The 72,089-nt window shown below is 38.0% G+C and overlaps 1 pseudogene; it reads left to right on the forward strand.

The window, feature by feature from the left end:
• The first annotated feature begins 9,008 nt into the window (after nt 1-9,008).
• On the forward strand, nt 9,009-51,079 carry LOC129399756 (RNA-binding protein 39-like; annotated as a pseudogene).
• Nucleotides 51,080-72,089: the final 21,010 nt, after the last annotated feature.

Here is a 72,089-nt window from a genome sequence, read left to right on the forward strand (position 1 = left end):
GACTGAGACTTTTACCATTGAGACTCATTATCCTTAGGTTTCAGCCTTAGAACTTGACTGGAACTTTGAAGCATTGGCATGCCTATGTCTCCAGTTCAGAGTGTAGACTCTATAATCACACGAGATAATAATTTACAAATATCTCACTTTGTATATGTGTACATAATAGGCTAAATGAAGCCTATTAATGAAGCATTATGTTGGTTATAAGACCATTGCATGTGCTGTCTATATACTTAATATATATGTATATATAAGTAGATGTATACTTATATATAAGTACTTGCTATATATACTATATATGTTATATATACTATAAAATACTATTTCTCTGGAGAATTCTAATACAGATTTTGATTGCAAGAATAGTTCTCAAGAAAAAGAATATTAAGGGTGATTTTTCTAAATTGATTCCAGAATTTCAAGAACTGGCTAGTCTGAGTAAAGTCTTCACTCTATTTTTGGTAATACAGAGAACACTACTGGTTGACAACATGATGTGGCAATAAAAATTTGTAAACTATCCATAATGATGCTGATCATTATTACTTAGAAACATGATTTTTCAAGCATTCTCTGAAAACTAATAAATATTATTATATTGATGGTTTTCTCTTAATATCACTTTTATAAAATATTCGGGAAAAATAACAAGCTCAGGTGTTAAAATTCCTAGCACAGCTTCCCTACTAATGACCTGAAGGCATCCATACTTTTCCTGAAAGAGACCCTTATCTTGTATAGCCAGAAGGTTTATTGTGAGAATCAAATGCATGATGACATAGATAATCTGAATTACATACCAAGTTTATTTCCCATCCTTACAGATTATCTACTGTTAAAATTAATTCCTTGGGGGCAAGGGGAGGGCTGAGCTGTAGTATGGTGGGTAGGGCACTTGCCCTGTACACGGCCTAGTCAGGTTAGACCCACAGCATCCCATGTCATCCCCAGAACCTTAGCACAGAAGCATAGAGCCAAGAGTAAGTCCTGAGCACCACTAGGTATGGCCCCCAAAATAAACAAAATACATTTTTAAATAAGGACTTTAATTTTGAAAAAACTTAGAATCATTTATGCTTATAGAAGGTGGCATATGGAAACATCCTGATACAACCTGCTACACTGAGCCCCTAATACTGATGAGTTTTGACTGGGTAAGATATTTCTTCACTTTCAGTGGAAGTAATTTCCACACTCCCAGCATAAACAAACTACACATTTCCCGTGGCAATAACCATATGCCGTAAGACCACAGTGAACATGTTTTTTCTTACATCATCATCATCATCATCATCATCATCATCATCATCATCATCATCATCATCCCATTGATTGTTGAATTTTTCGAGTGGTCTCAGTAATGTCTCCATTTGTCCTAGCCCTGAGATTTTAGAAGACTGTTTTTACTCGTGCTTCCCAATGATGCCACATTGGAGGCTCTTTCAGGGTCAGGGTAATGAGACCCGTTATTGTTACTGGTTTTGGCATATAAATACACCATGGGGAGTTTGCGAGGCTCTCCCATGTGGGCAGGAAATTCTCGGTAGCTTGCCAGGTTCTCCCAGAGGAAGAACTAGGCTATAAGATGTCCGGGAGCTTGGTCTTATAGTCTCTGGATGTTCGCTGTTGGTTTGGATTACATGGCGCTGGGGACAGTCCCTGAGTGTGACCACCTAGCTACTGGAAAATGGGAATCTGGGCAGAAGAGGCCCAGCCCAATCCCAGCAGGCTTGGAGGTCTTAGCCCCGGGTCCCACACTCCTGGGTTCCTCTGCCGGTTTCTTCATGCATGAGGTTCGTCTAAACATGTGGAGAGGGGCCTTGAGCATGGCTGTGGCTCTTACATCAAATATGAAAAAAGAATGCCAGCTCTCATCTCTGTTCTCATAGTAACTAAGTCTAGCCATAACAATTAGGAAAGTAAAATAAATAACAGAGTTTTAAATTTGAAACTAAGGATTAAACCTATCATTATTTGCTATAATATAATAACATACATAGAAAATCTCAAGATTCCACTAAGGAAACTATTGAACAATATACCAATATATACAAATGTACCAATTAATAGACTACAAAACAATAAAGTTTTTGTATACTACATTAAAACAATGAACAAAAAAGAATGAGATTTAAATGAAAATTTCATTTACAATGGCATAAAAAGGAAAATTTAAAAAGATTTTTTAAGGCATCTAGGAATCAGCTAAGTGGAAAATTACATACACAAACTGTAAGTCAAAATTAAGAGACATAGGAGACAACTAATGGAAAAATATTCCACATTTCTGGTTTGAAAGAATAAACATTGCTAAAATTAACATCCCATCCAAAACATACATATTTATTATAATCATTTTCAAAGTTTCAATGGCATTTTTCAAGGGTATAAAATACATACTACTAATATGGGATGGAGCTACAGAATTTCTCCAAATAGTCAAGAAAATCCTGAGCAAAATATTGAGATAAGTCACACCTTACTTGACTCTAAATTATACTATAAATCTATATAAATAAAAACAGACCAATCAGACCAATCAGTAGATTTTTAAGCCCAGATATAAATCCACACAAACCCAGGTAGTTTATGACAAAGGAGCAAGAACATAAAATGGGTGAAGAAAATCCTTTTCAGTAAATGATGTTTGAAAAACTGGTTTGCAACATACACAGGTTGAAACTGAAGTCACTGACACCACACACGAAAGTTACATCAAAATGGATTAGGCCTATATGTAAGACCTGATTACATAAGATACGTGGGAGAAAACATAAGCAAAGCAATCCATAGTTTACTCTTCATTGGGGTCATTGGCTATTTCACTCCAAGAAAATAAACACAGAAATAATGTTTCTGATAGAATTACATCAAACCAAACAACTTCTGCTCTATAAAGAAAACATAACTAATAGAAAATTATTCATACACAGCATTTATCTGAGGCAAATGGCTAATATATCTAAGATACACAACACACTCAAACCAAAAAAAAATGAAAAGTCAAAAAGGTCATTAAAAACTACTGCTGGCATAGATTTTGATGAAAAGGATTCTTCATTCACTGTTGGTGGAATGTAAACTGGCTCAGAGCCATGTAAAACAGTAGAGAAAATTATCAAATATTAAAAATAGAACTACCATATGATCTAACATTTCCACTTGTCTTTATCTATCCAAAATACACAAAAACATTAATTTCAAAAATATGTGCTCACTTGTGTACAATACATCATCACTTTTGATGTTGAAGAGCTAGAAGCAACCCAGGTACCCAATGATAGATGAATGGGTAAATAAACTGTTATCTATAGCTCATCGATTTGTTCGAGCGGGCACCAGTAACGTCTCTCATTGTGAGACTTGTTACTGTTTTTGGCATATCGAATATGCCTCGGGTAGCTTCCCAGGCTCTCCGTGCAGGCGCAATACTCTTGGTAGCTTGCCGGGCTTTCCGAGAGGGACAGAGGAATCGAATACCGGTCGGCTTTGTGAAAGGCGAACACCCTACCGCTGTGCTATTGCTCCAGTTATCTATAGACACAATGAAATTCTACTTGGCTACAAGAAAAGATGACAGCATGCCTTTACTACAGTATAGATTGATCTGGAAGCTCAATCTAAGTAAAATAGGTCAGAAGAAAGAAGACAAATATCAGGTGACTCCACTGATAAGTAGTGCCTAAACAAAGAAAATGAATGTATAATGTCTAATGGAAATAAATCTTTAGGCTCTTACAAAAGGACCATGGCTACCTAATAGGAAAAGTAGTGAAGGGTCCTATGACAATGGTTCAGGGTTACTAGCACTGTTGCAGATATGTCATGTAGGGATATTATACCCATAAAATATATAAATATTTATACTTTTGTAAAATAATAATACCGCAAAAAGTAGTAATAATAATTTTAAAAGAGCATAAAAATATTATATCCAAATTGTATATTTTTCAAAATATCTTTAAGATAGGCAACTTAGAGTAGTTATAGTAGCAAAAAAAACACTAAAACTAGGGTGGGAATAATAGTAAAATAGGTTACTTTTCAAATGCTAAAGATTATACTACATAATGAGGGTGATGAATAAAAATTGAGGATTCGAAATAAGGTGAATATGTTTAGTCTGAATGCATTTTCATTGAGGTTGAATGAGTTATATATTTCCAAATATATCAGAAAATTGAATTCTTAATGTCACTCAATTTAATTCATTGATTTTATACAGAATGGTTTCAGCAAGGACAGAAATAAATGTCAGGCATCTCAAGAAATGTGAATAATTTGAGGAGAAAAAACCTGATTCAGTAAATGAGTGTTCTTCAAAATATAATTTATGGCACATGCAGTATTTCAAGCTTCATTAATAAATTAATGCACACCCCATCCTCTAAATAATTCTTTCTATTTTGCAGAGCCTGGGATCAAACCCAAAACCTCACATATGTAAGTCAGGTCTTCAATCACTGAGCTAAGTGTCCATCACAAATTAATTTTTCTTTAAGAATGCATAGATTCATTTTTTCTGGATTACTTTTTATATCATGTTATCCTTTAACTGGAACCTTTTAGTTCATGAACATTGATTCCCCTATTAATCCATCAGCTAACATTTCCTTGTTCTCCCACAACTGATTTATAGGAGGTCCATGAAAGTTAATTAGAATATCTCTGATTTCTTTACTATTTTAGACATGGTTTTGTCATCTTTATTTAATATCCTTTACTCTTTGAAGCTGTAAAACAACTTTTTTCCTATCCAATTTCAATCATTCTGAAGCCACTTTTCCACTATTTTCAAAGGTGTTGGCATCTGTTATACAGTTATATATTTTCATGTCCATCATAATCCTAAAATATTTCAACTAAAAATTACACATCCCTAACAGATTATTCTTCCCTGAGCACCTACACATTATATTCTACAAATCATTCACAATAAAAAGTCACCAGAATTTCTCATCACCCACAACTAACTCCTCCTCCTCTGTAATCATTAATTCTAACATATATATCTTATCTTATGTTTGTACAGTATACCTCTAAGTAACCTAACTGCACCCTAAACAGCCTAGTTTTGATTTACTTTAGAAGAAAATGTTAATCTTTTATCCTTTTTTCTATAGCTTCCTATAACATTTAAGTACTCGTGACAAAGTTCTAAAAGTATAATACTAAAACTATCATCTTGAATTGCTTTGTCCTCCAACAACTTTTACCGAGCTAACTCCATTTAAAACCATTAGTCAATCTATTTTCTCTGTCTCAGGTTTCTGAATATTGCTAAAGAATATCACATAACATATAGTACTTGATTCCATCGAGAACATATTGACTTCAGTATTTCATTTCAAACATGGCACATTTCTATCCACTTGAGACCAGGCAGCCTCCATATCCAAATTCTGCTGTTTCTGCAGGTAAACATCCACAATTCAGACTTTCTACTTGCTCCATTTTCCAGGTGAGCTTGACGTCCTGCTTAACACCACAATGGCCCTTTTGGGAGAAATAAAATCACTAAAGGCTATAAATGATCATTTTTAAATAATCAAGGAATACATTAAGAAGAACTCACATTTCTAAACATAAGTTCACCTAATTACTAGCCACCAAAATGTTGAATATAGCTGCTAATAGACATGAAGAAAGATATTGACAGCATGATGGCAACACAACAGTAGTAGGAAATTCTGATACTGTTACTGCTGGATATACCAACTGGGCAAAAACTCCACAAATGCTAATCTTAAAAGAAGAAATGGAAGAGATGGTCCTAACAGACCTCAAAATTTTTGAGTTCACGTTCTTCTTCAGTGACATGGGCCATATTGCAAGATAGAATGCTGGACCAAAAATATATCTTCATAAAATTAAGAAGATAGAAATATTATCAGTTATCCTGTAGACCATGATGCTTTGAATATACAAGTTATTCATAACAGAAACATTCAGGACTAGGATGCATAATCTGTAACAGGTATCTAGGGACAAGACAAGTGATGTTGTACGTAGTTAAAAAGAGAGGCTAAAACATTGGGAAGGAGCTGAAACCACATACTTAAACTGAACAATAAACTACTAAGCCTCTGAGTTTCATATGCAAATTTTCTTTATTTTGTTGAGGGCCACACTGGCTCTGACCTCAGGAATCACTTCTGGTGGTGCTCTGGGGACCAGAAGGAGTGCTGGAACCTAAACCAGGTCCTGTGAATGCAAGGCAAGTGCCATACCCATTGTACTATCTCTCTGCCACCCGTTCAAAATTCTCATACAATTCTCAAGAACCCAGGAGCTCCGGAGTAAATTCAGTACTGCTCTAACAATCTTCTCTGACATTCTTTGGTTTGGTTCCAGCGTCAGAACCCTTCGATCCCAAGGGGTCCAGATATGCCCCTGGGTCTGAGGCTCTGCATCAGTGTTTTTCTGAGATATTAAAATATTCTGATTAATAAACTTTTCAAAACATGATGATGAACCATATTGAATCTATCTGGGGGAGCTATGTAGATAACAGATACAATTTCAAGACAAAGTTATGAAAATATAAAGTGATACATTCTAACAATAACAATCATCAGAAAGATCTAAAAATATTGTTATGTGTGTCTGATGACATCGCTGGCTGCTTTGCAAGGTTCGGACAGAATGGAGTCCAAGAAACACAGAGAAACTGCGGCGGCGGCTGCAGCGTCGCCAAGTCTCAGCACTGTGGGACATAGAGCTGTGGCAGCAGTGTGCACAGTGGCTCACCCACTGTGGGGAGCTGTCAGTCAACCACCGGGTGACCTGGGACTCGGCAAGAGGTTTGACCTGGCACAGACCCTTTGAGATAGGGTCCTGCTCTGCCAGCTGCTCAACAACCTCTGGGCGCACTCCATCAACCTCAAGGAGATCAACCTGCGAACGCAGATGTCCCAGGTGCTGCTGAGAGACGCAGGCAGGTGCATGTTTGTCAGTGTGCAGATCGTTACAACATGCCGATCGACCAAAAACTTACATTCCATAGACTGGGAACATCTGTAAAGGCGATTAGAGGCCTCCCCAAAAGCCTCTGTGCCTTTCAGAGAGCCCAGCAAGCTACCAAGAGTATCTTGCCCGCACGGCAGAGCCTGGCAAGTTACCCGTGGTGTACTTGATATGCCAAAGACAGTAACAATAACGGTCTTCATTCCTTGACCCTGAAAGAGCCCCCAGTACACCATCAGGCTACACTAGCACGCGACAGGGACTAATGGAGACATTACTGGTGCCAGCTCAAGCATAATCAATGAACAACGGGATGACAGTGATACAGTGATACAGAGTCTGATGACAGAGTTACATAACACATGAAGAAATCATAAAAATTTTAAAAATAAGATTATTATGGGTTTAATTTGGGGTCTGGTATTGCACATGGCTGACCAGACTTCCATCTCTGGCATCCTATATGGTACCCTGAGCACTGCCACAAGTAATTCCTAAGTGCAGAACCAGGTGTAATCCCTGAGAATTGCCAGGTATAGCCCCAAAACAAAAATAAAAACAAAATTTAAAAAATTGGGGGGCTGGAGAAATAGAAAAGTGGTGCTTGTCTTATACATGGCCAACCACAGTTGGATCCCTGGTACAACATATGGTTCCCAAACACTGCCAGTGTGGTCACTGAATGCAGAGTAAAGAGTAAAACCTGAACACTGCCAGGTATGGTGCCAAAAAATAAACAAAGAAACAAAAAAAAATTTTGTTAAGGAAGTTGATGGGAAATTGAAAGGGACCTTGGGATATTGGTAGAGGAATGTTGATAATGGATAAAATGGAGTCAGAACATTGAAAGCCTGGAAGTCTATTATTAACAGTATTGTAGATCGACTATCCAGCCACCACCACGCTCCAGGACGTTTTCCAGACCACGCAGCTGAAACTCATGCATGAGTGAAGCCCACAGAACCCGGTAAAGCAAAATTTTGCAACCTTATACTCCAGGCTCAATGGGACGGTGAAATTTCTACAATCTCCGGTGCCCCACCCCAGGGATCAAACCCAGACTGACCCACCCTATGGGAGCCAGATAAATACCTCACCAACAGACCTCCACTACCTCCACTACTCAGCCACCACCACTCTCCAGGACACTTTCTGGACCGCGTGGCTGACACAGCATAGAACACTTAATACCCATTTTCCATAATTTTCAAACCATATTTGATGGGCTCCAAATATGGTCTGAACCATGGGAACATCAGTAAGGGAGATTGGAAGCTGCCCTAAAAGACTCCATCCCTCTCGGAGAGGCTGGCAAGCTACTGAGAGTACCCTGCCCGCACGGCATAGCCTGGTAAGCTACCCATGGCGTATTTGATATGCCAAAAACAGTAACAACAATGGGCCTCATTTGGCTGACACGGAAAGAGTCCCCAACATGGCAGCATTAAGAAGAATGAGCAAGGAGAGGTTGATAAAATCTCAGGGACGAACTAGACTGCCAAAATGAACAAAAATTAAAATGACTGCCTGTACTTTTAATGCACGTACACTGGCATCAGAAGCATTCATCCTGATGGTGCAAGCGCAGAAGATCAAGTACGACATCATTGATTTGACCAAAAGGAGAAGGCATCAATCACATCACGCCATTTTCGACACTGGAGAAGAACTCTTCCTCAGAACATGTGACAACACAGGCGTTGGTGGTGTTGGTGTCCTTGTAAACACGAACTTGGCCATGAGCATAGATTCATTCTAATGCCTAAGAACCCGAATCGAATGATTATGCTCGAATAGATGTGTCTCAATGCCGGCAGTTTCTATCTTCGTAATCTATGCACCATCATCAACTACAATGAAGAAGAAATTGAGAAGTTCTACAGGGAGCTGGAGAATTTCTATAAAGAAGACCACACCTTCTACAAGATCATTGTTGGTGATTTTAATGCCAAGATAAGACTGAGAAGGTCGCCCAAAGAACATCATATTAGGTCCCATGGTCTAGAATGGAATGAACAGGGTGAGAGACTGAGTTGATCATGTCGACCAAGACCATCAATGGTAAGTCAGAGTTCCAGAAGGCCGAATCTAAATGTTGGACATGGGAGTCTCCCTGTAGACAGTTCCAAAACTAAATTGGCCACATCATATTCAATCTAAGGTTTTGCCTGACTGGAGTCCTGTTGTCCCAAAATTCCAAACAGGATCAGACCACTGTCTCCTTCATGACATCTACTTCACAGAGCTGGGAGAAAGGACTGCAAAGTTTAAGTTTAAGAAGAGAACTCCCAGAATTACCACCAACTGGGAGCTCTTTGGCACTATTGTGGCAATGTGGGAAGATGCCGTCCTTGACAACATCGACGAGGAATACGATCGACTGGTTCAGCACCTCCATGATGAAAAATTTTTCATTGTGAAAAATGCTGAAAGTGAGAAAACCACAAATAGATGCCTGTCTTCAGAAACTCCTGAGCTCATTCACCAATGTGGTTTGGCACAAGCCTCAGGCAACCACAAGCTAACGTCCGAGCTTGCAAAGCTGTGCAGAGAAGCAATAAAGGAAGACCTCAAAGAGAGAAGAGCAGCAGTGTTGGCCGATGTGGCAGAAGCTGGGAAAAGTATTCACAACACTCGGCTTTCCTTTGTCAACTACAAGAACAAGATGACTGTCCTCCAAAGTCCTGATGGATCTATCACATCTTCCAGAAAGGTAATGGAGAGTATTATTCACGACTTCTACTTGGATATCATAAACAGCCATGTACACCTACCTATATATAAAATTCCACAGGATGGATATGTCATTCCCAATGTCCACCATTTCAAAATCCGACATGCCATTTCATTGCTAAAGACACGTACAGCACGTGGTCCAGACAAGGTCAGCCTGAACACCTGAAGAATGTGCCACCAGTACTCATCAATACACTGGCTCGGCTCTTCACATGCTACCTGTCCAAATGCAAGATTCCATCCAAATGGAAAACCAGAAGAACCGTTCTGTTATACAAAAAGGGAGACATCCACGACATCAGCAACTATCACCCAATATGCCTGTTGCCTGTCGTCTACATGATGTTCACTCGAGTCATCCTGAATAGAATAGGCAGACTCTAGACAAAGGACAACTATGCGAGCAAGCCAGGTTCTGAAAAAGATGCAGCACGATTGACCATATCCACATGGTGACCAAACTCATTGAAGTTTCGTGAGAGTTCAAGATGCCGCGCTATCTAACATTCATCCATTTAAAGAAGGCCTTCAATTCTGTTGAGATTCAAGCGGTCATTGAAGCCCTAGCCAAACAGGGCGTTCAAACTCAGTACATCAAGATCCTCTGTGAACTGTATTAGGGATTCACCACCAGGATCTCACCATTCTACAAGGAAGTCATCATTGACATAAAGAGAGGGGTTTGACAGAGTGATACCATTTCAGGAAATTCTTCAGTACCACCCTCAAGAACATCATGCAACGGCTGGAATGGAAAGGTATGGGAGTGAAGATAGATGATCGGCAACTACACCATCTCCGCTTCACTGATAACATCATTCTCATAATACCAAACATTAGCCAAGCAGCGCAAATGCTGTCCGACTTCGACCGCGATTGTGGAAAGGTAAGACTGCACCTGAATCTCAGCAAAACAATATTTATGAAAAACAAACTATTCCTTGATGTTTCATTTGCTCTCAATGTAACAAACATCTCCAAATGCAGCAGCTATGTGTAACTAGGTTGAGAAATCAACATGAGGATTGACTTGGTGCCAGAACTGCACAGGAGGAAGAGTATGGAATGCCTTCAAGAGTGTCGAAGAAGTGTTTAAGAGGATGAAGAACCTCCGGCTCTGGGCACATCTTTTCGGCTCTACCATTCTTCCTGCACTAACATACGCCTCAGAGACCTGGGCCCTAGGAAAACAGGATGAGAATGCTATTCGGGTCTCCCAAAGAGGAATCGAAAGGGCTATGCTAGGAGTATCACGTCTCACTCAAGTGAGAGAAAGAATCCGTAGTTCCACCCTCCCTTGACAGTCAAGAATCAGGGACGCTGGACACATAATGTGATTCAGAGATGACCACATTGGACTAGAGCCGTTACCGATTGGATTCCACCCAACGTCAAAAGACCGTGTGGCTGCCCACCAACAAGATGGTCAGACTTTTTCGTCAAAACCCTGACTGAACTATTTGAGGCCTTTCCTGTTCCTGGAGTGAGCATATATCATCGGGCTACACTAGCAGGTGACAAGGACAAATGGAGACATTACTGGCACCCGCTCAAGCAAATCAAGGATCAATGGGATGACAAGTGATACAAGTGATTGTAGACCATGATCCCTAAATACAGTTAGGGGGAAAAAAAGGAAATGGAAGCTTTTGATAAAACTAATAAAAACATAAAATCTGATTAATAGTATTATTTAATATATGACCTAGTTGACATTATATTACAAAATATAATTATTTTCAATCGGATATGGTATATGTAGTAGCATGTAATAGATTCTGTGTTGACCCATATAATAAATCTCAATAAATTAAAATATACTGAAACACAAAGTTTTTCTTACAGAAATGAAGAAATGGTAGAAAGTATCTATAAAATGTTACATATTTATATTAAATAAAAATCTAAAAAAACCTGTTGGTTTAAATAAATCTTAAGAAAAATTTCGAAAACAATTCAAAATACATTGCAACTAGTAGAACAGCAAACTATTAAGTACAACTACAACAGCTCTTAGAGAGGGAAATGTGTAATTTTAGAGAATTATATGAGTTAAAAAAGGACTTCAAGGGGCTGGAGTGATAGCAGAGAGGGTAGGGCATTTGCCTTGCACGCAACCAACCCATGTTCGAATCTCAGCATCCCATATGGTCCCCTGAGCACTGTCAGGAGTAATTCCTGAGTGTACAGACAGGAGTAACCCCTCTGCATTGCTTGGTGTGACCTGAAAAGCAAAAAAAAAGGACTTCAAAAATCTAAAAATGATTCACATTTTCATCTTATGAAGTTAGGAAGAGAAATTGAAAATAAAATAACGAACAAAATTTATAACATTAAAAATAGCATAATCATCCTCAATGGGGAAAAACTAAGAATCTTCCCTCTGAGATCAGGGATGAGACAAGGATGCCCACTCTCTCCTCTCCTGTTCAATATAGTACTGGAAGTACTTGCAATAGCGGTTAGACAAGAAAAAGGTATTAAGGGCATTCAGGAAGGAAAGGAAGAAATCAAACTCTCACTATTTGCAGACGATATAATACTATACTTAGAGAACCCTAAAACCTCTACCAAGAAACTCTTAGAAATAATAGACTTGTATAGTAAAGTTGCAGGCTGTAAAATCAACATCCAAAAGTCCATAGCTTTCTTATACGCAAATAATGAGAGAGAAGAAAGCGACATGATAAAAGCAATCCCATTCACAATTGTGCCTCAAATGATCAAATACCACGGAATCAACTTAACAAAGGAGGTAAAGGACTTGTATAATGAAAACTACAAAACGCTACTTCAGGAAATAAAAGAGGACACGAGGAAATGGAAAGATATTTCCTGCTCATGGATTGGAAGAATTAATATTATCAAAATGGCAATAGTCCCAAAGCATTGTACAAATTCAATGTGATCCCTATAAAGATACCCTTAACATTCTTCAAAGAAATGGAGCAAGCGCTCCTGAAATTCATATGGAACAATAAGCCTCCACAAATAGCTAAGTCAATTCTTGGGAAAAAGAAAATGGGAGGGATCAACCTCCCCAACTTCAAACTCTACTACAAAGTGGTAGTAATTAAAACAGCATGGTACTGGAACAAAGGCAGAGCTATAGACCGATGGAACAAGGTTGGATATTCTGACACACCACCCCAAATATATCATCATCTAATCTTTGATAAGGGAGCAAGAAATGTGAAGTGGAGCAAGGAAAGCATGTTTAACAAATTCTGCTGGCAAAACTGGACAGCTATATGCAAAAAAATGGGCTTAGATCTCCACCTATCACCATGTACAAAAGTCAGATAAAAATGGATTAAAGACCTCAACATCAGACCAGAATCCCTAAGATACATAGAAGACAAGGTCGGCAAAACCCTCCACGACATTGTAGCCAACAGTATCTTCAAAGCTGACACGCCACTGGCCAAGCAAGTGAAAACAGAGATAAATAAATGGGACTTCGTTAAACTAAGAAGCTTCTGCACCTCAAAAGGTACAGCGACCAAAGTACAAAGACAGCCTACAGAATGGGAAAGGATATTTACCCAATACCCATCTGATAAGGGGTTGATATCAAGGATATACAATGTACTGGTTTAACTCCACAAGAAGAAAACTGCCAACCCGATCAAAAAATGGGGTGATGAAATGAACAGACACTTCCCCAAAGAAGAAATACAAATGGCTGAGAGGCACATGAGAAAATGCTTGACATCACTAATCATCAGGGAGATGCAGATCAAAACAACAATGAGATACCATCTTACAGCACAGAGACTGGCTTACATCCAAAATAACAAAAGTGACTGGTGTTGGCTCGAATATAGGGAGAAAGGGACTCTTCCTCACTGCTGGTGGGAATGCCGACTTGTTCAGCCCTTTTGGAAAACTCTATGGACGATTCTCAAAAAATTAGAAATCAAGCTCCAATTTGACCCAGCAATACCACTCCTGGGAATATACCCCGGAGAGGCAAAAAGGTATAGTAGAAATGACATCTGCAGTTCTATGTTCATTGCAGCACTGTTTACAATAGCCACAATCTGGAAAAAAAAAGCAGAGTGCCCAAAAACAGATGACTGGCTAAAGAAACTTTGGTACATCTACACAATAGAATACTATGCAGCCGTTAGAAAAAACATGAAGTCATGAAATTTGCATATAAGTGGATCAACATGGAAAGTATCATGTTGAGTGTAATGAGTCAGAAAGAAAGAGACAGACGTAGAAAGATTGCACTCATTTGTGGAATATAAAGTAGCACTAGGTATGAGCTAGCAATGATGCAACTTCTGGCAGATATCCCTCTGGACTTAGTTACTAAAATACTTAAATACAGAAATCCAGAACCTCGCGGCCGCTATTGTGGCCACAAATCATCATATCTCTTCATTCTCAACAATGGAAAACAAATTATCAAATGCTTCCTTTTCAGCAGGTACGACTCTGTGTGTGGGGGGGGACTCCAAACGATAATCGTGAGTTTTTTGTTTGTATGTAATCAAAGTAAAGAGAAAGCAAAGTGAAATTTATCAGCTACACAGGCGGGGTGGGGGGCTGGGTGGGTTGGGAGGAAGTTTACTGTGGTTCTTGGTGGTGGAATATGTGCACTGGTGAAGGGATGCGTGTTCGAGCATTATGTAACTGAGACTTAAGCCTGAAAGCTTTGTAACTTTCCACATGGTAATTCAATAAAAAAATTTTAAAAATAAATAAAAATAGCATAAAAATCAATAAGGATAAATGCTAGTTCTTGAGAAAAACATACACAAGAATTGACCTCAGGTCATAGAGATAGTACAGGGGTTAAGGTGCTTGCTCTGAACTCAGTCGACATTAATCTGATTCCTAGGCATCACATGTGGTCCCTGAAGCACCACCATAAATGACACCAAAGGAGGGAGACAGGAGTAAGACCTGAATAGAGCCAAGTGTCACACCCCTCAAAAAAATTTTTGACCCCTAAGTAATATGATTAAGAAAAAGGCAAGGAATCAGATGGCTAATGCTCTGATGAAAGACTATTTATCAACATAGATTACACAGATACTAAAACGAGGCACCAGAGCTATAATACCACAGGTAGTACTGTACAACCCTGCACACCGCCAATCCAGATTCGTCCCCTGGTATCCCATATGGTCCCCAAGCACTGCCAGGAGTAGTTCCTGAGTGTAGAGCCAGAAGAAACTTCTGAGCATCACCAGGTGTGACCCAAAATATCCAAATAAAAAGTAATAAGATCATTTTACACATAGTTTTATTACAGAGATGTAATAAATATGATAAAATGATAAATTTCTAAAAAAATTACATTGTACAAAATTAATACACTATGAAGTAGGAGATTAAACAATGCAAAATCAATGAAATGAATTGAATTTACTATAAAAATAATTCCTCCCAAACAGGTGCAAGTCTGTGGGCTGAATGGATCATACAAGGTTTTAACACTCATGACTTGCACACAGCTGACCTGGTTAGATATTTGGAACCACATTATCTTCCCCCAGTACTTCCAGGAGTGATTCCTGACCATAAATTCCGGAGTAAGCCCTTAGTCAAAAAATACAAAAGAGGGGCTGGAGCAATAGCACATCAGGTAGGGCGTTTGCCTTGCACGCAGCTGACCCAGGTTCGATTCCCAGCATCCCACATGGTCCCCTGAGCACTGCCAGGGGTAATTCCTGAGTGCAGAGCCAGAAGTAACCCCTGTGCATTGCCAGGTGTGACCAGAAAAGCAAAAAAAACCCACAAAACAAAACAAAAATCAACAACAACAACAAAAAGGTAGGAGCCAGAGCCATGTACAGAAGTTAAGATGTTTGCCATACGTACATATGACCTGGATTTCATCCTGTGGCACCTTATATGGTTTCCTGAGCACGGCTAGAAGTGCTGAGCACAGAGCCAAGTGTAAGCCCTGAGCACAACCCAGGTATATCACTCAGAACAAAACAAAAACAAAAAAAGAAAGAGAAAATTGCAAGTTCAGATGGTTAAATTTAAGAAAGAAATAACACCAGGAATATACAAACTCGTTAAAAATTAAGCAGAAGAGAATATCTTCCATTCAATTTTATAATCTAGTGTATTCTGACACCAAAATTTGACATAGATTGTTAATTCTTACAAGGCGTATGTGTTGAGAAAAAGTGTTTTTTTATCTTGCTTTTTGTGACACACCTGGCGATGCTGGGGTTACTCCTGGCCTTGTGCTAAGGAATTACTCCTGGCAGTGTTCAGAGGACCAGATGGGATGCCAGGGATCAAATTCATTTTGACTGTGTGCAAGACACACTCCCTACCTGCTGTCCTATCGCTCCATCCCTGAAAAGCTTCTTAATACAATGTTGGAAAACTAAGTTTAGTAATTTATTAAATTATAAAGTTCATCACATATAGTTTTAAACTAAAAGACATTAGTCAAAAGTCATGAATGTATTTCTATTAACACATTATAGATAAATTATCAACACTGTCATCACTGTCATCCTGTTGTTCATCGACTTGCTTGAGCGGGCACCAGAAATGTCTCCATTCGTCCCTGTCGCGTGCTTAGTGTAGCCTGATGGTGTACTGGGGGCTCTTTCAGGATCAGGGGAAAGAGGACCGTCGTTATTACTGTTTTTGGCATATCGAGTACATCATGGGTAGTTTGCCATGCTCTGCCTTTCAGGTGGGATACTCTTGGTAGTTTGCCATGCTCTCCGAGAGGGATGAGAGGGATGGAGGATTTTGGGTCGGCCTCTAATCGCCTTTTCAGGTGTTCCCAGTCTACATACAAAAGCACATGGGGACTGGAGCTGGAGGCGAGCGACCTTTCGGCCACCAGGCGCTCCCCCTTACCCACCTTTCTCGATCTATCTCTTGTTCTGTTGCCTTGGGAGCCAGATCTGTAAATCAAAATTATATAACTATATAATTAATGATGGAGAAATCAGAAGGTAATTTTAATATCACAAAAATAAAATTGATAAAATTCATTATTGCACTTTAGCACTGTAGTCCCATTGTTCATCGATTTGCTCAAGCGGGAACCAGTAATGTCTCCATTGTTAGACTTGTTGTCACTGCTTTTGGCATATAGAATATGCCATGGGTAGCTTGTCAGGCCCTACCATGTGGGCGGGATATTCTTGGTAGCTTGCCGGACTCTCCAAGAGGGACGGAGGAATTGAACCTGGGTCAGCCGTGTGCAAGTCAAATGCCCTACCAGCTGTACTATCGTTCCAGTCATTATTAAATCATGAAAATATAATTCCTGGGACCAGCAAGATCGCTCAAAGGGCTAGTATACTGGTTTGACATGCTGAAGGTTGAGGTTTTATCTCTGGAACTACACTGTCTCTCAAATTACTGCTGAAAGTGACCCCCATGCTATTTGGAGTAGTCCCAGAGGACTTGTAGGCATGGCCCACAACTTTTTAAAAAATAAATTTTTATTAACTTGTGAATTAAAATTATTTAATTTAGTAAAGGTTATCTAGAGAAAACAAAAAGTTGTAAGAATATTTAATTGTGAAATATTTAATAATTTTTCCTAAAATAGAAAATCAGGCAAGGTTACTTCATTCTGGTCACTTTCTCAATATATCACTGATGTTTCATCCATTTCCACCTAAAGTTATAGAAATCAGGAAAGCAAATATATTACTAATTTAGATATGTATATTTGTATAGATGCTTATGTAGAAAGGATAAGGTTTTAAAAAACAACTACATAACTAATATATTAATTTAGCCTGAACCCTATATTAAATTCTTCTTTAGTAATATTGTATTTTTAAAAGGGAGATGGATATGTTGATCACAGATTGGAAGAATTCATTTTGTTCAGAGATCAGGATTTCCAGTAGTTCAAAAGATTTAATAAATTTTGAACAAAATCCCCATAGTATTTTTCTCAGAAGCTACATATGCTAAATATATAGATGAAAATAAGTCTATAGATTGCCTAATTCAAGCTCTAAATGGCACAAAATTGGAGAAAGAATGTTTGTTCATTCCCAGTTTGACTTTAAAACCTGTTCTAATCAATACACTTTTTCAGTTGATACATACATTAATGGAACAAAATGGCAATTTTATTTTCAACAAAAGCTAACTGCAGCAGTTGTCACTCTGAGGTCATGTGGTCCTGGAAAGGGAATCAGAGTTCACAGTTGCTAGTGCCAGCAGCAGCAGCTGTGGTTTAGAAATCCAGCAAGACTGTGCAGCCAACTGGGAGTTTGCAATCTCAAGTGTGAAACAGTAGCTGTAGAACTGAGAAGATGTGTGAAATCTCTGGTGGGTTTGTTTTTGTGATCACCTAGCAGTCACTGTAATGTCAAGGTCAAGCAAAATTCATTAGCCTTCTGTCATGTTGTGTGTTCCAAGGCTAATGGCAATAAGTTTGAATGACTCTGCACTGCAACCAAATATTTAAAATTGCAAGTTCCTGGACATCTATGTAACATACGGATTTGTAGTGCCAGAAAACAGGGTTTAGAGCTCTGGATTCCCTATGGGAACCACTGCATCAATTTCAAAAAAATCTATAGGACAGCTGAGGATTTTAGTCAGTTCCTTGGAACTAGCTGAGGAAACTAGTCCGTTCCTAGGTGCATTTGTGTGCCAAATTTGAACTGGCTTGGTTGGATCTCAAGAATGGTTTTTGTTGGAGAACAGATTTTTCTCCAACATGCCCAGACATGTTGCACACAGTGTCGGGCAGAGGAGGAGTGAAGGATGATAGGTGCATGAAGAAACTGCTCCAGGAGACAGCTGATGGCCACTCACTTTATTGCCAAATACACACATATTTTATAGGGGGGGTCTTAGCTTAAGAGGGTCATCCAATCACATAAAATTTAGCATTACTGACCTATCACCTTTCCAACTCTGCTTTGCCCTGGCCCAATCCCGTTTAGGGCTAGATGCAGCAGTTAGGTGATAATTCATGGGGGTGTTGGGTGAGACTCAAGACCGGATACTTGGTGCTTGTAAAATGGACTCAGACACTCCCTATTAGGAAACTATGCACAGACAGGCCATATCTGCTATGCAGAGACATGTCGTATCTGCTATGCAGAGACAGGTCTATCTGCTTTGGCACCTGTTGCCACACTCCACAGGTTTTAGTCACAAGAACCCATGACCACTCAGTGTCAACTTCAAATAGGCTTAAGTATAATCTGTGATATAAGATTATGATAGCGCAAGGGCACCTGTGCCCCAAGTTTCAATAGACCTGTGTGGTTGAAAATAAGAGTTCAGCATCCATTTATGATTAAGAACTCTCAAAAGGGGGTTGGAGTGATAGTACAGCAGGCAAGGAGCTTGTCTCACATGCTGCCAGTCAGGATTGATACCAGCAATACATTTGGTCTCCCAAGCAACACCAGAAATAATTCCTGACTTCAGAATCAGGAGTAACCCTTAAGGATTGCCAGGTATAGTCCAAAATCAAACAAACAAACAATAAAATTTTCAGCAAAACGGAGATAGAAGTAATCTACTACAGAATAGCAAAGGCTATATACAACTAACCCGCAGCAAACATACTAAATGGTAAAAACAAAAGATGAAAGCTTTTCCTATAATATCAACTCAAGGAAAAGATGTTGAAATAGTATTGAAACGCCACACCGCAGAAACAACAAAAAATGACAAAAATGATCCAAACTGGAAAGTTACTAACACTACTTGCAGATTACATGATGACATACAAAGAATACTCTAAAGACACTATTAAAATTCCTCAAAAATAAACAAATAAAACTAATAGAGTAAATTTACAGTCTAAAAAGTATTTAATTTCTGTATTCAAACAGCAACCTAGAAGTGAAAGAATATTTTAAAACTAACACTTACATTGTGTTAAAAAGTCAAGTGTTTAAAGGAGCTTCAAAAATAGTACAATTGGAATGGCATTTTTCTGGAACAGGGCAAACCCAGGTTTGATCCTCAGCACTCTGCATGGTCCCCCTGAGTGTCACCAAAAGTAACCCCAAAGTAGAGAATCAGGAGTTATCTTTGAATACCACCCAGTGTGCCCCAAAACAAAACAACAACAAAAAGTGCATAAGGGATCGAATGCATAAAGTGCAAGTGTATAAAATGATGTTGGAAAAATTAGACACAGGCAAAATAATAAAATTTTACACTTTCTTAATATCATGTTAACTCAAACTGGATTAAACCCTTAAATGTTGGACCTGAATTCGTTAAAAACATCAAATATAGTAGAGGCATCATACTTCATGATATTAATTTCTGTGATATAGTTAGTGACTTTTGTCCTTTGGAAGAAAAATAAGGGTTGAGAAAAATACTTTACACACCATACATTTAACAAAGGGCTAATGATATCCAACATCTATAACGAACTCACAAAACTCACTAACAGCAATAACAAAACTATCCAAAAAATAGGAATGAGAGCTGAACAGTCATTTCTCTGTGCAGATGGCCAAAAAGCACATGAAAAAGAACAACATCAAAAATGTTCTTCATTACTTATTATCAGGGAAATTCAGATCAAAATAGCAATGAGTAATCACCTCATCTAGTGAGAATGGCCTCTATCAAAATGACAAAAAACAGTAAGTACTGGCAGAGACATGGAGAAAAATAAACTCAGTTTCCATCTCTAGCTAAAAGGTTTGGGGGCTTCTAAAAAATTAGCAATCTAACTTGTATGTAATCCAGAGTTTTTCCCCCCTATGTATCAAAACTACAATGAACAGTATCTAGAGATACAGGGGCTTGCCTTGATTGTGGCTGAACCCCAGTCACCACATACGGTTCTCCCAAGCATCACAGTAATGATTCTTGAGCACAAGACTCACAAGTAAGCCATAAATACTGCTGCCTAAACCCTGAAATAAATACACAAAAATTGTAAAAGATAGATACACATATACATTAATTACACAATGTTTATAATTGCCTATGTGTGGAAACAACCCAATTGTCCAAGCACAGATGAGTAGAAAATAATTATATAAGACCCGGGTTCCATTCCTCCGCCCCTCTCAGAGAGTCCAGCAAGCTACTGAGAGCATCTTGCCTGCAAGGCAGAGCATGGCAAGCTGCCCGTGACGTATTCGATGTGCCAAAAAACAGTAGCAACAAGTCTCACAATGGAGATGTTACTGGTTGGTGCCCACTCAAGCAAATCAATGAGCAATAGGATGGCAGTTATACAGTGACAGTGATATACATATATATATATGTATTTATATGTCATATATATATCACTCAGTGGGATAAATAAGGACAATAAGAAAAATATTAGAGCATTTCACTCATATAGTAAAGGAATAGCTTTAAGGAAAAGTTTGTCTGATGCAAACAAACTTTTAGACTGATCATTGAATTGAGTTACCATGGGAACTGGCTAAAAGGGTCCATGGTCTATGGTGGAGAGATATTATCTCTGTGGTAGTGGGTGTGGTATCATAGTATTTCACTCCTTAAAGTACATAAACATTTAATTGCCTGGTAATCAATGTTACTTCAAGAAAAACTAAAATTAATGAATAATTTATAAATTAAGTTAAAAATAGAAAGAATTCAAAATGAATAAATAACAGAGGAAAATACAGTCACAAAACATGTAACCATGTACCTACAAAATATATTATTAATACTTCATGTAGAACTCCTATATACTCATAATATATCAATAACTAATAAAAATGAACAAAATGTAGACATTTCTAAAAACAGGACATGCTATTAAACAATAAATAAATAAAAGTTCATAAACATCTTTTGTCCTAAATTTATTTTTTTCCTTGTTTTTTACCACAACTCTATGTGCTCAGAGGTTACTCCTGACTATGCGCTCGGTGTCACTCCTGGCAGTTCTCCAGGTGCTATATGTGGTGTTGGGCATCTAATCTAGGTTGTCTACATATAAGGCAAGACTCCAACCCATTCTACTATTTCTCTAGCCTAGAAAATTTATTTAAAGTTACAATAAATTAATAATAGAATATTAATTAACTTGACATCAATCAATATTAAAATAAATTAATAATAAAATATTGGTAATGGAATATTAATAAATAATATAATACTATGCAGCTAAAATTAAATCTTAGGGCAGGAGCAATGTAAAGAGATTATGGTGCTGACCTTGCATGTGGCCAACCCAGTTCCGATTCTTGGCACCCCACATGGTTCCCCCAAGTTTGCCAGGAGTGATCCTTGAGTGCAGAGCCAAGAGTAAGTCCTAAGCACCACCAGTATGACCCCCAAAACAAAAACGGACAAGATGAAATCACACAATTTTCTGCAACATGAATAGAACTGCAAAGAACAATGTTAAATAAATAAGGGAGAGGTAACACAAAACAAGGGAATAGACATTATCAATAAAACCTGACTTTGGATTATAAAAATATTGATAATCAGTTGGAGGACAGATCATGAGGGGAAATGGAGATAGGACCAGATGTAGTATAAAGTCAGTGATGGTGCATTATGGGCACTTTGGCAGTGGTGGTATGCAATAACTTTATGCATCAATAAAACAAGCTAAAACAATTGTAACTGTGGTATCAAACCTGCAAAACATTTTAAAAAACAGAATGGGGAGTGAGTACAGGGCAGTTAGGACAGAGAAGGGACCAGTGTGAGAATAGTAGTTAGAAATGATGACTCCAGACATGAACTGAGTTTTGAAAGTAGGCAAAGGGATGTACATGATAACCTTTCAGTATCTGTATTTCAATCCATAATGCTCAAAATGAAAGAGAAAGTGAAGAGAGAGAGAGAGAGAGAGAGAGAGAGAGAGAGAGAGAGAGAAAGAGAGAGGAGGGTAAGAAAAGGTGGAAGAAAAGTGCCCAAGTAGGAGTTAGGTGGCAGGAGGGGCAGCGAGCAGTGAGGGATGGGGGGTGGATGTGGAGAGAAATTGGGGACATTGGTGGTCCAAAATATAATGGACACTGGTGTAAAGATGGGTGTTGGAACATTATATGACTGAAACTCAATCATGATGAGTTTCAACTAAATCATTCAACTCAAAATGAACAACTTTGTAACTGTGTATCTTGCTGTGGTTCAATAAAAATGTCTAAAATTAAGAGGAAGGAATTAACAAATGTATATATTCAATTCGTTTATAGCAACTACAACCATTCAATTGAAAACCCAGTTCAAAGTTGTCAGATAAATGCTGACTCAGCAGTAACAGGGAATAAATAACTATTATACAGATGAAAAATGTAAAAAAACATAATGATGAGTGAAAGGATATAAAAAGAGAAATTATACACTGTCAGTATTCTATTATAGTATGATTCTATTTTTATTTAATCTTCTAAGACAGAAATACTATATTTGTTTTTTATTTTTTTCAGACTAGGGAAGGAAATAAATTAGGAATAACACCAGGAACCTTTCTAGGCCAGTACTGGTATCTTAGACTTTGATAGAGATGTGGTTTATATAGATAAAAGTATTTATCTAAAGAGTGTTCAGACTCTTGAAATCTATACCCCTATATACATATACATTTTTCATTCAAAGAAGAGTTACTTCACATAAATATTGAATTATTATTTATGTAACATACTTATATATGAAGGGGGAACTGCACAGATGTCTAAAATTTAAGCTTAACTGATAGGAATGAATGTATGGCTATGTATGTTTGTTATAAATCAAGTATAGTGATGTGTTAATTAAGGAATATAGATATTGTCACCTGAATGTTCATAATCAAAAAAATTCAACTTTTCTATAGGCATTTTCATTATAAAAACAGGATAAAATGATATAATTATGCAAATGTTTATTTCTAAAGAGATCATAATTTGTGAGTGGATTATCCCTCAGAAACAATGTTTTGGATATTGCCAAATGTTGTACTTGTAGGAAATATTTTCATTAAGTTTAAGTTTATAGTTGCAAAGTTAGGGACAATTTGCCTGTTTGAAACCTTGACAAAACTAGAATTAATAGCTTCTTTTTTGCTCTTTTTCCCTCATAGAGCAAGAGAAGAATGAAACACAAAAAAAGAAAGTACAAAACAATCAGAAAATGATTGACAAAAATGGCAATAAATGAATACCTGTCAGACAATAAGTTAAATGTAAATGAACAAACTTTTCCAATCAAAAGACAGTTACATAAAAATTATATGTTGCTTACAAGAAAATTTATTTAAGATATAAGGACACACATAGATTGAAAGTAAAAAGATAAAAAAAACGATGTTCTGTGCTAGTGAAAAAAAATCAATTTGGTATAAAATTTTAATAACAATATATTTTCAGATAAAGACTAATAAGTATGCTACAAACTATAATGTGACTACAATTAACAATATTGCAGTACATATTTGAAAGATGCTATGTGAATAAATCTTCAATATCCTTATCTCTAAAGATCCATAATTTTGTTTGGAGATTGATGTTAATAAAGCTTAGTGTGGATATCTTTTTCCTATGTTTATACATATCACATAATTATGAGGCATATGTGAAACAAATAGAACATTATGCATTGATTATACTTCAATAAAAATGTTTTTTTCTGCCCCTATTTTGTCCAAAACCACTAAGTCTCTGTTAAGGAATTTGTTATTATTGTTATATTCAGGGAACATGGTTTTGCCTGGCAAAGCTTTTATATAAAGAATTATTTTAAAATTGCACTTTTCACGTTTACGACTTGCTTTCTAATAATTGTACGATCTGTGAACTTTAAATCATTTGAAAAGCAAGGTTCATGAAGGACTTGACCTTGAAAGCATTAAGTATCTGAAAGAATTCTCGCCATTTTGCTCTGGGGCAAGGACCAGAGGTGTTCAGGTCTTACTCTTGGCTCCACAGTCTGGGATCACTCCTGGCGGGTTCAGGGGATCGTATGTAGTGCCAAGAGATAGAATCAGGGTTTGTCCCATGAAAAGTAAGCACCCTATCCACTGTACTTACTATCTTTCTGGTTCCAAACTACCATCATTTTAAAGAAAGCCCATACTGAAGTTGCTAAAGAAGTGGTAATTCTATCACAAGCTCTGAGATTTGGGTGTATGAAATGGGAGAAAATTTGATCTCATAACTGGCAAGAGCAAAGTAATTTGATTTTGGCATTTAGGTATTTTCACTTTTAATATCTTTGGACCTAACTTTCTAGGATAAATAGTTTCTGTACTTCATGGACATTTCATAAAGAGACAACATATTCAAGTGTAAATGATCAAGTGGTTGAAATATTATGTTTCAGTGTGTAAATATGACCATTATTTTCATTACAGATATTCTACAGTATTGAACACAGTGGCTAGATATAACATCAGTCATGAAATTAGAATAGGAGTGAATTTTGGACTGATATGCAATTTATACCAGTATTTTTTGCAGGAAAAAATCTATAGTGACTAACTGCAGTATTGGAAATGCATCAAAAGAATTTGTGATTGGTATAGGAGAAAATAAGAATTCTGGAAAATTGTTTATCTCTTCCATGAAGGTAAATAGTTACAACACTAGTATAGATACAATTGCTAAGTTTAATGGGTTACAATTACACAAGCCAGAGGACTATTAAAATAAAACATTTTTCCAGAGCAGAAGTTTCCATATGAAGGCACATTGTCATTGAACAGTCCTTTAATAGCCCAAAGAATTTAAAATTAATTGTGGTTTTGGTTAATTTGCATAGAAATAAACAGGCATAGTTGGCTTAGTTTCTTCAGCTTTCCATTTCTTTCATGTAAGATTGCACATAATCTTATACTGAAAACAAGATGCAATTGTGTCTTGTATTAGCTATGTTGATAGGCAACTGTAATCTCTGTAATGACAATAGTTTCCTTCCTTTTCCCCAAACTGTCTCAAAATGTTTCATTAAGAGAAACATTTTAAGTTTCATTTTTGCAGTTTGGTTTCAGACTTACCGTGCTGTTGGGTCTAAAGGTTTATACAGAGAGATAGATACCTAGATTCTATACACCCTTGAGCCTTGCTCCTATCTTACTTCCTGAACACCTCTTATCACCATCTCCAATTCCATTTCTCTACATCTGTAACATTTTATTTTTATAATTCAGTCAATATTTTGTTTACCTTTGACACCTTCTGTTCCCCAGATATGTTATTCTATATAATATAGGGGAAATTTTATGTTCAGTTTTATGAGGATGGAAAGTCCTATATCTGTCAACAGTTCTTTCTGTTTCTCATTTAGGACTTTCTCATTTAGGACTTCTGGCTAATCTGTGTAATGGCAAAAGTTGAAGTCCCCCACTACTATTGTATTTCCGTTAGTGTGCTTATTTAGAGCAGTGAGAAATCTATTAGAAACGTTGCCACATCTTTATTTGATGTGATGCATAAAAGTTGATCTTCTGATTTATTGATCTCTTTCCCAGTATAGGAAATTATAGGTCATTCTTATTTCGTATAACTTTCTTTTATCTAAATGTTATTTTGTCTGTTATAAGTATAGCTGTCCCCACTTTCCCCCACAACATGCTACCTTGTATAGTTGTTTTCCATTCTTTCATTCTGAAAGAATGTTTATGCTACTAATTCAAATGTTTTACCTGTGAGCCGAAGAAAATAGGATTTTGTTTTCTGATCCATTCAGGCACTCTATGCCTTTTTGAGAGCATTAAGTTCATTGACATTCGGTGATATTTTTGATAGAAATGTGTTGGCATTTTTCTTTGTGGTATTTAGTTGATTTTGGGTTAGCCATTTGTTTTTTATAGATGGCCTTTCAGTCATTTTTTGCAGAGTTGTTTTAAATGTAGCAAATATTGCTAGTTCCTATTTGTCTGAAAATATGTTTATTTCTATTTCAAGTCTAAATGAAAACTTTGCAGGGTGGTGGATTCTAGCTTGAGTTTTTTCATTTAGGTCTTTAAATGAGATATTCCATTCTTTTTATGCTAAGACTCACATGAGAAATCTGCTGTAATTTTAATATTGTTGCCCTCATATTTGAATTTTTTCTTCCCTGATGCTTTAAGTTATATGTCTTTATTTCCAGTTCTTGCCATTTTGATTATATTATGCTTTGGTGCTGTTCTGATTGCATCTGTGTTGCTTGGTACTCTTTGGGTGTCTTGAATCTTACACAATCTTCTTCCAGAGATTGGAGATTTTCTGAGCAATTATCTTTTCTACCACTTGTTTCTGTCCCTTCTCCATTTCCTTTCCTAGTATTCTTATAATTTTCTTGCTATTTTCCACTAAGTGCCTTTATATTTTCTTCCATTGTAGCATCTCTTTTCTTCATTTTCGTCGATGACTTACATTTTGTCATCAACTTTGCTGAGCCAGCTTTTGGCATTCAGATTTTTGTTGCTGTGACTTGACATTCTATTCTTTAACTCCCTAAATTATATTTGAATGTATTATTTAATATTCTACACCAATTCTTCTTTTAGTTGTTTGAAATTCACCTCCAGAGCTTTCATAATTTACATTACTAAAATATGCAATGTTGATTTGAGATTTTTTTCTATCAGGATCAAGGAGTTTTATTAACTGAGGATTTACCTAAACTTCAGTCCCTTTCCTTTGGTGCAGCTGAGTTCCTCTGTTTTTTCATTCTTCTTAATGTTCCATGGGTGCAAACAATAGAACTTCAGATTTGAGAATCTCATTGCTGACCCAATATGCTATTTACATCATCATTCTGCTATTTATGTATCTACTGTTTCTATCTTCACTGCCTTGTTAAAATATTTCAGCAGTACTGGAAGGCATGGAGGTAGTTCTCTATTCTAATGGTGAGGAGTTTCATAGGGGTAGTTTGATACTGAATTCATGGATTTTTAGTAATCCTTATGGGTAAAGCACAGCTGTGTTTCAGCCACGTGGTGGCCAGTCTCTGGTGGCACTGTAGCTAGGGGCAAGTCACAAAACCTAAGTAACTATCTTTGTGCTTTAGCCTTTGTCTTATTTATCAATTTTTACAGTACTTATGGAAAATTGTTAACTGGTGTTTATTGGCTCTGTGCTCAGGGAATACTCCTTGCTGTTTTTCAGGTGATGATATATGGTGTTATGGAACAAATTGGAACTAGCCAAGTGCAAGGTAAAAGCCTCAACCACTGTGCTATATCTCCCCAGCCTGCCCAATTTTGTTTTTATTAAAATTGTTTTGAATTTTTTATGGCAGGAGACATGAGGCAGCTCTCTGGAGTTGCTTTCATAAAGGCATTAACCCCATTTAAGTGGTCTCTTCCCTTATGACCTTTCAAAAGCACTACCCACTAACACCATCGACTACATTTGAAATTGGGAGATGTAAGTATTCAGAATATGTCAACTTTATTCGTGAAACTTATAGCCCAATGCTTTATTCTTTTAGTGCTGTTTTAGTGAAAACGCTTTAGTCGATTTTATTTTTGCATTGTTTATATAGTTGATTTTTGTGCATTGATCCTAAATCTTATTTTGCACCTTTGATAACTTCATAAATTAATTTAAATTTTTGTAAATTCTCAGAATTTTATGTATAATAGAATGTTGTATGCAAGTGAAGATAATTTTACACCTTATTTATACTGTAGATCATCTATTCTGCCCAAGTTCTCTAATTGGAACTAAAGAACATTTTAAAATACAGTGGTAAAGTAGGCATCAATTAGTTTGTCCTTATTTAAATAAAAATTTTAGTTTTTCATCATTCACTATGATATTAATTGAAGATGTTTCATATTCTATCATATTAAGGCAACTGCATTCTGATTGTAGTTTATATAGTGTTGTCATTATTTCAGCACAAAAAGCTATTGAATTTGTCAGTGCTTCTGCATGAATTGAGATGATCATGTTATTTTTTTTCTATTAATGTAGTATGTCATGTTGATTCATTTTCATATGCTGAACCTGCATTCATGAAATAAATTGCACCTGATCATGGTATGTAACCAATTTTAACATGTTTTTTGACTCAATGTATTAGAATTTGACAGGATTTTTGCATTGGAATTCACATGAGTTTCGGCTTGTTTTCATTCACTTGTGAAGTACATTTGATTGTGCTATCCTTTACTTTTAAGTTTTGGGAAGGTTTGATAAAGATTATTGTGAATCCCTTTGAGTTTTTTATATAGAATATACAAGAAAAGCCATCTGGTTCTGGGTTTTCTTTTCTTGCTGAAGATTTTGATTATTTTTCAAGCTCTATTAATTACATGTATTTTCATTTTTTCAAAGTGGTTTTATTTTTACATAACTTATTTAATACATTTTTTGTTTAAAATAATGTTGCATAATCTCCAAGTGGTTGAGCACTTTACATTTGCATTTCTCTTAATTAATATGGTTTATTAAGATCTGATTTTAGAAGATATTTTGGGTAATTTCCATTGCTTTAAATAGCAAGCTAATTTTTAAAATTTATTTGAGGAAATGTGATTGGCAATCCTGCTATTGATAGAGTTTGAGGCATATGATGATCTAACACCACACCCTACACCAGAGTCTCTATGTCCTTCCACCATTATCTCAGTGTCCCTCCAATGAACTCCCCAAACTACTGTCATAGTAAGCTCAGTTCTGTAGATCAGTTCCTATGTACTGTTGCTTTTGATCATGTGTTATTCCCTTACCTTTTTTTCTCTGTACTTCACATATAAGAGATCATTCTGTATCTGTTGCTCTCCTTCTGAGTAAACTTGTTCAGCATGAGCTCTCCCAATCCATCCACATCATACAAAATTGCATTATTTCATGTTCTCTTATAGTCATGTACTATTCCACTATGTATATACTCCAGTCTCTTAATCCAGCAATCTCTTAAGGAACACTTGTGTTACTTCCAGATTGGAGCTATTGTGAATAGTGACACAAGGAACATAGGAGTGAAAATGAATTTTCAGAATAGAGTTTTGGGTCTCTTATAGTAGAATTCAAGAAGTGTAGTTGCTCTGAGTCATAGGGAATCTAAATTTGTGTGTGTGTATACGTGCGACCTAAAACACTTTGATTTAGGGAGTATGAGTATAAAAGAGAGAGAGAGAGAGTAATGAGTTCAAGAGAGGACAGAAACTTCCCAGATGGGGACAATCAAGAGTACACATCTTGGGGCCGGAGCAATAGCACAGCGGGTAGGGCATTTGCCTTGCATGCGGCTGAGACGGGTTCGATCCCCGGCATCCCATATGGTCCCCCAAGCACTGCCAGGAGCAATTCCTGAGTGCAAAGCCAGGAGTAACCCCTGTGCATTGCTGGGTGTGACCCAAAAAGCAAAAAAAAAAAAAAAAAAAGAGTACACATCTCAGGTGGAGATGCAGGCTGTGGCCCCAGATACTAGAAGCTCAATTCTTATTTTTTTGAGGTGTCCATATTGCCTTCCAAAGAGTTTCCCCTATCAGTTGACATTCCCACCAGCCATGAATGAGGGTTAATTTTTCCACAAACTGATACAACACTAACTAGTTTTGCTCTTTTTGATGTGTAATTCTCACTGGTATGGGGTGAAATCTCAATGGCTTCTGATCCACATTTCCTTGATGAGATGGTGTACAAAGCATTTTTTCACAGATGTATTGGCCATCTGTATGCTTTTTTGAGATTTTTCCCTCACCATTTAATTTTTTTCTCAAGATTTATACCTGGTTCTGTGGGACTTCACTCATGCATGAGGCTCGGCCTGAGCATCCAGAAAGTGGCCTGGAGCGTGGCAGCGGTTGGATCAGGATCCTGAGTGAGATGTATTATGGATTCACCACCAGGATCTTACCATTCTACAAAGAAGTGACCATCGACGTAAAAAGAGGGGTTCGGTAGGGAAACACCATTTCACCGAAACTCTTCAGTGCCACACTCAAGAACATCATGCAACAACTAAAATGGGAAGGAATGGAGTGAAGATAATCAGTCAGTAACTACACCTCCTCCGCTTCGCTGATGGCATCGTTCTATTAACACCAAATATCAGCCAAGTGGCATGAATGCTGGCTGATTTTGACCGTGAGTGTGGAAATGTCGGACTGCAGCTGAATCTCACAAAGACAATGTTCATGAGAAACGGACTAGTTCCTTATGTTCTATTTGCCCTCAATGGAATGAACATCTCCGGATGCAGCAGTTATGTGTACCTAGGTTGAGAACTCAACATGACCAACAACCTGGCACCTGAGCTGTGCAGGAGGAAGAGAGAGGCGTGGAACGCCTTCAAGAGTGTCGAAGAAGTGGTTAAGAGGATGAAGAACCTCCAGCTTTAGGCACATCTTTTTGACTGCACTGTTCTTCCTGCACTAACATATGCCTCAGAGACCTGGGCCCTACGCAAACAGGATGAGAACGCTATTCGAGTATTCCAAAGAAGAATTGAAAGAGCTATGCTTGGAATACCACGTTTCACTCAAGTGAGAGAAGGAATCCGGAGTTCTGACCTCTGTCAACAATCAAGAATCAGGAACACTGTCTTGCTTGCTAAGGCGTCAAAAATCAGATGGCCTGGACAATTTAGAGATGACAATTTAGAGATGTTACTGACTGGATCCCATGGGACGTCAGTACAACGCGTGGCTGCCCACTTACAAAATGGTCAGACTTCTTTGTCAAGACCCTGTATGAATGGTTTGAGGCTCTTCATGCTCCTGGAGTGAGCAGACACCATTGGACTACACTAGCACATGACAGGGATGAATGGAGACATTACTGGCACCCTCTCAAGCAAATTGATGATAAATGGGATGGCAAGTGATACAAGTGATACAAGATTTATAAGAACTGGAGCAATATCACAGTGGGTAGGGCATTTGTCTTGTATGTGGCCGACCCAGGTTTGATTCCTCCTTCCCCCTTGGACAGTCCAACAACTACCAAGAGTATCCCGCCTGCATGGCTGAGCCTGGAAAGCTACCCGTGGCGTATTCAATATGCCAAAAACAGTCACAAGTCTCACAATGGAGACATTATTGGTGCCTGCTAGAGCAAATTGATGAACAATGGGACGAGAGTGCTACAGTGCTACAAGATCTATAAAAACTTCATAAACCATGGGTATTAGCCCTTTGTCAAATGAGTAGTAGGCAAACATTATCTCCCAGCCTAACACTTGTCTTTTTCTTCTGTCCATTGTTTTTTTCACAGTGAAGAAGCTTCTTAATTTAATGTAGTCCCATTTGTTCATCTTTGCATTTGTTTGCTTGGAAAATGGCATAAAGTTGCTTTTAGATGTCATGAAGTGTTCATATTATCTTTTTCTTAATAAAGTTTCAGGTCCATCAAGATCAAGCTTATTTTGTTTTTTAAAATTGATTCACCATGAAATACACAGTTACAAAGTTGTTCATGATTGGGTTTCAGTCTTACAATATTCCAATACCCATTCTTTTGCCAGAGTACATTTCCCACCATCAATATCCCCAGTTTCCCTCCTGACACCCTCTCCACTTGCCCCCCCCCAAACACACCCCAGCCTATGTCTATGGTAGGCACTTTTCTTCTTTCTCTGTTTCCTTCTGAGTACTATGGCTTGCAATATAGGTACTGAGAAGTTATCTTATAAATCATTTTAACTACTTCCAACACCCAGGTCTTGTCCTAAGTGACCATTTCTAACAATGACAGTTGTCTAGCAGCCCTCCTCCCATTCTTTCATCTGTGGCAAGATTCCACTCAACATAATACTCTCTATGTCCATCCGCTTATAAATAAATTTCATGGCTTCATACCATATTTCTATATAAGTTAATTGCTCTAGAAGCTGTTTTGTATAATATTTTGGGCTTTCTTAGTATTTCCCATGTCAAATCTCTCTGAGTGTTGCTCTTTTTCCTGCCCTACAGTGCTCTCCACAAACTTTGTGCTGTTACTGGCTTGTGAATTTCAGGCCCATTGTATCTTGGCTCTGCCTCTCCTTCAGCTGAAATTTCACTATCACTGTCTCTGTCATCCCATTGCTCATTGATTTGCTCGAATGGGTACCAGTAGCGTCTCCACTATGAGACTTCTTGTTACTGTTTTTGGCATATTGAATAGACCACGGGTAGTGTGCCAGGCTCTGCTATGCGGGAGGGATACTCTCGGTAGCTTGTCGGGCTCTCAAAGAGGGGTGGAGGAATCAAACCTGGGTCGGCTGCATGCAAGGCAAATGCCCTACTGCTGTGCTGTCACTCCAGCCCAGCTTAAATTTAAGGCTCTATAAGTTTTTATCATCAGGACTGCCTTATGTAGTTTTCCTGTGGAATTGGTGAATGGAGCTAGAAGTGAAGTACTGATGGCAAAAAGTCCCTGGAGACAGGCAGAGCTACACTGGAGCCTATGGGTTTACAGCCAGAGGTATAAGTGTATGCTGTTTGAGGTACACTGAATAGACCAGTCACTAAACCATGCAGTTCAAGGTACCAGCAGTGAGGAGCTAAATTACTGGCTTGGAGCATGGGAGCAATAATACAGCTGGTAGGGCACTTGCTTTGAACAAAGCTGACCTGCATTCAGTCCCCAGCACCCCACATATAGTCGCCCAAGCCTGCCATGAGTGATCCTAAGTGCAGAGCCAGGAGTATGCCCTGAGCACTTCCAGGTATGCCCCACCCCCCAAAAAATCATGGGAATAATTTATGCCCCAAATATTGTGGATGACTTGCACTGGGGAAGAAATTATAGAATATTCTTACCATTCAGACACCCATGCCTGGAGATCTGGGGCTGGATGGAGGCTTGTGATGGCCACAGAGCAGCTCTTCCTGAAAGTTGAGGGTAGCCTGCTGAACTGAAAATAGTGAACTTATTTTTAAATCTTTGTTGAAATATTGTTATTTTGTTACTGATAATACTCCTAATGATGGTTTCATGTGTATATCATTTTAACACCCATATTTGTTGCAGCAACTAGTACAGTAGAAAATTTATGGAAACAACCCAAATGTCCAACAATGGATAAATAATTAACTTTTAAAGCATTTTTTTGTTTAAAAAGTTATCTTTTACTGCTACAGTTACAGATGAGTCAGGAACTCAATGATGTAACTAAAAATGTCTTATAAACTAAATTTTAAAAATGTCAGTCACAGTACAATTACACATTTATTCATAATTAAGTTTCAGTCATAAAATGTTTCCTCATCAATCCCTTCAACAGTGTCCTCTTCCCTTTAACAACGCCTCCAATCCCGATTTGTCTCCTACTCACCAGTGTGCATCTATAAGAGATATTTACTTTTTGCTTCATTTCTGCACTGTGGTTTACAGTACTGTTACTAATAGTGTTTTATGTATAACATTTTACCACCTTACAGCACCACCTCCTCCTCTCTTGTGAAGACTTCCCTTCACCATAGTTGCTATCTGTTCCTTGTCAGATTCCACAGTCCAACAAGTGGCATGTTTGCATGTTCTGTGTTTCCATTGTCTTTGGGCATTTATTATACTACCATAATGTTTCTTTATATCCCACATATGAGATAATTCTGGGTTCATCTCTCTCCCTCTGATGACCTTCACTTAGCATGATACTCTCCAGATCTATCCATGTAGCAGCAAATTACATGATTTTATCTTTTCTTGTACTGTATTTTTCCTTTGTGTATATGTACCATAGTTTTTTATCTATTCTTGGACACTTGTGCTGTTCACAGATTTTTGGCTATTGCGGATAGTACTCCAAGGAACATACTCATGCCAATATGTTTTCACCATTTTGTTTTTAGGTCCTTGGGATATATTAAAAGAAATAGAATTGCTGTGTCAAATGTAAGCCCAATTTCTTATTTCATAGGCACACATATGTATGATCAAAATATTGACAAAACTTAGCATTTGACCCTGATGGCAAGGATAAAGTGTCTAATAAGTTTATCGTTTTGAATAACTTGTAAGTTATAAGTTAGTAAGTTATAAGCTCACAACTAGTTTTGAAAATTTTTAGTTGGATATCTATATAAGTGCCTATCACGTCATGAAATTTGTAGTATTTCTTTACTGGGAATTTAGATTTTAAAGATTGCTGAAATAAACAGGCCCTAATAATAACACCATATCCATGAAAGATTGGCTTGAGTGATAAGATGATGTTCTTGGAGCTAGAGAGATTGTACAGTGGGTAAAGTTTTTGCCTTGCATGCAGCAAACCTGGATTCTATCCCTGGCATCCCTTATGGTTCCCTGAGTGCAGAGCCAGAAGTAACTCGAGAGCATCACAGGCTGTGGTCCAAAACCAGAAACAAACAAATAAAATCCCAAACTTGTCTGTATCCTTATCCTCAAAACATGGAAACAATTAACCTAACCTGGGAAAAGTTTCTTTATAGACGTGTATAAGTATCTTTCTTTTTTTTTTCTACAGGATAAAGGGGATTTGGGTGATACCTGGTGGTACACAGGACTTACTCCTGGCTGTGCACTCAGGGATCATTTCTGGTGTGGCTCAGGGGACCATATGGGTTGCCAGGAATTGAACCCAGGTCAGACACATGTAAGACAAGAACCCTATCTGCTTTGCTTTACTATCTTTCCAGCCTCAAGTATATTGATGCAGTGTGTTATCCTGTATTATCTTGATGAACTTAATTATAGTAACCTTTATAATAGGGAACTAGGCTGATCAATATCGGTAGATGTGACAAAAGAATCCAGTCATTAGGGATGGAGTATGATCTGAATAACATCTTCTTGAATGTGAAAAAAAAAAAAAAACAGTACTATATACTTTCCCTTCAAAGCCTTGAAAACTCTGAGCCCTTTCTGAAGAAAGAGCAGACTTGTCCACAGCAAGGTCTTACCTGTAAGATTCTTTGAAGCTTTTTGACATCAAAATCTATGATAGAATCATAAGTTTCTACCAATTTGCACAACAGCAATAAGAAACAAGATAAATGGCTACACTAATATGATGTATTTTCTCTATCCATATGAAGAAATCTTTGCGGATTTTCTACATCTACAAATCTAGACATTTATCATTTGAAACCTAAGTACAAGGCACAGTAAGAGGCATCATGAAATATCTATAGATTGAAATCTAAAAAGTCACATTCAATATTATAAATGGCAATCAACCCTAAACTGGTTGGAGAGACAACTGAATGATGAATAAAGAATTTGCTTCTCTTAAAGACTATTAGAGTTATATGTTTCCTAGGAATAGACACCGTGTAATAGATTATTAATTGTATAAGGAATATTATATGAAATTTTCTTATTTTCAAATTGCACAATGAAATAAAATTATCGCACAGAGCAACTTCGTTTGGAGCAAGCAAAATGCATCTACAACCAGCAGTTTTATTTCTTATATGATTATCAGTCTATAATCTCCCATGTTAGGTAGACCTTACGATCTCTGTCTTAGGAAGTATCATGCTACTTAACAAGGCTTGCTTTGAGGAAGTAGATCCACTCATTATATGTCTGACTCCATTTAAATCAAATTTTCCCACTAGACTGAAATGGTAATAGGGAACTATGATATTAGATTATAAGGTAATTGTAATTGTTTAACGATTTACACAAATGACTTACAAAGTCTGCAGTTTTACTTTGATTTTCTTTGAAACATTTACAGTCACATTCTTTGGTTGCATAGATTATGCCACAGAAGATCACATATTCTCTGTAACCAAGGATCCACCCCCCCTTTTTTTGAAAGACCATGTTGTATTTTGATTCATACAGTTTAAAAAAGAATCCTGTGGAACTTCAGAACACAAGGAAATGAAGAGTATCCCTCCTGGAGAGTGAAAAGGTGAGAGAGAAAAGAGCTAATTGGTGCTGGCAGCACAGCAGGTGTTCCCCCTCAAGGACAATGATGACACTGCTCAGACAGTCAAGAGACAGCCTCATGAGCTCCTTGGCAAGCTTACACAGATTCCTTTTTGTAAACAAGTCAAGGGTCTACATCTGCAACAAACAAAGCTGAGATTTAAGGAGTGCTTCTTAGCCAAAGGGCCCTAGACACAAAGCCAGAATGAAAGTGTCAATTGGGTAACACTCATTTGGTGCCAACTAGGCTTTAAAAACTCAGGTGTGGTCAGTTATCAGGAAAGATGCAGAGGAGTCAGAGGCATTAAAAGAAAAATCTTGGCAGCTACTTAATTTCGTAAACCAAGACTGAGAAATGCCTCTGATGACTGGCTATTAATCATTGCATGGTTGCTCTCTGGCAAGCATAGAAAATGTGCTGCCAGTTTAGGGCATCACAGCACGTGCACAGGCCATCTGCTGACGGTACCTGAGAGTATGAATATGCTCTAAAGCTTCCTTTTTCCTTAACGAAAAGGGATATTGCTACATGTCTGAATCGTGAAAATGTGTGCATTTAAAGTAGAAAGAACTATCACTGTCACTGTCACTCATCGATTTGCTTGAGTGGACACCAGTAATGTCTCCATTGTGAGACTTGTTGTTACTATTTTTGGCATACTGAATATGCCACGGGTAGCTTGCCAGGCTCTGCCGTGCGGGCTAGGTACTCTTAGTAGCTTGTCAGGCTCTCCAAGAGGGGCGGAGGAATTGAACCCAAGTTGGCCGCTTGCAAGGCAAACGCCCTGCCCGCTGTGCTATCGCTCCTGAACAGAAAGAACACTACTTTCCCTTATTTGCTAGGGTCTTAGTAACTTCCATTTTTTTAACCCATAAAATCCATGAGTGTGCAGAAGTAAATTCTTCGAGTTTACCTACAAGTACTTGCCTTGCTGTTGCTAGAAACCTTTCATCAAAAAGTGTGGTAAATGCCAAAGTACTTCATTTGAGACTGTAATTTCTGGGCTAAAGCTAATGACTTTTTTAACAAGTATCCTCAAAACATTATAGAAGTGCTCAACCAAATGTCACAAGAGCAGACACTGACTATTAATCCAGTTATTTGACAAGCCATAAACAGTCCTATGCTGAGTGATATGGAGATACAAAATAAAAATCAGACATGGTTCTGATGAGAGACTCATAGCCTTCAAAAAACTATAGCAACAGATATAACTATCATACATCATTGATAATGTTGCAGCATTTGTTAGAATAATTATATAACTAATAACATGTTGCAGCATTTATTAGAATAATCATATAACTAATAACATAGTTAAATTGATTAGTTACTATAATGATCCTGAATAATAGGTATATTATGTCTCTTTCACAAATACTGAGTCTGACAAAGTGAATTAGAAACTTACCTAAGGTCATACAGTGAGTAACATAACTTGATTTAAATCTACTTTTTCCTATCACATAGTCCACATTTCTCATAATCTAACTTAGATTGTTTGGGCTATTCTTACTAGGAAATATAAAACAAATATATGATTTGATAAATGAAGGGTTATGAGAGTTATATAGAAAACTTGTTATGGAAATTCACAATATAATGCAGAGAGAAGAAAAGATTCCCAGCAGCAGAAGATTAAGGTTCCCCAGGTGGCTTATGTGAAGTGGGGACTAGAGAGGAGGTAGCCTGGAGAAGAGCATGTACCCTTCCCTCTCTGCTAGCATTCAACCAGGGAAGTGCCTAGGGAAATTTAGAATTGATGAGAGGCAGCTGTGAGCACATGCACACTACAGCTCTCAAGTCCCACCAGCACACAGGTGGTTATCAAGGCACACCTGTGTTCCACAACTTTTGGTCCATATGGTATATGATTCCTGACACAGGATTTCTTGATAAAGTGTCGTGAAACCCAGGTTGGAGCAAGGAACTGCTCTTTGCGGAAAAAGTGAGACAGTGTCTAAATCTTAGCCAGTCTTTACAGGCCCATCACCTTCCCTCACAGAAAAAAAAATTCAGAAGGAGGTTGGGGGGAGCCCTCTAAGTTTATTCTGGGAAATAAAGAGGGAAATAGAGATACCCACTCAAGAGAGAATACCCATTTCCCCAAAGTCTAAAGTGCAAGAACACCTCCCATGTGTGATGTATGGGCCACTTCCCCAGAGTGATAAAAAGAAGCTTAAAGAGAAAGAAAATATACATCTAAGGCAGATGCCATCCACAGAGGCCACAGGGTAAAATAAGAAAATAAACCTCCCCAGCAGATGAGGGCCAAAGTGATAAGTCCCTTTTCATTGCTAAATTAATCTACATAGTAAGGTTATGAGGCAGGAGGCTGAGACAGTGAGGGGCCACAGTCAGCCTATAACTGCTGGAAAACTTCACTGAGGGCTGCGTTTCTGGAATTGTGCACCTAACAACAGGTGCACCATATCCGGTAAAAACTTCACTGGGATCTGAGTTTCTGGACAGGGGTGCACTTTATTCTGTAAAGTAGGATCTGATAATCAGCAAAAGTCCAAGAAAATCAACTAAAAAGGAGTCCACTTCTTAGCTCTCTGCATCTCTGTTTTTGTTTCAACCTGATAAATTTTACATGATTTTTGCCCAAAGAGAGATTTTGCCAGCCTCTACTAAGACCTTCAAACCTTGCCTAGGAGCTCTTTTGCTGAATTCTATTCATCTCCTCTCTTCTCCACCCCGACCTCTACCAGCCCATTGCTAGGGTGGTTGTCAAGGGGGAGACTTGGAGGAGCTGATGGTCTTCTTTTGATATTCTCTGCGCTGTTCTGCTTATGGGAATGCTGCAGGAGCTGCAAAGGCAGAACTCTGTTCATGATTTCCAGATTCTTCAATATTTTCAAGAATGAAAATATTCAGTAATAAAGATGCTCAGAATCAGAGTTGGTAGAAATGTCTATTGGAAGTTAGAAGAGAAACGAAAAGGATCTCCCCAAGTGGGGAGGAATTTACAATAGGACTAAGTTAACCATGGATCATTTTGTGAGTTTTTTTATAGGAAAACGACCTTTGTGTTACAGAGAATGTAGGAAAGTTAAAGATAAGGGTTTTCACTGTATGAGTAAAGTGCAGGCACAAAAGTTCATGAGTTTGTAACTGTACATCACAGTGATTCTCTACTGAAAAATTAAAAAAAAAAGATAAGGGTTTTTGTGTGTGTGTGTCTGTGTGTGTAGGCCCTTTTAATGAAAGTTTAAAAGGATAAGGGCTAAGGAGAGGAGAAAGTAACACACCCTTTGTTGGTATTCTGGTTTGGGGTGGATCTCCTAGCAGAAATCTAGAGTGCTAGCATCCAGATGAGATTTTGTTCTTGAGTTAATCCCCAAGAACTTCCCCTGAAGGGTTTTACATCTGTTCATGTTTATGATCATTTTCAACCACACCTATGTGTAATTGCTACCTCTTCATGATTTCTTTGTGATTTCTTCACGATTTCTTAATGATAATTCTTCATAATTTCTCCATAACTAATGTTGTGAGACTTGAATAAATGACAACTGATTATACACCCACCTGGTAGCCCCCTCATCTTTCTCTTCTTTGATATAGGCAGCCAGGTAGACAGGGAAGATCCCTTCCCTCAAGGCAATGGAAATGAATTTCTGGGAAATAATACTATCAATAGCCCTGAAGCTGCAAAAAGCCAACTTCACAGAAAACAGGAAATAAGGCCTTATAACACTTTCACCTGGCCAGCAACAGACCCAGAGAAGGCTGAACCCCCATCCTGGAGAAGCTCTAGCAGGAACAAAAGACTAGAAAAGGAATTTCAAAGAAGCCCATCACCACTCCCAACCTCCCTAGCAACCCTCACTTTTACCTTGGTAGAAGCCCCATGGTGGGAACAAATTGGAAAAACCCTATAATAGCCACCTTGAACAAAGAAAGCTCCCATACCCATGTGGCCAAGCACATATGGCATCCGAACACATATGTTGAATACATCTCTTCTCTTGAGATGTGTACTTTCCTATCTAAATGCTGGGATGTGTTTAGGGGGGTCTCTCTGTCCTTGGAGAAGCCTGCATTCTCTCTTGAGCACTCCACTCTCTCTTTCTCTCTCCCTCCTTTCCCTTTTAACTTCCAAATAAAATATTTTACTTTACTGCTCATCTACTCCTAAAATTCTTTTCTGTGAGGCAAGACAAGAACCCAGTAACCCTGGGTCCTGGGGAGACAGAGGTAGATCAGGAGAAAGTGACCATCTTTCTTCCCCCGCCCCCGCCTCACATAAGACAGCCATGGGGCCCACTAACAGACATCACGTTGGCAGGGTGGAAAGCAGCTCTTGGCCACTGAACACATGCATCGCGTACACCCACAGTTTGAACTCGCATTCACTCTCAATGAAAATATTTATCTGGGGACCTGTGCGATAGGATAGCACATAGGGTGCTTGCCTTGTAGACATGGATTTAGATACCAACACAGCACATGGACCCCTAGCCTTGCTAAGAGTGAGTCCTGAGCACAGAGCAAGAAGTAAGCTCTGTGTACCACTGGATGTGCCCAATCCCTTTTCCCCCCAGTCAGCTCAAATTTACTATTTTTCTTACTGATCTACTTTTCTGTACCTGCTCTATTTATGACTAATGACATAAACTGTTTTAAAATTATATAAAATCATAGTAGGTATATTTTTGTAAAGATAATTGATAGGTATATATTTAAAAAAAAATTGTAAGCACCTAGAATTGCTCCTAATTGTTCTGTACAGTTTAAACCATCAATCAAAATACAAATCAAGATTTGAAGTGTACATACTGATGAAAAAAGAAAGTGTGGGTGAATTAATCAGATCACTGGAGGTTTGACTGTATGTTATAGTAATATTAATATCCATATTAAGTTTAGTATGCACTAAATATATGTGTCTTTTATTTTATATATTATATGCATGATATATGTTTTATGTATAAAGTATATTTACATATACATATATAAATACATGATCCTTGCCAGAAGAATGACTTTACTTCTGAACAGCAATAGACTTGTAGCTGTGATGAAATAGATGTAAAGAGCTAAATTGCTTAGGTTAACCATAAATATGAAAGAATGACATGTCACAGATAATTCTGATATTTTTTTAGTCACTGAAAAGTTTAGAAAATCACATGCATGCCCACCTCTTATCTAAAAGGAAACTTCTGATGATGCCATATCCATCAAGTGAAAAATATGTCCAAAGTCTTCTGGATAAATATGATCTACAGAATACATAGACTGATGTATTTCTATTCTGTTCAGAAATATGATTAAAATGGAAGTGTTGCAGGCAAATAAAAGTGGTTGAGGTATCCTGGTACTGTATGTAGAGGATCTTAAGTCAGCCCAAATGCATCAAGGCTATTGAGACAAAAGACCCATTTCAGCAGCCTGGAAAACCATTGATATGTAGAGTTCCAGGCCAGATGCACAGCAGGCTTCCTAGTGGAGAACTTATGGGGAAGGATAAAACTGAAGAAATTCCCCATCCCAGAAGTAGCTCAAAGGAGTGAAGAACATATCCATTTGTGATGCAAATCTTGAGGTCTTTGGAGATGGAGAAGCCAGTACACCACCCAGGGAAGGATGAACCTTTCAGGAAAAAAAGGAATCTATAAGACACTCTAAAGTTCATGACCAGAATATGAAAGGATCATTAAGAGCCAAGGCTTTCCCTGTGACAACATCCAGATTGACTTCTATGTATGCAGAGAACTCCAGGCCAAGACAATTTGGAGAAATTGTAGCTAACCTTCTCCCAAAAGCCATTCTATGCTTTTTCCATTCTGCAGAAGCCAAAGTTCTCTATTGAACAAGCATTTCTCTCTGCTCGCCTGTCTCTAATTAAATTGCTTTCAATAAAAATTATTTGCTTCACTGTTTGCCTCCTCCTGAAATTGCTTCTGTAAGAGAAAGGCCACAGACCTCATACACCTGAGCCGAGGTTAGAATTGACATTTTTTTTTCCCCACAAAGATCAATTCCTCGCTCCAACTTGAGTCTACAGCTACCTCCAAAACTCTGGTGGTGGACTCATTCTAGCTCTGTGAAGAACAAGTGGACTAAAAGTCAGGGGCAGTGAGACTGCTGCCTCCGAGGGCTAGTGGGATGAGAGTGTCGATGCTGTGCAGGTGTTTGGAGCCAGCCTTTACCAGTCTCTGGGTGACCAGGTTTGAGGAGCAGAGAGGTGGAAGCACTGTTTTCTCCAGGCAACCTCCCTCACTCTGCTTTCTCAAGCCCCTCTGTAATGGCTTCAAAGAATCAGGGCATAAAATATAGTGAGGATTAGTTGACAGTTATTATATCTCACAGTGAACTGAAAGTGTGTACACTGTTCTATACTGCTGCTACACTGATACTGCCCAAGAGGCAGAAGAATGAGTTTTCTATTGAGTAAAAAACATGTAAAGCATAGTGCCCCAAAGTAGAGAGAGAATATGGGGGAAATTGTCTGCCATAGAGACAGGGGGAGGGCTGGGATGGGGTGGTACTGGGGACATTGGTGGTGGAATATGTGCACCGGTGGAGGGATGGGTGTTCAATCATTGTATGACTGAAAGTCAAAAATGAAAGCTTTGTAACTGTATCTCAAGGTGATTCAATAAAATATTTTTAAAAAGCTTCAGCTGAGAGAAATCTGTTGGATCTCTGGAGGATCAAATCAGACCTGAAACATAGGAGAAGAAACCTTATAGCATTAATAAAATGTGTCATTTTATACTAAAGTGTCGAATTACTACATTCTACCATTACTAGTTGAAAGACAACACTTAATAAAAGTCCAGTATTGGGAAGAGGTGAATAGTTACTCTCTTCTTCAACCCACTGCTTAAAATTGCTTCCTATATCTAGTACTTGAAATTAAGGCCTGCCAGAAGTTGAGGAAATAGACCATGATACTACAACATAGAGTAAACCATTGAATTCAAAATTATTTGTGAAGGAAAAACAAATTAAGCAAGTTTCATGAATTACATTTTTTAAAAAGAATTAAAATGTTTATTAACAAATAGTAACTTTAAATCAAAACTTTAGAAAAGATTCCAGGAGATTTAGGAAAAAGATCCAGGAGAGTTAGTCTTTTATATGGATATTTTCAATGTATATATGAGATACCATGTGTTAATAGATACCCATTTGAAATTTTTTTCCTTATTGGCATGCCTTTGTTACAGGAACCCTAGAAAATAACTTCACAAGGTTGAAGAAAAATTATTTTTCCCTCCCCACATTTCTGACAATGAATGCTAAGACCACTATAGAATGTGTAGAAGGGTTCCTGGGAAAATGGCAGAAACCAGAGAGAAGTAAGAATTCTTAACTGTAAAAAACTAAGGCTCACCGAGGGGCGCGTGCACTCGCGGGCTCTCCGGGCGGCTCTGTCTCACCGCCCGCGTTCGGTGCCCTGGAACCGCAGTGTGTGGACTGGAGCGGGACGGCCGTTGACCAAGGACAGGCGAAGAAAGAACGAGGACCAAGCTGGTTGCTGATTAGTTACCGTTTATTCAATCTTCCATCTTTCTCATCTCCCGCACTCCCAGCTCCGGCCTCTCTCTGGATCTACTGCAGCATCTCTCACTTCTCTAGTCTCTCCTCCTCTTTCTCTCTCCCACCTTGCCCTCTAGGCTACACCCAGCCAGGTAGCCAAATCAACATAAGAAAGCCCTTCCTGAGGGCAGGGCATTCCAAAGCCCTTCCTGACTCTTAAGGTTTTTTTCTTTTCCTTAGTCCAGGAACTTATTAACATCTTAATACTAGTTATTTTTGTATGGACATAGCAAGGGATACATTGAGGCTTGCAAGGCAGCAATCCTGGGAACATCTTGCCACAGGCTCACACCACAGCACTCAGGCCAGATTAATCATTCCTCACCCTAGCAGGGTCCGAATCTAGTTATCACTGTTTGGATCATGACAACATTTGTCCATGATCAAGCTCTTAACTTATAGTTAAGCATTAGGCACTTTGGCCAGGCCCATCTCGATGCCAGGGTAGCACACAACTCACCGCTTGCCCTGGATCCGTCTGTCCCTCGTCCAGACCCTGCTTTGGGGATGCTAGGAAGTAAGGGCAGCTAAGGCTTAGGTCAAGAGAACAGATGCCCTGGAGGAAAATATCATGTAGAGTCAAATGACTCCCAGGTTACAAAAGCATAACATTTGTTAAGTCTTCCTGTGTCCATACAAAAAGGACTTGCTCTGAATAAACTATGCAAAGGACTCAAGGAGAAGAGAAAAACATTATTTACAAGTCAACAGAACACTAAGAAAGAAGCTACAAATAAACAAAGAGGAATAGGAGCACTGTAATGGGAGTAACCCAATAAACCTAAACTGCTGAGGCTATGTTATCCTACACTTAACAAACTCAGTTCTTCCAAATATTGTTCGTAGTGCCCAATTAACAGAGAAAGGTAAAAATTTCTACTCCCCTTTCCCTCAAATTCAGAAGAACAAGAGAAAAGAAATTGTAATGATTTACTCTTTGAATTCTAGCTTTCAGAATCTGGTTTTAGATTACTGATTACCTCCCTCTGAAGAACTATTGGGTTTTTCTTTGTCTTAGTTTGTATTCTGAGAGCTTGCCTTTGCTTTTCATCTGCAGAGTATGCAGTCCTTTCATGGCCAATTTTCAAATTGACTTTGAAGACCCTAAGTGTAGTCAAATCAAAATGTTGGTATCAGCCCACTTTCAAATGGTATCTATTCTATTCACTGCTACCAGCTGCTTAAGGAAGTAGTCATTTTTTCCCAAATTGCTTTGTTGAAGTTCCCTCCCAAATTTGTTGAAATCCTCTCTCAACTTCTGCCACAACAGCATGGATATGGATGAAAACAGTCCTATTTTCTCCTGTAGAAAATCTTTCCCACAAAATCTTTTTGCTTTCTATAATACTCTCTATTTTCCAAGTGGATAAGGGATAAAGAATCATGAACCAGAGCCAGTGAGACAGTATAATGGGTAAGGTACTTGCCTTAGTGGGGTTCGTGCCCAATTCAATCAGCTTAATCAATGGCTGAATAAATAGCAGTACTCCTATATTTTAAAAAAAGGTACTTGCCTTACACATGGCTGACCTGGGTTTGATCACAGCATTGCATGTGATCCCCCTGAGTACTGTCAATAGTGATAAAGATCAATGCCAGGTGTGGCCAATTTTCTGTTGTTGTTAAGAGAGGGAAACAAAGTTGTGGTCATTTTATAGTCCATTTCCTTTGAAAACTCTGTATAGTGTTGCTCAGTACCACATTTTCAATGTTCACACCTATGATGATTTAGGTCTATTTAAACTTCATTTATTTACTTACATATCTGCACATATGCATAAAACATCATATAATTGTTATGCATTTAATTTAGTACAGATGTCAAAGAGTATGTATAAATGGTTATTACTGCAATAGAGAAATTCACTGTTTATACAATCCACCTTATCTACATAACCTCATACCTTCTCAGATAACATTAGTTCTACTATTGTTTTGATGGGATAGAGGTGGGGCCATACCTGCTGGTACTCAAGCTTTACACCAGGCTCTGTGCTCAAGGATACTCCTGTTGTTACTTGGGGAACCAAATGTTGTGCTGAGGATCGAAAAAAGTTGGCTGCTCATAACGTGATCACATTAACCCTATACTATCTCTGCAGCTAAATGTTAGTTTTATTATTAATGCTCACTGTTCTGTATTTTTTCCTGTTAATCAATTTTCTAAAACTCCAATATAATCCTTTTATTTTGCTTCATATATTTTTTGTTCATTTATTAAGAGCATAAATTGAGGCTCCCATGAATATGCCACCAGACTCCATGCCAGAGGCTATTTCCACTGGGGGCGCCCCAGAGAGGGGTCAGTGAGAGCCCTTCCCACCCGAAAGCACCCAGCCCCAGCAGCCAACCTCCACTACTCAACTGCTGCCACGCTCCAGGCCGTTTTGTACACACTTGGCCAAGCCTCATGCACGAGTGAACATATTCCTGGACCGTGCAACCGTGCAGCCGCTTCTTGGCCTTGCAACACATCATACAGCACTCCCTACCCATTTTCCATAAAATCATAGAGGGAAATATATATATATATATATATATATATATATATGCCTCTTGGAGAGCCCAGAAAGCTACTGAGAGTATCCTGCATGCATGGCAGAGCCTGGCAAGCTCCCTTGGCATATTCATTATGCCAAAAACAGTAACAATAACTGGTCTCATTCCCCTAACCCCGAAAGAGCCTCCAATCGTTGGGAAAGACGAGTAAGGAGAGGCTGCTAAGATCTCAGGGCTGGGATGAATGGAGATGTTACTGGTGCCCGCTCGAATAAATCAATGATCAATGAGATGACAGTGATGACAGTGACAATGATAGTAAATTTCATTCCACTTCATTGTGGAAGGCAAATATTTCATCTTTTGATTCCATAGTAGTATTCCATTGCATAAAAGGGACATGTCCCTTTTATTTTATTGTATTGTATTTTTTTAAGATTTCAAAAATGCATGATTTTTATTCTCTTGCCCTGAGAGCTTATATCAAAAAAATATATATTAAACCAAGGAAAATAACTCAAGACTTATTTTGTGCTTTAAAAAGAAAAACATCTGGGGCACTCCAGTGTTATCACCTCAGTCTGGGGTCCAGAGCATTCTCCAGCGCATGGTGCCCTCCAGCCAAGATTCTTCACTGCTGAGTGCAGCAAGGTGGCACCAGGGGCGAGTTGAGGGCATACCTTCTGGGGTCAGGGGTGGGCTGGAAGCTGGGATGAAGCTTCCCACTTCCAGTGCCCCCATGCGGTTTGGAGAAATAGTCCTGGTCCCCACAGACCAGAGCCAGGGACATGTCCCTTTATAAAAAGACAAAGTTTACTATAAATTGGCACTGCAATTTTTTCCATATTTTGATTATTATAAATACTGCTACGATTGGACATTGCTATATTAGCCATTACTACTTTAAATATTCTGTGATATATTGCTCTATAGCTAAATCTCTATATAACTACATTGCTACACTGAACATTGTTTATGTCATCACTTTTTCCCTTTAGAGTCTAAAGGTTGTTTTCACTGGACATTGTCTTTGTCCTTGTTTTCTCTTTTCTTTACATACCACATATGAGTAAGATCTACACTGTCATTCTCTTTCAACTTTTTTCTGTTAACATGACATCATCTAGGTTCATCCACGTTCTAGCAAATGGCATGCTCTCCTGTTAGAGATGAGCTGTTTTCTATTCTGTATAAGTACCACATATTTTCAACTCATCTGTCTTTGGCTATTTGGGTTATTTCCTGATTCTGACTACTGTAAATGTACGGCAGTGACCGTACATGGGCATTTTTATTGGAGTTTTTTCATCTGTTTGATTTTAAGATTTTGTGGTTTTTTATTTTCATGGAATAGACACCAAGGAAAATATGTTTTTAAGATTTTGTGTTTTTGTTTTCTTGGAATAGATACCAAGGAGAAGAATTTCTGGGTCATAAATTTTGTTTAATTTAAACTTTTAAGAAATCTCTATAATCTTTACATAGGGGCTAAACCAATTTACATTTCTACAAACAGTAAATGGGGATGTGTTTTCTTCACAGTCCTGGAAGCACTCATATTTCTGGCCTGTTTTAAGATAGACTGATCTCACTGGTGTCTAGAGATATCTCTGTACATTTCAATTTGACTTTTCCTAATAATCAATAATGATGATTTTTTTTCAGGTGTTTGTTGGCCATTTGCTTGTCTTTTTGGTAGAAGTATCTGTTCAGTTCTTTTCCCATGTCTTGGTCAGGCTGTTTGGTTTTTTGCAGTTGAATTTTGTCAGTTCTTTATATATCTCGGATATAACCCTAGATGGTGTATATGTGTGTATGTGTGTGAGTATGAAATTATTTATTTACTACATTCAATAAGATACCTATTTATTGGCTGGAGTGGTAGCACAGTGGGTAGGGCATTTGCCTTGCACACAGCTGACCTGGGTTCAATTCCTCTGTCCCTCTCAGAGAGCCTGGCAAGCTACTGAGAATATCTCACCCGCATGGAAGAGCCTGGCAAGCTACCCGTGGCTATTTGATATGCCAAAATCAGTAACAACAAGTCTCACAATGGAGATGTTACTGGTGCCCGCTCGAGCAAATCAATGAGCAACGGGATGACAGTGATACAGTGATACCTATTTATCAAAAGCATATTAGAACCACAGCTATAGTACAGTGGGTAAGGTGCTTGCTTGCACATTGCTGACTCAGGTTCAATCTCTGGCACTGTACATGCTCCTCTCAGTCCTACCAGGAGTGACAACGGAGCACATATCAAGAATGCTCTGAGCACAGCTGTACATAGCTTCTTTTCAAAAAACAAAAAAATGTGTCTTTTGCATAGCAGATTCTTTTTAGTTTGGTGTTGTCTCATTTGTTTTCCTACCAGTGGAGTAGAGTAATTGAAAATATGTTGAAGTCAATATCATGGAGTATTTTGCCTATGTCTTCTTAAATATGATTTACAAAACCCACCTCAACATCTAATTTTTTTCTTTTGGGGGGCAGATATAGTGTTTCTTAGCTCTGTTCTTGGAGGATCATTCTCAGTGGTTACTTGAGGGATATTGAGGTGTCAGGGGTTAAATCCAGGACTTCTAGATTCAAAACTCAGCTCTGTGTAAAAAAAATAGTTCATCTTGGTGTGTAGCTCTCCAATCTCCAATACCTAAGCTTTAAGTCCATTTGTTTGAGGTAACTTATGCTTGCTGTATGATTGTGGTGCGATTTCTTTATTTTGTAAGTGGATATCCATTTTTCCAATTCCATTTGTTTAAGAGAACTTCCTTTCTCCATTGTTTTCTTGTTCACTTCCTTACATATTAAGTGGAGTATATACAAATATTTACTTTTGGACTCAATTCTGATTCATTGACAGAAGTATCTATTTTTATTCCAGCACCACACTGTTTTGATTACTATAGCTGTATGATCATTCGCAGTAATAGTAATTTAAAATACTTTATAAATATTGAAAATTCAGAAATGTTTAGAGGGGAGTTCTAGTGGTGCTTAGGACCTCAGGGAAACTCTTAAAGATGTCTGGCCTTGTGGTGCTGGCCTAATATTTACATGACAGGTAATGAAGTGCTACAGGGGCTGGGCACTAGGGTCAACCTGGTAATGTTGTGTACCACCAGGCTATACCCCGCAATGCTCAGGAGATCACATGGTGCCCCCTACCTTCTTTTTTACTCATCACTTTGGCAATTTAGTAGATTTAGAATTTGCATACCATTTTGGTAGTACTCATTCTGTCTCCCTAACAAATTCTATTAGCGTTTCCTTAGGGATTACAGTGAATGTGCACAAATGCTTTAGATCATATAGTCATTTAATAATGTTAATTTTGGGTGTATATGTATGTTGGTAAATGTGGATATGAGGAATCAGTGACTGCCATTTCAGATACCTTGCATTTGCTGTTGCATAAGTCATATGAAACACTCTTCCTGAATTCATAGTTCTGCACAAAAACACACTCCATCCTGCCTTACAGTAGAAGATTTGAGATGTGAGTATGATTTCTGACAGATATTTCAGTTGTTCCAGTGGAATCGCATATGCAGAGTTTGTTGATGCCAGCTCAGTGCCTCTAGCAGTGGGATTAGCTAGCCAGCAGTTCTAGGAGTGCAGATCGTTGTGCAGGCAACCAGGCAGAAAACTGTTAGGGTCATGGCAAACAGTCTTCAAAAGGGAGGACGTGCTTTGGGGAATCTTTGAGCTTTCAAAGGATTGAAAGTATTCAGCGCGTGATGGATAGTGAAACAAGTTGACCCAAGGGGTATAAATTTATTACGTGTTTCTTGTTTGTTTTTGGGTCACATCTGGCAATGCTAAGGGGTTACTTCTGGCTCTGCTCTCAGGAATTACTCCTAGCAGTATTCAGGGACCATATGGCATGCCAAGAAAAAAAAACTGGGTCAACTGTGTGCAAGGCAAGAGCCCCAGTCATCGTACTATATCTCCAGGCTCCAAATTTATAACATTTTTTCATTCAGAATGTGCCAAAGTGGCTTTGGAACATGTTAACACCGGAATGAATTTGAGTTAGGGGGGAGGCCAACAAAACTGGATCACATTACTAAAGGAACCGATGCTTCCAGTGACAGCTAGTTCATATTTAGACAGTGATGAACTGGATAGGATGGAGTGGACAAGAACAACCAGCCACTTCCAACTTTAGCAATATTTCCATAAAGTATAGATTTGCAGATTTCATCAGTAGTGCAGCAAGATCTACCAGTGAGTGTTTTTTTTGGCATTTGGTACTTTTGCAGTTTTGTGCACAAGGCTTTCCCTAACAGACTGAAGCTTTAGCTGCATTTGCTTCTGTTCAATTACTTGCAACACAATGTGTCCAACTCTTTAATATGTTGGAAATCCGCAAACACAAGAAGTGGGATGTGGTACAGAAATTAAAGATGATGTGAGTAAAGAATGTAATGAACATGGAGGAGTAATTCATATTTATGTTGACAAAAATTTAGCTCAGGGCAATGTGTATATGCCTAGAGAGTGCCGCAGCCATTGCTATAGTTAATGCATTGATGGCAGCTGGCTTGCTGGTAAAATGATAACAGTAGCATATGTAACTCCTCTAAGTTATCACATTCTCTTTCCAGTTTACGTGACAGCAGCACAATTACTGGTTCCAAATTGATGATGAAGGTATGATCCCTTATGTGCAAAACTAATTTATTTTTTGAAAATTAATTTTCAGTTATATGTTATTATATACAAAGAAACATGTAAGGGTCCACTATCATTTCTGTACAACTCCTATTACTTAGAAAAGCAAAAGCCTTAATAAGAATAGCAACAACAACAGATTGATTATTCTAAAACATAAGTATGGAATATTTATCTCGATCCTTATGGCATCCTCTATTTCTTCTAATAGTGATTCTTGTGAATTCTATGTACTTGTTTCTTTATACTGTACTCTTAAATGAGATTTAAATGGGGAGGGTTCTATCTTTCCTAGTTCCCTGTTAGCATTCATATTGTTAGCATGACTTATTGTTAGCATACATTATTTTTATATATTGATTGCAAACTGCATGGCAGGTTGATAATTTCCAAAAATTTTGTGGCATAGTTTTTAATGTTTTAATGTTTGTTATCATTTCATCTGAAAATATTGATAGTTCAACTTCTTTTTTCATGTAACTACTATCCATATGTCTTCTATTTTTTAAAAAAAATTATTAGAGAATCACTGTCATGTATAGCTACAAATTTATGAACTTTTGTGTTTGCATTTCACTCATACAGTGATCATTTACCCAGCCCTCCACCAGTGCCCATTCATCTCCACCAATGATCACAGTATTCCTCTCACCACCCCCATCCCACCTCCCACCACCCTACCCTGCCTCTGCAGAAGGGCATTCCCCTTTGTTCTCTCTCCTTTTGGGTGTTGTAGTTAGCAATAGAGGTATTGAGTGGCCTTCATGTTCGGTCTAAAGTCTACTTTTAGTTTGCATATTTCAACACGAATGGGTCCTCCCAACATCCTCTACTTGTTGTTCCCTTCTCTATCTGAGATGCCTTTCACCCCAGCTTGAGAGGCCAGTTTCCAAGCTGTGGGGCAGACCCCCTGGTCCTTATTTCTACAACTCTTGGGTGTTAGTCTGCCGCTCTATTTCACAGATGAGTGCAATCTTTCTATGTCTGTCTCTCTTTTTCTGACTCATTTCACTTAACATGATACTTTCCATGTTGACCATCTACCAACTTATATGCAAATTTCATGACTTCATCATTTCTAACAGCTGCATAGTATTCCATAGTGTAGATGTGCCAAAATTTCTTTAATAAGAAATATGTTTTTGGGCACTCAGGTTTTTTACAGATTTTAGCTATTGTAGATAGTGCTGCAATGAACATACAAATGAAGATGTCATTTCTACTATACCTTTTTGCCACTCCAGGATATATTCCCAGGGGTGGTATTGCTGGGTCAAATGGGAGCTCAATTTCTAATTTTTTTGAGAATCGTCCATATTGTTTTCCAAATAGGCTGAACCAGTCTGCATTCCCACCAGCAGTGAAGGAGAGTCCCTTTCTCCCCACATCCACGCCAACACCGGTTGCTTTTGTTCTTTTGGATGTGGGCCAGTCTGTGTGTTGTGAAATCATATCTCATTGTAGTTTTGATCTGCATGTCCGGATGATTAGTGATATAGAGCATTTTCTCATGTGTCTTTTAGCCATTCAGATTTCTTCTTGACAAAATTTCTGTTCATTTCCATCCCCCATTTTTTGATGGGATTGGGAGTTTTCTCTTGTAGAGTTCAACCAGTGCCTTGCATATTGCCTGCAACTTAACTATACAAGTCTATTGTTTCTAAGAGTTTCTTGGTAGAGGCTTTAGGGTTCTGTAAGTATAGTATCATATCATCTGCAAATAGTGAGAGCTTGATTTCTTCTTTTCCTACTTGAATGCCCTTAATACCTTTTTCTTGTCTAATCGCTATTGCAAGCACTTCCAGTATTATACTGAACAGAAGTGGAGAGAGTGGGCATCCTTGTCTCGTTCCTGATCTTAGAGGGAAGGCTCTTTGTTATTCCCATTGAGGATGATGCTTGCCATAGGCTTGTAGTAGATGGCTATGACTATATTGAGCAAAGTCACTTTTATACACATTTTGGCAAGAGTTTTCATCATAAATGGACGCGGGATCTTGTCAAATGCTTTCTCTGCATCTATTGATATGATCATATGGTCATTTTCAATTGTTGATATGATAAATTTTGTTGATTGATTTATAAGTGTTAAACCATCCTTGCATCCCTGGGATGAATCCCACTTGGTCATGGTGTATGATCTTTTTGATGAATTGTTGAATTCTATTTGCTAATATTTTGTTGAGAATCTTCGCATCCGAGTTCATCTGGGATATTGGCTTGTAGTTTTCTATTTTTGTGTTTTCTTTGTTTCCTTTTCATATTAGTGAGATATGAACCTCATAGAAACTGGTGGGGAGGGTTTCTATTTCTTCATTTTCCTGGAAAAGCTTAAGAACTGGCAATAGGTCCTCTTTAAATGTTTAGAAGAATTTGCTAGTGAATCCATCTGGACCCGGCCTTTTTTTCTGGAAGACTTTCGATTGCAGTTTCAATTTCCTTGATAGGACTATTCAGGTATTCCAAGTCTTATTGATTCAGTCTTGGGAGATTATAGGAATCCAGGAATTTATCCATTTCTTCTAGGTTCTCTTGTTTAGAGGCACACAGATTTCCAAAATAGTCTCTGACGATCTTTTGAATTTCTTTGGTTTCTCTTGTGATATCCCCCTTTTCATTTCTGATTTGGTTTATAAGGGTTCTCTCTCTTTCTCTCTTTCTTTGTGAGTTTTGTAGTGGTTTATCAATCTTGTTTATTTTCTCGAAGAACCAGCTCTTGGTTTCATTGATCTTTCGGATTGTCTTTTGGGTTTCCATGCCGTTGATTTCTGCTCTAAGTTTTATTACCTCTTTCCTTCTGCCCGGTTTGGGCTCCTTTTTTGGGTACTTTTCTAAAATTTAAGCTATTACGTCAAGTTATTTATGTGGGCCCTTTCTTCCTTCCTGAAAAATGCTTACAGAGCTATAAATTTTCCCCTTTACACAGCTTTAGCTGTGTCCCACGGGTTCTGGTAGCTCATGTCTTCATTCTCATTTGTTTCCAAGGTAACTTTTTATTTTTTTCCTTGATTTCCTTCATGACCCACTCATTGTTCAACATTGAGTTGTTTAATTTCCAGGCGTTTGGTTTGGTTTTCTGCATCTGTACGTGATTAACTTCTATCTTCATTGCATCATGGTCTGAAAAGATAGCTGATACAATATCTATCTTCCTGATTCTGTTGAGGTATGTTGTATGACCCAGCACATGGTTTATTCTGTAAAATGTTCCATGTGCACTGGAAAAGAATGTTAATTTTTTTTGGTGGGGATATCACTCCCTGTATAAATTTATTAGCCCTCTCTCTTCTATTTCTTCCTTCGAAGCCAGTGTTTCGTTGGTGAGTTTTAATCTTCTTGCTCTATCCAGAGGTAATAGGGCAGTTTTGAAGTGTTCAATTACTATTTTCTTGCTCACAATGTCCTTTTTAAGTTCAGTTAGCAGTTGTTGTAGGTATTTAGCTGGACTCTCATTGGGTGCATACATGTTTAGAAGTGTTTTCTTCCTGCTGTACATATCCCTTCATTAGTAAAAAATGGCTTTCATTATCCCTCTCAATCTTTTTCAGCTGAGATCTATGTTGTCCGATACTTGTAAGGCCACCCCAGCTTTTGTGAGGGAGTTGTTTGCTTGCAGGATTGTTTTCCATCCTTTGACTCTGAGTATGTGTTTGTTCTGGCTATTCAGATGTGTTTCTTGCAGGCAGCAGAATGTGGGTTTCTGTCTCTGAATCCATTTTGCCACTCTGTTTCTCTTTATTAGTGATTTTAGACCATTTACATTGAGAGAGATTATTGTTATGGGGTTTTGTGCCATCTTTCTCTAAGGGTTTGTTGTGCTTGTAGGGGTTTTTCTTGTCTTACAATAGCCCCTTTAGTCCTTCTTTTAGGTTTAGTTTTGAGTCAATGAAGTTCCTGAGTTGTTGTTTATCCCTAAAATAGTGTATTGTTACTTCGAGTCTGAATGAGAGGTTAGCCAGATAAATTATTCTTGGTGAAGGGTTCATTTATTGAGTTTTTTCACTATATCCCAGCAATGCCTTCGGGCTTGGAGGGTTTCCTCTGATAGGTCTGCTGTGAAACTAAGGGGTGCTCATTTGTATGTGATTTCCTTCGACCTTGCTGCTTGCAGTATTGTGTCTCTATCCATGATGTCCATCATTGTAACTATGATATGTCTTGGCGTTTTTCTATTAGGGTCTCTTTTTGCTGGCACTCTTCTGGTGCCTTGAATCTGGATGCCTGCATTCTCCAGCTCTGGGAACTTTTCAGCATTAATTTCTTCGACTGTGGCTTTATTCATTGGGGTGGTTTCCCTGTCCTTCTGGTACTCCAATGATTCTAATGATGTTCCTCTTAAGATCATCCCCTCGGACCCTGATTTGCCCTACAGCTACTTTGTGGTCTCTTCACATTGTTTGTTGTTGCCTGTAGGCTTTGTGCAGCTTATCTTCAAACTCACTGATTCTGTCTTCTGCTGTAGCCATTCTATTGTTGAGGGCACCCACTGAGTTCTTTATTTCATCTACGGAATCCTTCATTTGTGACATTTCATTTTGTAGTTTTTTTTTAATTTCTGCTCTCATTTCTTCCCGTATTTTCTCGGCTGTCTGTTCTATTGTTTCTGTCAGGTCCTCCTTTAATCTAATGGATACCTTTAAAATCTTTATGTTGAATTCCTTGAACATCTTCAGCATTTCAACTCTGAATTTTTTATCGGAGAGCTCAAGTTTGTAGGAAACGCCTATTGAGGCTTCTGGACTCCTTTCATCATCCTCTCCTTGTGGTGGGTATTTGCGCTGTTTCTTCATGTTTTTGTGGTGGTATGGAAGAGGGACCTTCAAGTCAGTATCCCTGTTCCCTCTTGTTGCAAAAAAGGAATCTGTTTTTTTTCGGTCAATGGTAGTTGCCTTTTTATTTTTCCCTTCTAGAACATGTCCTTCCTCTCAGATGTTTCTCTAATCCTTAGGTGAGGCCTAAAGTGATGCTTTCGGAGAATGTTCTCTTTTCCATTGGTCTTCGCACAGGTACTTGTATTCGTTAGCGTTTGGGTAAAATTAGGATAGACTACTGTCTTATTGTCCTACTGTTTTTTGGATAGCTAGGATGTTACTCATGCACATAGGTTATGAAGGCTGAGATGTAGCAACAGATTGCTTGGTGTAGAGAAAGTACCTAGGGTCCCCAAAGAGGCCACGCCCCCTGAGGATTAGTCCACGCCTCTTGCCCCCGCAATAGCTGGGTTCGAGAGGCAGGCTGGGAGTCGGGAAGGGGGGGTCGGGGAATATCACACACTTGGGCCATTAAAGAAAACAGCTAAGGTGCTTGGGATTGGCATGCTGCCAGCCAGGGTGGCATTCCTGGCGCGGACTGGGGGGCGGCTGTGGCTGGGACGGTCTGGGTCCAAGACGCAGGCTGGGACACCGATAGTTCAACATCTTTAATCAATTTTGGTACTATCTCTTTCTTGCCTAATTACTTTGCTGATTATGAATATTATGGGTATCATTATTAATAGCTGTGATATTAATATAATTATATAATTAATATAACTATTAATATAATTAATGTTATTAATATTAGTATTAATAGTTGTGAAGATGGACGTTCTTCTCCCTTTCCTGATCTTATAAACAATAATTTAAAGTTTAATCATATTGTATGATATTAGTAGTGGTGTTGTTTTACATAGACTTTGCTCAAATAAGGTAAATTCTTTATTTAACGCATGTCGTTAGGAATTTTCTAAATTATAATCCAGTGTTGTGTTGTTAGAAAAGTCTTCTTTGCATTTATACAGTTTATCATGAGACTTTTTTCTTTCATTTTTAAAATATGATACATTTTCTTAATTTATTTGCATATATTCCTTCTGTCCCTGGAATAAATGCCACTTGGTCATGATATCTTATTCTACCAATGTATTCTTGAATTCAGGTTGCTATTAATGTGTAGATAACTTTTGCTTCAGTATTTCTTTGGATTTTGATCTGTAGGTTTTTTTTAGTGATGCATATGTCTGCTTTTGGTGTCAGTGTAATATTGATTTCATAGAGATTGCTTAGAAGAATTTTTGTTTCTGGGAGGCCAGAGTGATATTACATTGTGTAAGTAAGACACTTCCTTGTATGTGGCTGACATAGTTTCAGTCCCTGGCACACTGTATGGTTCCCAGAACATGTCTGGAATGATCCTTGAGCACAGAACCAGGAGAAAGCCCTGAGTACTGCTGCATGGGGCCCACAAATAAAACAAAAAAAAGAAGAGTTTTAGTTTCTTCAGTTTTCTGGAAGAGCTTAACAGGGATTGATAATAGGTCTTTAATGGTTTTGTAGAAATACCTTGTTAAAACACCTGGACCTGTTTTTTTTTCCCATATTCATAGGAGGTTTGTCACTCCAGGATGTGCTCAAGGCATATTCCTGGCCCTGACCTCTGGGATCACTTCTGAAAGGGGCCAGGGGGCTATAAGTGGTGAAGGGCATCTAATCCAGTGTGCTGTTTGCAAAACAAACACCCAACTTGTTCTATCCACTCTGGCCCCTGGCTTTTGTTTTCCCAGAGACTTTCGTTTACTGTTACAATTGTCATGCTCGAAAATGAACGTTTCAGATATTTTATTTCTCCTGATTCAGACTCAGGAGGTTGTAAGAGACTGACAGTTTATCAATTTTTTTTATATTTTCCTAATTTATTGGCAGAAAGTTGGTCATTGTAGTCCCTTTGGAATATTTGTATTTCTGTTTTGTTTTGTAACTTTTCACCTTTATGTGTGATTTGTTATTGGAGTCTTCTATTTTTTTATTCCTTTTTTTAAAATTCAATTTCATGGGGGCTGGAGTGATAGCACAGCAGGTAGGGCGTTTGCCATGCACGCGGCTGATCCAGGTTCAAATCCCAGCATCCCATATGGTCCCCTGAGCACTGCCAGGGGTGATTCCTGAGTGCATGAGCCAGGAGTGACCTCTGTGCATCGCTGGGTGTGACCCAAAAAGCAAAAAAAAAATTTCATTATAGTTGAAATTATATGGTTATAGTAGTTTTAAAGTTTGTAAATTTGGTATAAAAAGTTGCTGCACCAACATGCCAAATACCCTCCATGCTATAGCTTCACATGTCTTCTTTTTGTATTTATTTTTTATAATAGTAACTATTGAATATTACTATTGAACATTTGCAGTGCTAATGCACCGTGAGCTAGAATGCAAGATATATTTGCGACTACTACACCCAGAAGCAAGGCCAGAGCTGTGCCCCATGCTCTTTCTTGCCAACTCTTGCTGAACTTCGATATAAGGCCTGTCTTATCTCATATGAGCCTGTTAAAGTATAGACATAACTATCTTTTTCAAGTTACCATTTGCTTGTAGTATCATATTCCAAGCTTAAATCTCTGTCTTGAAAAGCTAAGATGTTTTCCTATAGGCAGCAAAGCAATGGATTTTGTTTTTTGAACCACCCTGCTTCTCCATACCACTCAGATCATTAACATGTTGGTTCATTACTGGAATATGTAATTAAATATACTGTTAGAAGATCTAGGTTTAATAGACACTTACTGGACTATACTCTCCCAAAAGAAGAGTACAAATTAGTCCCCAGTGCATATGGAACATTCTCTAAGATAATCCTCAATGTGTTACACAAAATATGTGTCAGTCAATGTGTGACACAAAACATGAGTCAGTAAAATGTCATATGTATTAAAATGCATCAAACATTTTCTTTGATCACAATTCTATTAATATAAAAATTAATCATAAGATAAAAACTGGGAAAAACTAAAACATTAGGAGACTAAAATATATACTATTGAATATACTATTCAGAGACTAAGAATATACTTTTGGTTCAAAGGGGAAATGAAAGAAATATAATAATTCCAGTAAACAAATGAGAATTCAGATGCTAGCTATAAAAACACATGAAATATAAATAGTACTATGCGGGAAGATCAGAACAAGAAAACGATCAAATTTCAACTTATATATATTTTTCTAAATTTTATTTTATCAAAGGACTATGATTTAAAAAGCTATACATAGTTGTATTTTAGACATACAATGTTCCAACATGGGATCCTGCCATCAGTGTCAACTTCCCTCACCACTGTACCCATGTGTACACCACTGTACCCACTATACCCATGTTTGCTCTTCTTTACCCCACCAAAGGACCCACACCTTCCGTATTGACAGGCTCCTTTTAAAGTTTGATTATTAAGGTTTGGGTCTCTTTATTTCAGTGTTGTTGACTCTGTGTTTTTGGTATCCATCTCTATCGTCCTTAATACCACCAATGTCCCCTTGCCCCTTGTTCCCTGTTGTTTCTCTTCTATCTCTTCTCTTCCCCTGCACCACGCATTTTCTTTCCTTCCTTCCCTATACACTGGGGCCAAGGGTGATTTAGGCACCCCCGCTTTTAAATCATTGCAATTCCTTATCCATTTACTCTAAATGCCACACATAAGTGACATCATCCTGTGTTTATCTTTCTTTTCTGGCTTACTTCATTTAACATGAGGTGAGTATCTTCTAACTGCATCCACGTTGCAGGGAAATGAATGATCATTCTTTACAGCTGTGTGGTATTTTGTTATGTATATATACCACATCTTCATATTCCACTTATCTGTCACTGGACATCTAGATTGTTTCCAAATCTCAGTTGTCAAACTAAGACCTGCAATGAATGAAGGAGTGAAGACATTCTTTTCAATGAAAGTTTTTCTGTCCTGAAAGTTGTTTTTCTGCCCAAAAGTGAAATGGCTGGTCATATGGCAGCTCAATTATAATTTTACTGAGAACAGTCCATGCTGTTTTCTATAGGGATTGAGCCAGGCAGAATTGCTACCAGCAGTGAATGAGAGTTTCTTTTTCACCACATCCCTGCCAACACAAATTGTTCCCAATATTTTTGATATGTGTGAGATGGTATCTCATTATTGTCTTAATTTGGACTACCCTAGTAAGTGATAGTGAGCAATCTTTGGTGTGTCTGTTGGACATTCATTGGTCTCCAAGAGAAACTCCAGTTCTTTTCATCTCCCCACTTTTTGATGGGATTTTTGGATCTTCTGTTTTGTTTTATTTTTACTTTTCTGAGAAATTTATATATCCTCGGTATTAACCCTTTATATGATGTCTTGAATGCAAATACTTTCTTCCATTCAGTTGTAATCTGTGTTTAATCAGTATTTCTTTTGTCATGTAGAAACTCTTTAATTTGATGTAGTCAATTTGTTTATCTTGGATTCTGTTATCTTTGCCAGTGACATTGTATTATTGAAGACACCCTTGAGGTCTATATCTTGGAGCATTCTGCCTATATTTTCTCAATATATTTTATAGGTTCTGATCTGATCTCAAGGTCTTTGACTCACTTTGAGTTAACTTTTGTAAGGTTTGAGATACAAATCCAGCTTTAATTTTTTTGCATGTGCTTTTCAGTTATGCAAGCACCATTTTATGAAGAAAGAGGCTGTCTTTACTCTATTTCATGCTTTCATCTCACTTGTCAAAAATTAGTTGGTTTAAACCACAATGCCCACAAGGAGAGAGAGAGGGAGAGATAGAGAGAGAAGAGAGGAAAAGTTCTTCCCATAGAGGTGGGGTGGGGGGTGATGAGAGGGAACCTGGGGACCCTGGTGTTGGGAAATGTGCACTGGTGGAGGGATGGGTGTTGGAACACTGTATGACTGAAATCTAATCATGAACAGCTTTTCAAGGGTCTATCTCACAGTGACTCAACAAAAAAAGTTTGAAAAATAAGCTGATTATATATGTGGGTGTTTGTTCTTGGATTTTCGATCTGACCTATTGGTCAGAAAAGTCTCTATTTAATACAATGCCATGCTGGTTTGATCACTGATACTTTTTTGTTGTTTTTGGGCCACACCTGGTAGTGTTCAGGGCTTACTCCTGGCTGTATACTTAGGGATTACACGTGTGCTCCTGGCTGGGCATGGGCGACAATATAGAATGCTAGGGATTCAACCTGGGTGGGCTGCAAGTAAGGCAAGCATCTTACCCACTGAACTTTCTCTCCAGCTCTCAACTTACTGCTTAAGAACCAAAGAAAGATGGTTGAAGAATTAGTATAGGTGATAAGGTGGTTTCATTATCTGGGGTTGATCCAAGTTTGATTCCCAACACTACCTATAGTCTTCTGACCAACTTCAGGAGTCATTCCTAAGCACAGAGCTAGGAACAGCTCCTGAACCCTGCTGTTTATGGTTCAAACTACTACTTCCCTCAAAAAAAAAAAAACTAGTAAAAAAATCCAATGTAAGCAGAAAGTAAGTAATATGAATTAGAGCAGAAATAATTGCAATAAAAATTAAAAGCAGTACAAAGTGACAATGGAAACAAAAACTGGTATAAACATTGATGAGCCATTTGTCAGGTAACAAAGAAAAATGAGATCACAGAGCGAGATTCACCTATTTACCCCACCTGCCCCATGTACTTTTCCCAGCAGAACCTCTAGCCCATCTGTGTTTCACACAGAATGAAACCATTTTCATGCAAAAATGAAACAATTTAATGCAAAATGAAACAATTTAACACCAAATAAGGATTCCCTTTCCTCCTAACCCTTGTCAACATTTGTTTTTTTCTGGCCTTTTGACTATAGGAAATTTTCACAGGTGTAAGGTAACATGCCATTGTAATTTTGATTGGAGTTTCCCTGAAAATCAGTTATGGAGACTTTTTAACGTGCCTATTGGCCATCTGAATTTCTTATTTTGTAAAAATTGTTCTAAGCAATTTTTGCCATTTTTGATGGTATTGTTTATTTTTATTTATTTATTTATTTATTTATTTATTTATTTATTTATTTTTGCTTGTTTTGGGTCACACCCAAAAGTGCACAGTTGTTACTCCTGGCTCTGCACTCAGGAATTATTCCTGGCGGTGCTGGGGGACCATATGGAGTGCTGGGAATCGAACCCGGGTCAGCCACGTGCAAGACAAACGCCCTACCCGCTGTGCTATCGCTCCAGCCCTGGTATTGTTTATTTTCTTAATGTTGAATTTTGTGAGATCTTTATATACTTTGGGTGGTATTGCTTTATTAGGTTTATCATGTGTGAGTATTTTCTCCCATTCAATAGTATGCCTTTTTATTTAAATGACAGTTTATTCCACTGTGGAACTTACTGTTTGCTGTAATCCTATTTATTTTTATTTTCCTTTCCATCCCTGTTGGAGTTGAACCCTGAAGACATTACTGAAACCATAATACTCAGAGAATGTTTTACCCTTTGTTTTCTCCTTTGAGTCTTATGGGTTTTGGTGTAATATCCAAGTCTTTACTTCATTTTGAGTTAATTTTTATTCATACTGCGAGATCCAATTATTGCTTCTCCATGTAGTTATTTTTTCTGACTATCATTTGTCAGAATCTTTCTCTTCTACATTTTGCTATAGTTTCTTTCCTTCCTTTGTTCTAAATTAGCTGCCTTTATTTTGAGGGGTTATTTCTGGAATACAAATTCTCTTGCATCTTTCTGAATGTCTACTTCTGCTCCAATACCACATTTTTATTGCCATAACTTTGTAGCATCATTTAAAGATGGTAAACATGATGACTCCATTATTTTTCCCAGAATTGCTTAGACTTTTCAAGCTTTTTTGCATTTAAAACAAAATGTAGTAATGTTTGTTCAGTTTGCTTTAAGATAAGAATGGTACTGGAAATCTGGTAGGAACTATATTAAGCCTGTATAATTCTTTGGGAATGGAGATATTTATTTATTTATTTATTTATTTATTTATTTATTTATTTATTTATTTATTGGTTTCTGTTCCACACCTGATGATGCTCAGAGGTTATTCCTGGGTATTCTGGAACACCCATGGCAGTACTCCAGGAATCATATGGGATGTTAGGGATCGAATCTGGGTCAGCCTTGTGTGATGTCAGCCTTGTATAGCATGACATACATGCTACACTATAGCTCAGGCCTCAAAGATGATCAAATGCCAGGTTTTCTGATCCTGAAACACAAAATATTATTCCATTTCCTCATGTCTTGTTATATTTCTTTAAACAGTGATTTGCTATGTTAATTCCTAGGTAGTTGATTTGTTCAATTCTATTGTAATTAGGATAGTTTTTTAGAGTTTTCTAGTGCTTTTTTTCATATGGAAATGCAATAGATTTTTGTTTATCAAATCTGTAGAAAATCAGTTTGTTGTATCAATATAATGTTTCTAATAATTTAATGGAATACTTAATATCTTCTATATATATTGCATAAAATAAATGAAAAAAGTTCACTTCTTTTCTAGCTTGGATTTTTTTCTTATCCATTCTTCACTGCTGTCACTAGGATTTTTGATTTGCATATCTTTAGCCATTTTTGCAAATCTGAAATAAATCCCATTTGATCGTGATATATTATCATTTTATGAGTTGTTGAATCACTTTTTCTTCTTGATGATTTTTTTTATAATTTACTCTATTATTTATCTCACTGATTCTTTAGTTTTCATCATTTCCCTTTTAAACAGTTTTAAAATATTTGTTTACTTCTAAAACTATATTCAATTTTGTGGTTTCTGTTTGGACTTTTATATTTTCTCTCATACATTTTTCTTTTATGTTGAAGTTCTCTTATTTATCTCATTATAGTGAGAACAATTGCCTTGAAGTCTTTTTCAGGAAGTTTATATAACTCTGCTGTATTTGGAGTTCTTCCCAGACTTTTGTCTTTACCCATAAGTGTTGGGAAGTTCCTGTATCTCTTCATGATATTTGTTGCTATGAGCAGTGAGCAGTGCATGGCAGTTCTATGATCAGTTCTGGTCAAAATCTCTCAGTTTAGGAAGTAACAGTCATAAGTTTCAAGCAATTTGTGAGGTCCTTAGCTAATGCCTGGCTTTGAATTTGCTAGTGTCTCACAGTGACTTATATTCTGAGGTTGAGTATACTTGGGCAATGGACAGAGGTTTGAGGTCACTAGTGCATAGCAGTTGTAACTCCAACATCTAGAAGTCCTGTGTGGTAACCTGGATCAAATTCAAGTGACAGGACATATGCAGTTTTGAATGTGTCACTATTGAGATACCAGCATTACTGGTTGATGACTGAGGTGTGTTGGATCATACTTACCTGGTACAGGCTGTAGCATCAAGGTCATGTGAGCCTGGTGTTATCTAGTGGTTGGCAGCAGCAAATAACTGGCAAGTCTGAAGCATCAGGTTCAAATAGCCTTGGGAGCGATTGGGGGATCTGTGTCACATGTGATAGGAAGTTCCTGTGTGTCAGTTTTGAGCAGGGCAGATTAGCAACCAGTATGATTTTGTGAGTGGGCTGTGTTACCAAGTTTGAATTGGTTTGGGTAGTGAATGGTGGATCAAGTTGAGGTACCCAGTGTTGTGGGCCATAATTAAAGTATTATGAACAGAAAACAAGAATTGAGGTGCCTTAATTGCTTGATGATAACTGTGTCAATTCTAAGATCAATTGACAAGGGTTAGATGTCAGAATGAGTGACCAGCAGTCATCAGACTGCCACTGTCCCACAGATCTGACTAGTGGCAAAAGCATTTTTGAAAAGACTTTGGGTCTTAGTCCCACTTAGTAATGGACTTGGACAGGAAGGGAGTATAGCCTGATTGGCTCGAGAGTGTCAAGGTAGTATATGAGGCAATAATAACTCCCTGCTACCTGGCTATGCTTTTGGAATTCTGTGAGTTTCTTTTTGGATGGAGGGATGTGAGTAGTTATTTGTGGATTGGCAGGGAGTGGGATATATCTGTCTGCAAGTAATAAACATTCTTAATAATTGTTTTACATATATTGAAAAGATCATGTGGATTTTATTCTTCATTCTATTTACTGATTTTACATGTGGAAACATCCTTGTATCATAGCATTGAAGCACTGTAGCACTGTTGTCCTGTTGTTCATTTATTTGCTCGAGCAGGCACCAATAAGGTCTCCATTGTGAGACTTGTTGTTACTGTTTTTGGCATATTGAATACTCCTTGGGGAGCTTGCCAGGCTCTGACATGTGGGAGGGATACTCTTGGTAGCTTGCCAGGCTCTCTGAGAGGGATGGAGGAATCGAACCGGGGTTGGCCGCATGCAAAGCAAACGCCCTACATGCTGTGCTATTTCTCCAGTCATCCTTGCATCATAGAAAGAATTATTGCCAATGTGTACAATCCTTTGAATATGCAATTTATATTTTTTGTGAATACCTAGGATTTTTGAAATGATGTTTATCAGTGATATTGGCCTGTAGCTATTTAGTTGTTCTTATTGTTGTCCTGTCATGTCTTCTGTTTTGGAATCTGGGTGATTGTAGTCACAGAAAATGAGTTTGGCAGTGTTTCTTCTTGAATTGTATGGAAAACTTTGAAAGTTTGATACTAGTTGCTATTTGAATGTTGAATAGAATGTATCCATGAAGACATCTGGTCTTAGGATATTCTTTGTTGAGAGATTTGTGATTATTAACTAATAGCCTTTTTTTGTCATTGATCTTTTGAGGCTTTGAATATATTTATAACTCAGACTTCATAGTTTGTATATATCTAGGAATAAATTTATCTCTTCCACATTATTCAGCTTGTTGGCTTATAATTATTCATAATGATCCCTTATGATTATTGTTATTCACTGTCATCTGCCATTAAATGTTTACTTATGCTTCTGAGTTTTTAGTCTGAATTTTTTCTTCTGAATTAGTCTAGCAAATGGCATGTCTTATCTGCTAAAAAGATAAATTATTAGTTTGACTGATTTTTTTTGCTTTACACTTCATTTATGTCTGTTTAACTTACTTGCTCTATTGAAGGCTCTTACTGTCATTTTTTGTCATTCTTTCTCTTCAGATTTGTCACTATTTCTCATATATATGTTCCAACATTGAGTGCATATACAATCATTTGTTGCTTAAAAACATTATGTGCACACATGTTACTGTGGTTCCAATAAAAGATACTATATTACCTAGGTGTAGTAGACATTGCCATCTAGTTTTATGAAATGCACACCACTTTAAAATTGCCTAACTTTTCTTAGAATATATCTCCTTTGAGTGACACGTAACTGCTATTTGCAATTAATAGAACTTCCTATTGATTTGAACTACTTATACAGTGACTTTTTTAAATTTTTGAATCACACCTGGCAATGCACAGGGGTTACTCCTGGCTCTGCACTCAGGAATCACCCATGACAGTGCTCAGAGGACCATATGAGATGCTGGGAATCGAACCTGGCTCAGCCGCGTGCAAAGCAAACACCCTACCCGCTGTACTATTGCTCCAGCCCCTATACAGTGACTTTGTAATGAAGAGGAACTTCCCTGTCATGCTCTTTAAAATTCTTTCAATATTTTCAAGTTAATATATAGTGTCTACATCTGCATAGGGTATTCAGGGTATTCAATTAGTTAATTGATGATCTTACGGTCTTCCAGAATCCAAAATTATTTTTTCCCTACCAACTTTGAGAAATAATCCATATGTTTCTTTCTTTATCTGCCCTTTGGGACTTCCATAATGCAAATTGATTTCCTTGTTGTATAGCATTAATTCAACAGCATTTCTTCACTATTTTTTATACATTTTCCTATTTCTCTTCCAACTACATAACTTAAGAGTAGTATCTTTAATTTCACTAATTCTTTGCCCTTGATTGAATGTGCTGTTGAAGTTCTATGCTATATGTTTGTTTTTATTTTTAAAATTAATTTTTCTTTTTGATTTTGGGGAACACCCAGCAATGCTCAGGGCTAAATGTTTTCAGGATTTGGGGATGGTATAGGGAGCCAGGATAGAACCCCAGTCAGTAGTGTGTAATACAAGAGCACTACGCACTCTACTATCTCTCTGGCCTCTATACTCTTGAAAAAATACTCAGTATATTCATGGCCTCCAGGGTTTTTGTCCTTTTTTCTCATGTTTTCTATGTATTTTCTGAACTTATTTTTCTTCTATTTTTTGACTGATTCAATGAAGTTATTTATCTGTGTATCCTTATAGCTTGCTGACCTCTTTTAGAATTATTGTTTGGAAACCATTTAGTACTGGGTCACATTCCTATGCTTATATAGTTTAGTTCTATACATGTTACAGTGAAATTCATGATTTTATGTTTTCTTACATATGCACCACATTCCATTGTGTATATGTACATTGACTTTTTAAAATTTTTTTAAAGTTTTTATTTTATTGAATCACCACAAGATAGTTACAAGCTGTCATGTTTGGGTTACAATCTCACTATGATCAAACACCCATCCCTCCACCACTGCACATGTACATTGACTTCTTTGCCTGTTTAGTTGTTGTTGGACATTTGTTTCCATATCCTGACTATTGTACTAAGTGATGCAATAAACACAAGTATGCATATATCATATATCATTTGAATTAACATGTTTTTTGGCAAGGGTTATAGATTCAAAAAGTGGAATCACTGAGTCTTGCTCTATTCTTATTTTTTTTGAGAAATATTCATACTGTTTTTCTTAGAGACTGGAGGACATCTGGAAGTAACAAAATGGTGTTGATCGAAAGTCTTGGTCATTTGAAAAGTGGTTAGGTGAGATTATTCATCAATACCATGAATTTTAATACCATTGTAACCATGTTGCATAAACTATAATTAAGACTTATTGTAAAAAATGTACTTTGTTTTGAATTCTTTTCATATAGTTTGTGGAGCTCCATTTCTGTGAAGTTGAGCAGTAGAAAATTATCATGCTTCTTTGCACTGTCATGTTTCCCTAATCCTATTTTTTTTCTTTCAGTCATACAGTGCTACTACTCCCATCCTTCCATCGGTGTACATTTACCACCACCAATATCCATCCCACTCCATCTTCTCAACCCCATCCCCACCTCCACATCTGTCTGCCTCTGTGGAAAGCATCTTTCTTCTTGCTCTCTTTTTCCTTTTTTGCATTTTGGTTTGCAACTGGGTGGCAGCTTTGGGTTGTGGATGTGACTGCCAGGGCTTAGGGAGATGCAGAAATGTGGGGAGAGGTAGCCTATCCAAAACCCGAGAGAGCCTAAAGATTTCAGTCACACAAACCTCAAACCCGAATATTCAGCAGATTAATATTTTGGTGAGGTTTGTGCAGAGACAGTGGAGTCTGGTTGGGGTATGGTGGCAATCTTAGATTGTGAGAACAAGCATCTTCTGAGGGCTTTTATTGAGCAGGGACCCGCCTACCTCCTATGTACCCCATTTTCCAGACTTGTGCAGGCCCAAGATTAATTGTGGCTTCTGATCTCTTTCAAGACTTGTTTTTGGGTCTCTGAAGCAATACCAGTGAAGAGTTTATTTTTTTATTTGTTTTATTTTTTTTTTATTGAATCACCATGTGGAAAGTTACAAAATACTCAGGCTTATGTCTCAGTTATACAACATTCAAACACACATCCCTTAACCAGTGCCCATATTCCACCACCAAAAACCCCAGTATATCTCCCACCCCCCACCGCCAACTGCATAACTGATGAATTTCACTTCATTTTCTCTTTACCTTGATTACATTCCATATTTTAACACAAAACTCACTATTATTGTTGGAGTTTCCCCCCAAGAAGAACAGCCCTACTATCAAGGAAGCATTTGATAATTAGTTTTCCATTGTTTAGAATGAAGAGATATGTAGTCCCACTGCTCCAAGTACATAACTACTTTTTTTTTCTTTTTCCTTTTCCTTTTTTTTCCCCCTCATTCCCCTTCCCGCGCCTCATAGTATGGTGGACACCACGCCGCGTTTCTCCCCGAAAATGGGAAACAACTGGGAAAGAGGGATATTTCCTCTTCTCGGCTGGTGTGGGGCCGTTGCTTAGTTCAGTCTAGAGAAATGGCTGCTACTTTGACTACCTTCAATATTTCAACAAAAAACTCACTGTTATTATTTGGAGTTTCCCCCCAAAGTTAGACCTGCTAAAAAGGAACCATTTCACATTGCTGACAATTAAGATATGTTAAATAAGATGTAAAACTGCTGCCGCGTCCGCGCAGTTTTGGATTTCTGTATAAAGTCCAGGGAAAATTCTGCCAGAAACTGCATAGCCCGTCTCACAGTCCCAGTGCATTGTTGTAAGAAGCTGCGCTGGATGCCCAAATGTGTTAGGTCTCTGGAATCAAAGTCTTTAGGTGCAGAGGGTCCGTTTCACTCTCAGCAGCTCCAGAATTAACTGGGCCCAGGGCATGCCGGTTACACCAACTTCCCATGATTCCCTAGGAGCCCCAAGTGTAAAAACCATATACCTCTAGGTTTGGAGTCTTAGAAGATGGCTCCTGCCATGTGGATGTTGCTGCCGCTGCCATTTTCCGTGCAGGAAGACAGGGTGGGGAGGAAAGATCCATACACGGGCAGCAGGGAATTGTAGCCCAACTCACAGTCCCAGTGCATTGCTGTAAGAAGCTGCGCTGGATGTCAAAATGTGTTAGTTCTCTGGAATCAAAGTCTTTAGGCGCAGAGGGTCCCGGAAGAGTTTCTATAGTGGCATGTTTCCCTAATTCTTGGTGTTTCTATTTTACCTGTGATACTAAATGTACTTCATAAGCTCCTTTAACACCCTCCAGTGCCACACCTGGTTTACCACCTCCTGCAGGTACTGAACCGGACCCGGGCCTCCATAACCCCTGCAATGCATCCCCCCCACATCACAGTATTGGGCGTGGCCTCCAAGAAGTGGGAGTGGCCTACTTTGGAGCCTCAGTTATTTTTCTCTAACAGAGCAATCTGTTGTTACATCGCATTCTTCATCACCTATGTCCGTGAATAATATCCTAGATATCCCAAAACCAGTAGGCCAATAAGCTGCTAGTTTATTCCAATTTCACCAAAATACCAATGAATACAAGCAGCTGTACAAGCCCAATGTAAAAGGCACATTCTCCGAGAGCATCACTTGAGAACTCATGTAAGGAATAGAGGAACATCTGAGAAGAAAGACATGTTCTAGAAGGGGAAAATAAAAAGGTGATCACCATTGACAAGCTCATCCAGAATCCTTTTTTGCAACAAAAGGGAATAGGGATAATGATCTTGAAGGTCACTCCTCCATACCACCACAACAACATGAAGAAACAGCGCAAATACCCACCACAAAGAGAAGATGAGGAATGGAGTCCAGAAGTCTCAATAGGCATTTCCAAGAAACCTGAGCTGTCTGATAAAGAATACAGAGATGAAATTCTCTAGATGTTGAATGAATTCAATGTAAAGACAGAACCGGTGTCCATTAAATTAAAGGAGGACCTGAAAAAAACAATGGAACAGACAGTCTAGAAAATACAGAAAGAAATGAGAGCAGAAATAAAAAACTATAAAAAGAAATGTCATGAATAAAGGATTCAGTAGATGAAATAACAAACTCAGTGGGTGCCCTAAAAAAAAAAGAACGGCTACAGCAGAAGGCAGAGTCAGGGTGCTTGACGATGAGCTGCAGGAAGCCTACAGGTAACAACAAAAAATGGGAAGAGGCCTCAAAATAGCTCTAGGGCGAATCAGAGTCCTAGGGGATGATTTCAAGAGGAACAACTTTAGAATCATTGGAGTACCAGAAAGACAAGGAAGCAACCCCAATGAAAAAGCTACAGTCAAAGAAATCATTGCTGAAAAGTTTCCAGAGGTGGAGAATGCATGTATCCAGATTCAAGTAGCCCAAAGAGTGCCAGCTAAAAGAGACCCTAACAAAATAATTCCAAGACATATCATAATTAGAATGATGGATGACATGGATAGAGACACAATACTGCAAGCAGCAAGGTCAAAGAAGGAAATCACATACAAAGGAGCACTCCTTAGATTCACAGCAGACCTATCAGAGGAAACCCTCCAGGTTTGAAGGCAATGTTGGGCTATAGTGAAAAACTCAATGAAATGAACGCTTCACCAAGAATACTTTATCCGGCTAACCTTTCATTCAAACTCGAAGGAACGATACACTATTTTGTGCATAAACAACAGCTCAGGAACTTCATAGACTCAAAACCAAACCTAAAAGAAGGACTAAAGGGCTATTGTAAGACAAGAAAACCCCCTACAAGCACAACAAGCCCTTACACAAAACCCCATAACAATAATCTCTCTTACTGTCAATGGTCTAAATGCACCAATTAGGAGACACAGAGTGGCAAAATGGATTCAGAGACTGAGACAAACATTCTGTTGTCTAAAAGAAACACATCTGAACAACCAGCACAAACACAGACTCAGTCAAAGGATGGAAAATAATCCTGCAAGCGAAATGCTCCCTCAAAAACTCTGGGGTGGCCTTACTAGTATCAGACAACATTGATTTCAGATTGAAAAATATTTGAAGGGACAGTGAAGGCCATTTTTATTAATCAAGGGACATGTACAGCAGGAAGAAATCACATTCTTAAACATGTATGCTACCAGTAGGGACCAGCTAAATACCTACAAAAACTGCTTGTAGACTTTAAGAAGGACATTGCTTGCAACACAACAGTAGTTGCAGACTTCAACACCATTTTATCACATCTGTATAGATCAACAAGATGAAAACTCAGCAAGGAAACACTGGCCTTAAAGAAAGAAATAGAATAGAGAAGGCTAATATATCTACACAGGACTCTATAGACCCCCTAAAAAGAATACACATTCTTTTCCAGTGCACATGGAATATTTTCCAGAATAGACCATGTGCAGGGCCACATAACATACATCAACAGAATCAGGAAGATAGACATTGTATCAGCTATCTTTTCAGTCCATGATGCACTGAAGATAGAAGTTAATCCCGTACAGATGCAGAAAAACAAATCATACTCCTGGAAATTAAACAACTGAATGTTGAACAATGAGTGGGTCACAAAGTAAATCAAGGAAGAAATCAAAAGGTACCTGGAAACAAATGGGAATGAAGACACGAGCTACCAGAACCTGTGGGACACAGCTAAAGCTGTGTAAAAGGGAAAATTTATAGCTCTGTATTTTTTAGGAAGGAAGAAAGGGCCTACATAAATAACTTGATGTCACAGCTCAA

This window comes from Sorex araneus, chromosome X (genome assembly GCF_027595985.1).
Source record: "Sorex araneus isolate mSorAra2 chromosome X, mSorAra2.pri, whole genome shotgun sequence".
Classification (NCBI taxonomy): Eukaryota; Metazoa; Chordata; class Mammalia; order Eulipotyphla; family Soricidae; genus Sorex; species Sorex araneus.